This window comes from Symsagittifera roscoffensis, chromosome 9, assembly GCF_963678635.1.
Source record: "Symsagittifera roscoffensis chromosome 9, txSymRosc1.1, whole genome shotgun sequence".
Classification (NCBI taxonomy): domain Eukaryota; kingdom Metazoa; phylum Xenacoelomorpha; order Acoela; family Convolutidae; genus Symsagittifera; species Symsagittifera roscoffensis.
Window position 1 is genome coordinate 48,278,200 of NC_087070.1, and position 67,340 is coordinate 48,345,539.

The following is a 67,340-nucleotide window of genomic DNA, read 5'->3' on the forward strand; positions in this document are numbered from 1 at the left end:
AACATGACTTCATAGAATTTCCAATATAGACAGCGTTTTGTCTTTGGTCGGGCTCGCGGCTGTTATGATATTCTGAACGTGGAAAATGAATTATTTCGCGAACCTAGAGTCACAATACTAATTATTTCAGCAAAATTTATTCAATTTAAGTAGTTTGAATAACACTGTCTATGATTTTCTAAAAGGGGTTTTATTAATCAATCATTTTGTTGACCTTTTTAGGTCCATTAAATTTATCTACTTCTAAAATTCTATAAGCAAGCCTTTATATATCTGAAAAAAAACTTCTCCGCAGCCAAACCATCTTTGGACGCTGGCGTTAAATTGCGTTTTAGTAAAGGTTATGACAAAAGTTGCATTTTTTGGGCGTCCCGGCCTTTGATTGAAAACAAAGTAGAGACGTACCTTCAGATTGCATAACTCGTCCACCCTGACCGTATAATCATCATAACATCCACAGAATCTGTGCAGATGGTACTGGTAGCAATAGCTCTCACACACCCCATGGTCGTAGTCATACATTCTGAGGTCAGTATAAAGACTCTTTCTCAACACCCTCGCCCCTCCCGATCTCAATTGAACATAACTTAGTCATGAGAACAATACTTAGATTTGCAAGATTAATTTGAATATACAACGTTTTTGTAAGAAAATATAAAGCAATCTAGCTGCTAATTTTCATCAAAATTAAAAATATATTTTTTGTGACCCAAACTATACTACTTAGTCACTGCTAAAGTCTTACTGCGTGCTCAGTTAAGGCCATTTATCAACGCGGGATTGGGCCAACATACAAGCAATTCAGCTCTTTACGAAAACCGCCGTTGTTCCCTACTTAGAACTAATTGGATTTTTCAACTTATTTTTTTGAGCTTTTTTTGAGACTAATTGGATTTTCAATTTATTTCATTTAGAAATTTTGCGTCACTCTTAAGCAGTTAACATGGATCACGGTGTGTTTCAAATTAGCAAAATTTCGTGAAAACAAATCATATTACGGTATTATGAAATGCCATAGCTGTAGGATATCGTAAGCGAACCCCATCTTTGGTAAAGCACTATTGTGGTGATTTTATTAGGTCAAAAAAGAACGACTCTTTCCACTTTTTCCCAAACTTAGAGTTTAATTTTTGGGAAAAAGTTCTTTGAGTCGTCACAATGCTATGTGCCTTCTCATGGTGAGCAAGCTAACAATTCTGAAGATTTTTTCATTTCTTTAAAATCAAATTTGCGCCATTTTCAGGTGGTGTGATGACAGAAAAAACAAAGACTGAGAATTTTTCAAAATTATTAATATTTGACTACTGATGTCGTCAAAAAATGAATAACAAAAAAAACAATAGAACAAAGTTCGGACAGAAATGATTTAGAAACAACTTTATTGACAAAAAACGATACATGAATCTTCGAAAATTTTATTTCGTGAAGTAAAACCAAGCTTTTCACAGTTTAACTTACCAAATTTTATCTAACAAACGTTACGCGCTCGAAATCAGTCTAAAAATTAAAAAGTTTTTGAGTAAACTTGTTCAAAATTTCTATATGTCGTTCGAATTACGACTTTCATATCACTCGACTCATTTTGATGAATATTTTTGGTATCTGAGTTTGGGTGCAATTTTTTTCTCTTAGAAATTAAGGATAGCTGGTTGCTGTGCAAGTAGCACAGAATGTTTCGATCATATAAAAATAGAAAACAAAGTTGAAGTTTTCATTATACTTTCCTTCAAATTAGTGTCATTTTTAGTTGGTGGTGTGATCCCACAACTCTACGATCGCGTATAAAATTAGTAAGTTAGGTGTGATTGACAACATTTGACGCCTAAAAAAATCAAAAAAATTGAAAAAAAAACTTAAGAATTAAACATTTTAAATTTTTTCTAACTTTGCAATATTTTTTCTTTTTTTCTAATGAAACACTGGGACAACTTTTTGAAACAATTTTATTGTCGTTCGAATTGAGAGCAAAAAGGCTTTAATTTGATATATCATTAGGCTCATTCCATTAATTGTTTGTGATAGCTAATTTTGGGTGTAAAAACAGAACAAAAAAAAAAAAACTAAAACACCCAAATACATCAAAAAATGAATAACAAAAAAAACAATAGAACAAAGTTTGGACAGAAATGATTTAGAAACAACTTTATTGACAAAAAACGATACATGAAGCTTCGAAAATTTTATTTCGTGAAGTAAAACCAAGCTTTTCACAGTTTAACTTACCAAATTTTATCTAACAAACGTTACGCGCTCGAAATCAGTCTAAAAATTAAAACGTTTTTGAGTAAACTTGTTCAAAATTTCTATATGTCGTTCGAATTACGACTTCCATATCACTCGACTCATTTTGATGAATATTTTTGGTATCTGAGTTTGGGTGCAATTTTTTTCTCTTAGAAATTAAGGATAGCTGGTTGCTGTGCAAGTAGCACAGAATGTTTCGATCATATAAAAATAGAAAATAAAGTTGAAGTTTTCATTATACTTTCCTTCAAATTAGTGTCATTTTTAGTTGGTGGTGTGATCCCACAACTCTACGATCGCGTATAAAATTAGTAAGTTAGGTGTGATTGACAACATTTGACGCCTAAAAAAATCAAAAAAATTGAAGAAAAACTTAAGAATTAAACATTTTAAATTTTTTCTAACTTTGCAATATTTTTTCTTTTTTTTCTAATGAAACACTGGGACAACTTTTTGAAACAATTTTATTGTCGCTCGAATTGAGAGCAAAAAGGCTTTAATTTGATATATCATTAGGCTCATTCCATTAATTGTTTGTGATAGCTAATTTTGGGTGTAAAAACAGAACAAAAAAAAAACAAAAAAAACTAAAACACCCAAATACATCAAAAAATGAATAACAAAAAAAACAATAGAACAAAGTTCGGACAGAAATGATTTAGAAACAACTTTATTGACCAAAAACGATACATGAAGCTTCGAAAATTTTATTTCGTGAAGTAAAACCAAAATTTTCACAGTTTAACTTACCAAATTTTATCTAACAAACGTTACGCGCTCGAAATCAGTCTAAAAATTAAAAAGTTTTTGAGTAAACTTGTTCAAAATTTCTATATGTCGTTTGAATTACGACTCTCATATCACTCGACTCATTTTGATGAATATTTTTGGTATCTGAGTTTGGGTGCAATTTTTTTCTCTTAGAAATTAAGGATAGCTGGTTGCTGTGCAAGTAGCACAGAATGTTTCGATCATATAAAAATAGAAAACAAAGTTGAAGTTTTCATTATACTTTCCTTCAAATTAGTGTCATTTTTAGTTGGTGGTGTGATCCTACAACTCTACGATCGCGTATAAAATTAGTAAGTTAGGTGTGATTGACAACATTTGACGCCTAAAAAAATCAAAAAAATTGAAAAAAAAACTTAAGAATTAAACATTTTAAATTTTTTCTAACTTTGCAAAATTTTGACGACCTTTTTTTTAGGTCGACCAAATTGCTTTTTCGAGCTCTCCCAAAGCACTGTTTTGCCCCTATTTTTGCTAAATTTTTGCGAAAAAGTAGTCAAAAAAGCCGTTTTTGGGCACTCGTTGAAAATTTTTTGAAAAAACAGTCTCAAAAAAGCCATTTTTGGGCACCTTTTGAAAAATTTTGACAAAAAAATTGCGTTTTTTGGCGCGCGCTGCCCCTCAAAGCTAGTATATATTGGCGCCGAAGACGCCTTTAGAAAAAATTTAGGGTCGGTCGGCCAAAAATGTATTTCTGAAAAAGTATCAAAGGGGGGACCCTTTGGGTCGGCAGGGGGTCGAATCCCTGAAAGAAGAAGGCGTCCGCCCCCGCCCCCCCCCCTTAAATCCGCCCCTGGGTTAGTTGAAAGGAACCAGTGAATTATTAATCGGCATAAAAAATTGTTTTGAAGAAAAGATTTTTTGTTTAATATTTAGAGAAATTATCCAAAAAATCCCATCTTGGAAGAACACCAAAAAGGCCAGTGTGACGAGGGTTGGGGCTGAAATGAGAAGGAGCCTGTTGATGTCAGCCATGGGTAGATTTAAGGGGTAAGATGAGATGCAGCTGCTGTAGGGGTTTGCCAGTCGACTGATCGTCTCTCTCGTGATTGACACTTCAGTCTCAAAGCCTACAAACACAAGCTCTTTTGTTTCATAATGTTTACCACATATTTTCAAAAAAATGAACTATTTCAATGATAAATGATAAAGTAGGAATCGACAAATAGCAGTAAAATCCTGCCGAGAAAGTTAAGAGGAAGCATGATTTCACCGCTTTTATCAAGACGTCAAACTTTACATGTTTTAACCCTAGCCCAGATGGCGTGGTGATTTAATCATTGACACACCAGCGGATTTGACCCCCTGCCGACCCAAATGGCCCCCTCTGTACCATTTTGAGATATCCATTTTTGGCTGACGGACCTAAAATTTTTTCTAAAGGCGCCTTTGGCGCCATTCTATACTACTTTTTAGGGGGGAGCGCGGGCCGAAAAAACGCAATTTTTTGGTCATTTTTTTTCAAAAAAAGCCCAAAAACGCTTTTTTTGCATGTGTTTTTAAAATTTGTCTGCAGCGCAGAAAATTTGGTCAAAATGAGGTCTTTCAGTTATTTGGGAGAGCTCAGAAAATCAATTTGTCCTGCCTAAAAAAAGGTTGACAAATTTTCGAAAATCCGCCCAACCCCTCAAAAATATCCTAGATCCGCCCTTGCATTAACACAGCTACATGGCAAACGCTGTATGGTGCAAATTGCTGTTAGAAGAAATTTTCAATATAAAATTGAATGATGACATTTTGATTCTAAAATAAATTTAATTAGTTGAATAAAACTTTGATATTCATATAAATTTTTCACGGTAGTTTAATGACAAAACATGGCAAAGTCTTGCAAAAATGTTTTCGAGTAAAAAAGTTTAGCACGCATTTGCTTGTAGTTCCGACCATTTGAAAAAACGGGAGTAACTTTGTATTCGGGCAGTTATAGCTTTTTTTCCACATAAAATCAGATGAAATAACAAATGAACCGAGAGTTGAGAGATTCAAACGAAATTATCAAACTTGAAAATATTTTCCCAGTGTTGAGAAAAACCTTTTTGAAATTTTTCGGTTTTTTGTCTTAACTCGAGCAAAAAAAGCGCGAGCGAGCAGTCTTATAATAGCCAAATTTCATGGCTTAAAAGCTTACAGTAGCGCATTTTAAAAGGTACAAACTTAATTTAAGTCGATAAACGTCAGTTTTTTTGTGCGCCTGTTTTAATCAAAAACTCAAAAAGCAGCAATTTTTTTTTATTTCTTATTTTATTTTTCGTTTTTCTAATCATTTTCTTCTCAAAATATTTTTTGATCAATTTTTCAATTTTACTTTGACTGCCGAAAATGCCTAATCACTAGTTTTTTGTTCAGCTCCTTTATCACACCACGCCGAAAAAAACAACAACACAAATTTGAAAAAAAAACTCTTTCGCTGTGTTTTTTATGACAATGGTCGGAACGTTCTGTGCCACTTGCTCTAATTGAATTTAGTTCAAAGTAATCAGCAAACTAATGAATAATTACTGAGTTCTCGTCTCAGGTCTAAAACGAAGTCAAAACAGTGGTGGAGATGAAAATGAAAAAAAGCGGCGTCAAAACACTATTTTGCTTCAAAACTTTGTTATTCACCCAAAAACGTTGAATTTGAAATTAAATTATTTTATTTTTTTTTCATTATTTGGATCTTACAAAAAACAAGACTATTCTTGTATCAAGGCGAAGTCGGGATTGTTACGGCGGACTTTTAATTAAATTGTTTCTGGTTAAAAAAAAATGGTGAGCTATTAGGGCAAAGTCTTGGATGTTCCGAATAAGTCTGCTGACGCTCACATTAGCTGCTTACATGAAAAATTGACAAACAATGAGCTTTAAGTTGATAGAATCAAAAATCAAGTGTTAAAATTTGAGTCCTGTATGGAAAAAATAGGACTAACTAGCTTGCCTCAAATCAATTTGTGTTGCGGAAAAACTGCCCACGCGAAAAATTGCCCAGCATCAAAATATAAAACACAATTTTTTGAGATTCAATTAACATCTACTGTAAAGTCAAAGTAACGTAGTCGTGAGCCCGATTCTTCTGTGAACACGAATATCAAAAAATCAATCCACCGATTGACATGATTATACCGCATTTTGATCTCGTCTCTTATATTATGAATGCCAACTTTGATGTCGGTTACCAAGTTTTCTCACATCTCAAAGTTTGAAAATTTTGTCAAAAAATCCTTTTCCTGCGATTACAGAGCTGACTTTTAGCGTCCTAAATTACAGTGCTGATATAAATTATACGGACAAAACGCATTACCTTTGAAATTGAGTTTAGGTGAAAAACGGTGACAAAAGTTTACTTAGAACTTAAACAGAATTAACATGGTGCAATTCCGGCCCAGAATTTCACTCGAAAAATGGATCGTGTTTGGCTTCTTTAGTCAACCAATTTTTCAATTTTTAAGTAAAATATTCAATTTTTTATTAAATTGGTGTTTTAATTGGTAAGAACGATCATTTTTTTGTCTATCAAACAGCAAAAGTCATTTAATTTATACAATTTTTTGGAGATTATATCCTTCTGGAAGTTTGTTGGGCTATTTATGAAGCTCACTTTGAGATTCTAATTTCAGTGATTGTTCACGAAGTTTTGGAGTAATTTTTGATTGACTAAAAAGCCAAAAAGTGTCCATTTTCAGTTACAATTTTGGGCCCGAACTTCGCAAAAAAATGCATCACACTATTTTGTTAAAATTTTCACCAATATTAGTATCCGTGTTTTTGTCTAAAGTAAACTCATTTTCAGAAAATTGCAGTTTGAATTTTAAGTTTACTGCTTTTTTTCCGGATAGTTTAAATCAGCACTGTGTTTTAGGAAGCTGAAAGTCGCCAATATCGCGAGCTCTTGAATCTACTAGTCGGCAAAAAAGCGTAAAAATTTAGTTCGCTGTGATTGCAAGCATTATGCAAAACTACTAGGTGCGAAATTTATTGAAGATAGTTTCCGCTCATCTAAACCAGGGGCGGATCTAGGATTTTCTCGAGGATGGGGGCGTATTTTCAAAAATTTTGACGACCTTTCTTTCTAGGTCGACCAAATTGATTTTCCGAGCTCTCCTAAAGCAGTATAAAAACGCTGTTTCGGCCAAATTTTCTGTGCCGCAGGCAAATTTTTGAAAAACAGGTAAAAAGCCATTTTTGGGCTCTTTTTGGAAAATTTTGACAAAAAATTGCGTTTTTTTGGGCGCGCGCTCCTCCTCAAAGTTAGTATATATTGGCGCCAAAGGCACCTTTAGAAAAATTTTAGGGTCTGTCGGCCAGAAATGGATTTCTTAAAAAGTACCAAAGGGGGGACCCTTTCGGTCGGCAGGGGGTCGAATCCCTGGAGAGAAGGCGCCCCCCCCCTAAATCCACCCCTGATCTAAACTTTTTTATGTAATGCGACAAACGATTGTCACTGATCCTGACAACTATGGTTCGACTGCCAGATTATACGTGAAATGTTCAAAAATAGCAGAAAACGAGCCTCTCGCGTATTGCGTATAGCCTGCTAAATTTTTAGAAATCTTTTTACCGAGCAAAAAAACAAGCGCTAATCTCTCTTCCAGGCGTCTTAATGAATTTTGGTTAAGGCGAGAGAAAACCATTCGGATCAAATTAACTTTTTTTTCTCTAAATAGATTAATTAAAAATCTTTCCGATCCGCTAACGGAATTGGATTATTTTGCTGGGCGCTCCAAAAAAATTACCCGTTTTTGACTGGCAGTAATTTTAATTTAGAACCAAGTTTTTTCACTGAATGTTAGAAAGAGTCCATCTTTCGATTCGTAAAAAACACCTTGTAAGTATATTTAAATCTGAAAAAATGAGCTTAAGTTATGCAATTTTTTTTCGAATTTTCAAGTTTTAATGAGCAAAATGTTTGCTGGAACAACAACTTCATGAACCCAAAAAAAATCAAAAATCGAATAACTTAAGGTTCAAAATATCTAACAAAGTTCATTCCATCTCAAAGCTATATTTAATAGAATGACCTTTTTGTAAATGAATAATTCAATCTGCGGAAAATTTCAAATTACTTTATCCATTAATTTTTGTTTGCTTATAAATTCTTGAGCTCTTAAAAATTGAATAATTAGTTTTCGGAACGAAAACAAAATATCTCTCAGGCAAAAAACTTTATCTTTATATTTACAAGATGAGCTCTTATAAAAAATTGATCAATTTCTTTATAACAAAAATATTAGAATTTTTTTTAAATCATCAGTTTAGATTTTTTACCTGCGCTGGCTACAAATGAGTTCGAAATGAGATCTGGTTCTATAGACGGAGAATGAATCACCACTTTCGCGCCCGTTTTGTGACCCAGAATACCTAAGTAGTCCTCCGAGTCCACGAATAGCGTCAGTTTCAGTCCAAAGTCGGATCCAGTTCGCCCTGTGCGGCGAATGTTTGACTCGTTGAAATTGTCCTCCTCGTCAATTGGGGCGTTGAAAGTGAAACAATTTCCATACTAAAACAAGACCAGATGGCTTTTTTTATGCAATAGGCATAGGAAATTTCAAAGACTGTCACAATCTGAGTTTTTTTGAAAGTACAATTACAAAATACTTTTTTTAACTTTCACCAAAACATCGCGCATTTTCGGCCCGCGCTTTCCCTTCACAATTAGTATATATTGGCACCAAAGGCACCTTAAGAAAAATTTTAGGGTTTGTCGGCCGAAAAATGATATCAAAAAATAATACCAAAGGGGGACCCTTTGGTTGGTGAGAGGGTCGAATCCCTGAGGAGAAGAAGCGTCCACCCCCCCTTCCCCACACCTTCTAATCAGATCATTTTATCCTTGACGCCGAGATTTTTTCTTGCTTTTCGGGAGCTGGATTTCCTTCTTGAAAAACTCAAACTAAGACTTACTCTTGCGTTTTCGAACTGGTAGAAATCGTCGGAAGAGCACTCGCTTCTGTCAAAAGAACAGGACCTGATGAAATTGTCCTTGTCAGCGCCTGTGTAAAATATAATTAAATTTTCGGTCGGCTCTTTTCCAATCCCCCTTTTTTGATTATCTCTGAAATTTTGTTCAAGAAAGCCTATTTAAAATGACTTTTGAAGTTTTTAACTGCTATAAAACGCGTCAGCGTGAAGAAGCGAACAATTTTTGTACAAAATACACCACTGCATACAAATTGCCGTATGAAAAATTACTAATTTTTAAAAAAAATTATGATGCATTTTTACGAGGGATGAGATACTGGAAAAAAGCTTTTCTTTGAGATACTTTTCTTTCTTCTGAATTAAAAAATCAGGAAATTTTCTAGCATATTCAAATCAGAAAATACAAGCAGCAGTTTTTGAACGCAATCCCCTGATTACATATGTCAAGGAGGTAAAACGATCGTCGTCTAATTGTTAATTCTGATAGAAGAGATAGTCAACTTAATCTTACAAAGTTAGCATAGAGAGTGGTTAGAGACAATATCCAAGGGTGACAGACTGTTCCAAGGACAAACACCTGCTAATCAATTAGTCTAGCACCGAGAGTGAACATTTGATTGACAGCTTCCGAATGAACTAATTTACTCTATACAACACTTCCCCTTCGATAATGAAAATTTAGTTAAATAGAATGGTTTCACATGTTGACTTTAAATGACTGAAATGATTGATCATAGATGGTTGACATACAATTTAGACTTTTATACTAACAAATTTTCATCAACTAAAAGATCACTGCGCAGTGATACCAATTGAGTTTTTAGTCACTAATGACCCACCCTCTCCCTGGGTTAGAACAGTTTAACGAAAGTTTTCTAGATTTTATCGGTCACTTGTTCCCTTCCTTGTTTTGATTGATGAAGTCAATCATTACGCCCCCCATCTTGGTGACCGCAGTTCTTTTGCGCCCGCTTCTTCTAGACGTCGTGGATGAGGTCTAGTCCTGGCTATCCCCTTGGCTGCTGTATGAGACCAGCCTGGCTTTCTTCGATGCAGCTCCCTTTTTCTTACTGGTAATACTAGATTTCGACTGGTTCCCTGGATTGGACGTCCCTTGCTCCCTTGGATTTTGATGATCCAACTCACCGCCATGTGCCGGAATGGTGTCCTGGTCACTCCCAACATCGACCTCTGTTAGTGCTGTTGCTGAACGTTCTATAGGTGCATCAGGGGTGGTAGTTACTGTCTGCTTAGCCCGTTTTACCGAGATAATCGGCAAATCTTCGCTGTCTTCAGATTCCGAACCAGTATCTTCGAATCGGCGCCTGGTTTTTTCCTGTTTGTTTTCGGCAAGTCGTTGTTCATATCGTGTCTTAACTTCGCGCGGAGTCGGCGGTGGTAATATTATTTGGCTTGCTCGCTTTTCCACTTCACTCGATGGTACCGGTAAAACGGATTTTGTTGCAACTTTCGACTTCTTTGGTTTGGGCTTCGTGGCCACTCCCGATTTCCTAAGCACAACCCCATTATCTAACGTTAGTGTATGTGTACTTTCGGATCTTATTTTAGAGTGAATTTGTCTATACCTTTTTAGGTTTCTGTTCCCAGTTCGCTGGAACAACAATCCAGATGATCCCGGTTGTCCATTGGAGTTCGCACTCCTAAGTATCGACGGTTCGTCGTTTTGATTCCCGGATTGGTCCACTGTAAGTCGTCGTGTGTGTGTCCTGTTTTTGATATCGTAGGCGAGATCCGATCTTACACTCCAGTTTGTATCGGCTGGGCGGGGCATGTCTTGCACATTTGGATCGGCGGCATCTAAACAAGCATTTTTCGTTGTTATAACCCGTGACCAATCCAGATTTTGCAGCGATGGCTTCTTAGTAAGATTCCGTAAAACTGTGTTCGCTTCTCTACCATGATGGGCTTCAAAAAGCGAAATTTTAAGTGTCGAGTTTTTTGAGAATCTGAGAGCACCAAGGGCCCGTTCGACCATTTTCTCCAAGGGTTCGGGATTCTTTTCATGAGCGAAGGTAAGGATAGAATTCTTAAGACTGCCAATGGTACGCTCGACGCACCCGGTTGCTCGATGGTCGTTTACTGGTGATTTAATGATTTCAATGCCCTCCCCATTACAAAAAGTTTTAATCGCGTTTGACAAGAAACTAGTTCCCTGATCAATGTGAATTTTCCGTGGCACCCCGTGGTTTGTTATATAGCTCTTCAAGAATTTCAATATTTTGTCTGACCGATTATTTCCACATACCATTGCCGATGGCCAACGAGAAAACCGGTCGACTGCCACTAGTACATATTTTTGGGATTCATTTAAATAATTGATGGGGCCCCAAAAATCTAATTGGATTGATTCGTTTGGTTCTTTTGGTTCCGGTACAGTTCCAAGTTGATTTTTTTTATTATCGTTTTTAAGTTCTTACCAGCTGCGGTACATTCGGGACACCCTTCGGCAATGGAAGCTATTGAGCGGTAAATGTAAGGGTACCCGACATCTTTTGCGGCATCGAACATATTTGATTTTCCGTGGTGGTACGCATGGATTCGTTTATTAATTGCTGATTGATGGTTAATTGGAATTACTAATTTCTCATCCATCCAAACCACGTTTTCCTTTACCGAGAAGTCATTGGCAAATTGGGCGTAAAAGCGGTTCATTTCAGTAATTTTTTCATGGATTTCAGGATCCTTTGTAACAATGAGATCGCGAATAGCGCTCAGCTGGGGGTCAGATACATAATTCGATTCTATGAATTTTAAATTAAACAGATCAGGTAATGAAGTAGCTCTGTTAACAATTTTGCAATTCCGAGGGATAATTGACATACATACAAGGTTCGGGTCCACTGGTGGTATTGTTTCTCCTTTGAATGCCGAGGGTAACGAGAGAGTTGTGTTAGTGCGTATCGATCTTGTTTCTTTGGTAACGGCCTCTAGTGATACATTTGGGGGCAATTCTTCAATTTCGTCGCTACTACTATTCAGACTTGGGTGTTGTTTAAGGAATTTCTGCCATTTGCGAATGCTTTGGTCCATGTTGCTATTTGATTTTGACAATTGAGGGCTGGATTTAAAAATTTTTGGAATTTGAGCGTTGGATTTAGAGAATTTTGAACAACTTTGTTCTGATTGAATAATAGCCCCAACTAATCCAGTGCGTATTTCGCGTAGCCGTCGGCTCAAATTACGTGTTTGAATCTGATTGGTTGATATTCGCTTGCATGTTTTTCCGCCCTCTACCGAGTCATTTTGTGACGAAACTTCCAGTCTATTTATAGAATGCTTATTATCCGCTGTACTACAAGTTGGTCCCTTGGATGTATTGTGTCCCTTGGGTGTATTAAAGCCAAGAGCGGTGCGAATTAGGTTGATCTTTGCCACCGTAAACATATTATCATACGTACTAATTGGCGTTGCTTCTCTACTTGGATGACGTGATAAGTAGTCCGCCAAACCAATTTTAGCCCCTGGTTTATGTTCAATTTGGAAATCAAAGGGGATTAGTCGATCTAACCAGCGCGTTAAACGACTAAACATTGTTTTATTTTTCTTGTTAATACCATTCAAAACGGATATTAGGGCCTTATGATTGGTAACGATCAAAAAACTTCGGCCCAGGATGTAATTTCTAAAGTATTCAGCCCCCCACACAGCTGCCAACATTTCCAATTCGTTTGTTAAATATTTCTTTTCCGCTTCGTTAAGATATCGCGACGCAAACGAAATGGGGCGCCATCCTTATGGTCCTAACTGTTCCAACACTGCGCCGAGCCCGTTATGGCTTGCATCGCACACTATACGAATGTCTTTGTGGGTATCAAAGTGTCGTAATTCAACAATATTAGAAACTTGTTTCTTAAGATTTTCGAACGCGTTCTGGCATTCAGGTGTCCAAATGTATTCATTATTTTTGCTTAGTAGGGGTCGCAGCGGCGCCGATGATTTCGCTAATGCCGGTAGATACTTATGCAAACTGTGGATTGACCCCATGAACGATTTTAATTGCGACAAGGTCCGTGGCGGCGTTAGCGCCTCTATTGGTTCTGTTTTCCTAACCAATGGAGTGATTCCAGTCGAGGTTATTTTATGGCCTAGCCATTCGCATTCTCGTTGGGCGAATTTATATTTTGTCAATTTTAAGGACATATTTTCACGATCCAGTTTCTTTAAAATTTTCTCAACCGTCGCTATGTGGTCTATCGCCGTTCGCTTGGTTACGACCAAAATATCATCGATGAACGCGTGCGCCTGCGGGTATTCGGCAAGTATACAGTCCATTGCGCGTTGGAATTCCGCGGGCATTGTGGTGAGACCATAGAATCCGGTCTTGAACCGGTACGTACCCGTCGAGTGGCCTCCGATAAGAGAGAAATTGCACTGTACGCTCGTTTCAGCGTTTAGTGGCAGTTGGCCATACGCGTATGTTAAATCCATTGTTGTGAAGTATATGTCTCCCTGTTTTTTTTTCACTAATCGTTTGCCCAACCGTGTCCATTAGTTCCTCGATATTCGGCATTTGATATTTATTCTTATGCACTTGTTTATTTAGTTCTCTCGACTCGAGTGCCAATTTCACGGACCCATCCTTTCTTACTGTTATTATTATTGGGGACACAAAATATTTGTCCGAGCATTCTGTTAGTTTTTCAATATGACCCTGTTGCAATAATTTTTCAATTTCAGCATCCACTTTTTCTTGTAACGAAATCGGAACTCGACGCCCCTTCTGTTGCACTGGGGTGAGGTTTTCAAAAAATTCTGCTTGTACTTTGTAGTTTCTTATTTTTCCCACCCTGCTAAAAAGGTTTGAAAACTGCTTACTGAAATAGGTTTGCCATGAATCCAACTCCCCCTCCGGTTCCAGTGCGTCCTGACTGCTTTCTTCAACGGACATTATGTGTTTCCCTGGTGATTGTTGCACCAACTGGAGTCCTAACTGGGGCATCAGATCTCTTCCAATTATTGATGGTCGGTTCCCTCCGATTACTTTTATCCTTGCATGTATCATCCAGCCGTTTGTTTGAATTGTTACTGCCATTGTTCCAATCATCTGTAGTGGATTGTTTCCATAATCCCGAAAAGCATTATCCTCCTCCGTAAGGTTATCCAATTTCACTCCTGACGTTCCCAAAGTCTTCCGCAATTCTCCAATAGTGAAAATCGAAATTGGAGACCCGCTATCGATCCACACTCGAGTGGGTTTCTCGTTGACTTTAATCGGCAATTGTGCCCCAGCAACTTTCAATTCTGTGACTCTTTTTCGTTTGATCGCCATGACCATTTAGTCCCCGTCTGAGCTGCTCGAGTCCCACGAGTGCACCACTGGATTCTTATTGACCCATCCAATGGAACTTGCATGTTGTGACGCTTCTTCTTCCGCCGAGTTTTCCAGATGACCATCGTCGACATTCTCCCGTATCATTCCTACGGCTCCCTGTCCCCGCTGGTTTCCACGCTTCCCCCTACAGGTACGTTCGAAATGGCCAATTTTGTGGCAAAAATTGCATGTAACGCCTTTAGCGGGACATCTGTCCAAGTGTTCCCTGGTGAAATTTTGTTGATCGCAGTTATAGCATCTATTGTTGTTGGGAAAGGTTCTACCTCGATTCGATCCTCGCCCTTGGTAAGGGCCCCGGTAAGGGGACCCTTTGGTTGGTGAGAGGGTCGAATCCCTGAGGAGAAGGAGCGTCCACCCCCCCCCTTCCCCACACCTTCTAATCAGATCATTTTATCCTTGACGCTGAGATTTTTTCTTGCTTTTCGAGAGCTGGATTTCCTTCTTGAAAAACTGAAACTAAGACTCACTCTTGCGTTTTCGAACTGGTAGAAATCGTCGGAAGAGCACTCGCTTCTGTCAAAGGAACAGGACCTGATGAAATTGTCCTTGTCAGCGCCTGTGTAAAATATAATTAAATTTTCGGTCGGCTCTTTTCCAAGCCCCCTTTTTTGATTATCTCTGAAATTTTGTTCAAGAAAGCCTATTTAAAATGACTTTTGAAGTTTTTAACTGCTATAAAACGCGTCAGCGTGAAGAAGCGAACAATTTTTGTACAAAATACACCACTGCATACAAATTGCCGTATGAAAAATTACTAATTTTTAAAAAAATTTATGATGCATTTTTACGAGGGATGAGATACTGGAAAAAAGCTTTTCTTTGAGATACTTTTCTTTCTTCTGAATTAAAAAATCAGGAAATTTTCTAGCATGTTCAAATCAGAAAATACAAGCAGCAGTTTTTGAACGCAATCCCCTGATTACATATGTCAAGGAGGTAAAACGATCGTCGTCTAATTGTTAATTCCGATAGAAGAGATAGTCAACTTAATCTTACAAAGTTAGCATAGAGAGTGGTTAGAGACAATATCCAAGGGTGACAGACTGTTCCAAGGACAAACACCTGCTAATCAATTAGTCTAGCACCGAGAGTGAACATTTGATTGACAGCTTCCGAATGAACTAATTTACTCTATACAACACTTCCCCTTCGATAATGAAAATTTAGTTAAATAGAATGGTTTCACATGTTGACTTTAAATGACTGAAATGATTGATCATAGATGGTTGACATACAATTTAGACTTTTATACTAACAAATTTTCATCAACTAAAAGATCACTGAGCAGTGATACCAATTGAGTTTTTAGTCACTAATGACCCACCCTCTCCCTGGGTTAGAACAGTTTAACGAAAGTTTTCTAGATTTTATCGGTCACTTGTTCCCTTCCTTGTTTTGATTGATGAAGTCAATCATTACGCCCCCCATCTTGGTGACCGCAGTTCTTTTGCGCCCGCTTCTTCTAGACGTCGTGGATGAGGTCTAGTCCTGGCTATCCCCTTGGCTGCTGTATGAGACCAGCCTGGCTTTCTTCGATGCAGCTCCCTTTTTCTTACTGGTAATACTAGATTTCGACTGGTTCCCTGGATTGGACGTCCCTTGCTCCCTTGGATTTTGATGATCCAACTCACCGCCATGTGCCGGAATGGTGTCCTGGTCACTCCCAACATCGACCTCTGTTAGTGCTGTTGCTGAACGTTCTATAGGTGCATCAGGGGTGGTAGTTACTGTCTACTTAGCCCGTTTTACCGAAATAATCGGCAAATCTTCGCTGTCTTCAGATTCCGAACCAGTATCTTCGAATCGGCGCCTGGTTTTTTCCTGTTTGTTTTCGGCAAGTCGTTGTTCATATCGTGTCTTAACTTCGCGCGGAGTCGGCGGTGGTAATATTATTTGGCTTGCTCGCTTTTCCACTTCACTCGATGGTACCGGTAAAACGGATTTTGTTGCAACTTTCGACTTCTTTGGTTTGGGCTTCGTGGCCACTCCCGATTTCCTAAGCACAACCCCATTATCTAACGTTAGTGTATGTGTACTTTCGGATCTTATTTTAGAGTGAATTTGTCTATACCTTTTTAGGTTTCTGTTCCCAGTTCGCTGGAACAACAATCCAGATGGTCCCGGTTGTCCATTGGAGTTCGCACTCCTAAGTATCGACGGTTCGTCGTTTTGATTCCCGGATTGGTCCACTGTAAGTCGTCGTGTGTGTGTCCTGTTTTTGATATCGTAGGCGAGATCCGATCTTACACTCCAGTTTGTATCGGCTGGGCGGGGCATGTCTTGCACATTTGGATCGGCGGCATCTAAACAAGCATTTTTTGTTGTTATAACCCGTGACCAATCCAGATTTTGCAGCGATGGCTTCTTAGTAAGATTCCGTAAAACTGTGTTCGCTTCTCTACCATGATGGGCTTCAAAAAGCAAAAAGTTTTTTGAGAATCTGAGAGCACCAAGGGCCCGTTCGACCATTTTCTCCAAGGGTTCGGGATTCTTTTCATGAGCGAAGGTAAGGATAGAATTCTTAAGACTGCCAATGGTACGCTCGACGCACCCGGTTGCTCGATGGTCGTTTACTGGTGATTTAATGATTTCAATGCCCTCCCCATTACAAAAAGCTTTAATCGCGTTTGACATGAAACTAGTTCCCTGATCAATGTGAATTTTCCGTGGCACCCCGTGGTTTGTTATATAGCTCTTCAAGAATTTCAATTTTTTGTCTGACCGATTATTTTCACATACCATTGCCGATGGCCAACGAGAAAACCGGTCGACTGCCACTAGTACATATTTTTGGGATTCATTTAAATAATTGATGGGGCCCCAAAAATCTAATTGGATTGATTCGTTTGGTTCTTTTGGTTCCGGTACAGTTCCAAGTTGATTTTTTTTATTATCGTTTTTAAGTTTTTACCAGCTGCGGTACATTCGGGACACCCTTCGGCAATGGAAGCTATTGAGCGGTAAATGTAAGGGTACCCGACATCTTTTGCGGCATCGAACATATTTGATTTTCCGTGGTGGTACGCATGGATTCGGTTATTAATTGCTGATTGATGGTTAATTGGAATTACTAATTTCTCACCCATCCAAACCACGTTTTCCTTTACCGAGAAGTCATTGGCAAATTGGGCGTAATAGCGGTTCATTTCAGTAATTTTTTCATGGATTTCAGGATCCTTTGTAACAATGAGATCGCGAATAGCGCTCAGCTGGGGGTCAGATACATAATTCGATTCTATGAATTTTAAATTAAACAGATCAGGTAATGAAGTAGCTTTGTTAACAATTTTGCAATTCCGAGGGATAATTGACATACATACAAGGTTCGGGTCCACTGGTGGTATTATTTCTCCTTTGAATGCCGAGGGTAACGAGAGAGTTGTGTTAGTGCGTATCGATCTTGTTTCTTTGGTAACGGCCTCTAGTGATACATTTGGGGGCAATTCTTCAATTTCGTCGCTACTACTATTCAGACTTGGGTGTTGTTTAAGGAATTTCTGCCATTTGCGCATGCTTTGGTCCATGTTGCTATCTGATTTTGACAATTGAGGGCTGGATTTAAAAATTTTTGGAATTTGAGCGTTGGGTTTAGAGAATTTTGAACAACTTTGTTCTGATTGAATAATAGCCCCAACTAATCCAGTGCGTATTTCGCGTAGCCGTCGGCTCAAATTACGTGTTTGAATCTGATTGGTTGATATTCGCTTGCATGTTTTTCCGCCCTCTACCGAGTCATTTTGTGACGAAACTTCCAGTCTATTTATAGAATGCTTATTATCCGCTGTACTACAAGTTGGTCCCTTGGATGTATTGTGTCCCTTGGATGTATTAAAGCCAAGAGCGGTGCGAATTAGGTTGATCTTTGCCACCGTAAACATATTATCATACGTACTAATTGGCGTTGCTTCTCTACTTGGATGACGTGATAAGTAGTCCGCCAAACCAATTTTAGCCCCTGGTTTATGTTCAATTTGGAAATCAAAGGGGATTAGTCGATCTAACCAGCGCGTTTAACGACTAAACATTGTTTTATTTTTCTTGTTATTACCATTCAAAACGGATATTAGGGCCTTATGATCGGTAACGATCAAAAAACTTCGGCCCAGGATGTAATTTCTAAAATAGTCAGCCCCCCACACAACTGCCAACATTTCCAATTCGTTTGTTGAATGTTTCTTCTCCGCTTCGTTAAGATATCGCGACGCAAACGAAATGGGGCGCCATCATTCTGGTCCTAACTGTTCCAACACTGCGCCGAGCCCGTTATGGCTTGCATCGCACACTATACGAATGTCTTTGTGGATATCAAAGTGTCGTAATTCAACAAAATTAGAAACTTGTTCCTTAAGATTTTCGAACGCGTTCTGGCATTCAGGTGTCCAAATGTATTCATTATTTTTGCTTAGTAGGGGTCGCAGCGGCGCCGATGATTTCGCTAATGCCGGTAGATACTTATGCAAACTGTGGATTGACCCCATGAACGATTTTAATTGCGACAAGGTCCGTGGCGGCGTTAGCGCCTCTATTGGTTCTGTTTTCCTAACCAATGGAGTGATTCCAGTCGAGGTTATTTTATGGCCTAGCCATTCGCATTCTCGTTGGGCGAATTTATATTTTGTCAATTTTAAGAACATATTTTCACGATCCAGTTTCTTTAAAATTTTCTCAACCGTCGCTATGTGGTCTATCGCCGTTCGCTTGGTTACGACCAAAATATCATCGATGAACGCGTGCGCCTGCGGGTATTCGGCAAGTATACAGTCCATTGCGCGTTGGAATTCCGCGGGCATTGTGGTGAGACCATAGAATCCGGTCTTGAACCGGTACGTACCCGTCGAGTGGCCTCCGATAAGAGAGAAATTGCACTGTACGCTCGTTTCAGCGTTTAGTGGCAGTTGGCCATACGCGTATGTTAAATCCATTGTTGTGAAGTATATGTCTCCCTGTTTTTTTTTCACTAATCGTTTGCCCAACCGTGTCCATTAGTTCCTCGATATTCGGCATTTGATATTTATTCTTATGCACTTGTTTATTTAGTTCTCTCGACTCGAGTGCCAATTTCACGGACCCATCCTTTCTTACTGTTATTATTATTGGGGACACAAAATATTTGTCCGAGCATTCTGTTAGTTTTTCAATATGACCCTGTTGCAATAATTTTTCAATTTCAGTATCCACTTTTTCTTGTAACGAAATCGGAACTCGACGCCCCTTCTGTTGCACTGGGGTGCGGTTTTCAAAAAAGTCTGCTTGTACTTTGTAGTTTCTTATTTTTCCCACCCTGCTAAAAAGGTTTGAAAACTGCTTACTGAAATAGGTTTGCCATGAATCCAACTCCCCCTCCGGTTCCAGTGCGTCCTGACTGCTTTCTTCAACGGACATTATGTGTTTCCCTGGTGATTGTTGCACCAACTGGAGTCCTAACTGGGGCATCAGATCTCTTCCAATTATTGATGGTCGGTTCCCTCCGATTACTTTTATCCATGCATGTATCATCCAGCCGTTTGTTTGAATTGTTACTGCCATTGTGAGATCTGGTTCTATAGACGGAGAATGAATCACCACTTTCGCGCCCGTTTTGTGACCCAGAATACCTAAGTAGTCCTCCGAGTCCACGAATAGCGTCAGTTTCAGTCCAAAGTCGGATCCAGTTCGCCCTGTGCGGCGAATGTTTGACTCGTTGAAATTGTCCTCCTCGTCAATTGGGGCGTTGAAAGTGAAACAATTTCCATACTAAAACAAGACCAGATGGCTTTTTTTATGCAATAGGCATAGGAAATTTCAAAGACTGTCACAATCTGAGTTTTTTTGAAAGTACAATTACAAAATACTTTTTTTAACTTTCACCAAAACATCGCGCATTTTCGGCCCGCGCTTTCCCTTCACAATTAGTATATATTGGCACCAAAGACACCTTTAGAAAAATTTTAGGGTTTGTCGGCCGAAAAATGATATCAAAAAATAATACCAAAGGGGGACCCTTTGGTTGGTGAGAGGGTCGAATCCCTGAGGAGAAGAAGCGTCCACCCCCCCTTCCCCACACCTTCTAATCAGATCATTTTATCCTTGACGCCGAGATTTTTTCTTGCTTTTCGGGAGCTGGATTTCCTTCTTGAAAAACTCAAACTAAGACTTACTCTTGCGTTTTCGAACTGGTAGAAATCGTCGGAAGAGCACTCGCTTCTGTCAAAAGAACAGGACCTGATGAAATTGTCCTTGTCAGCGCCTGTGTAAAATATAATTAAATTTTCGGTCGGCTCTTTTCCAATCCCCCTTTTTTGATTATCTCTGAATTTTTGTTCAAGAAAGCCTATTTAAAATGACTTTTGAAGTTTTTAACTGCTATAAAACGCGTCAGCGTGAAGAAGCGAACAATTTTTGTACAAAATACACCACTGCATACAAATTGCCGTATGAAAAATTACTAATTTTTAAAAAAATTTATGATGCATTTTTACGAGGGATGAGATACTGGAAAAAAGCTTTTCTTTGAGATACTTTTCTTTCTTCTGAATTAAAAAATCAGGAAATTTTCTAGCATATTCAAATCAGAAAATACAAGCAGCAGTTTTTGAACGCAATCCCCTGATTACATAGGTCAAGGAGGTAAAACGATCGTCGTCTAATTGTTAATTCCGATAGAAGAGATAGTCAACTTAATCTTACAAAGTTAGCATAGAGAGTGGTTAGAGACAATATCCAAGGGTGACAGACTGTTCCAAGGACAAACACCTGGTAATCAATTAGTCTAGCACCGAGAGTGAACATTTGATTGACAGCTTCCGAATGAACTAATTTACTCTATACAACACTTCCCCTTCGATAATGAAAATTTAGTGAAATAGAATGGTTTCACATGTTGACTTTAAATGACTGAAATGATTGATCATAGATGGTTGACATACAATTTAGACTTTTATACTAACAAATTTTCATCAACTAAAAGATCACTGAGCAGTGATACCAATTGAGTTTTTAGTCACTAATGACCCACCCTCTCCCTGGGTTAGAACAGTTTAACGAAAGTTTTCTAGATTTTATCGGTCACTTGTTCCCTTCCTTGTTTTGATTGATGAAGTCAATCATTACGCCCCCCATCTTGGTGACCGCAGTTCTTTTGCGCCCGCTTCTTCTAGACGTCGTGGATGAGGTCTAGTCCTGGCTATCCCCTTGGCTGCTGTATGAGACCAGCCTGGCTTTCTTCGATGCGGCTCCCTTTTTCTTACTGGTAATACTAGATTTCGACTGGTTCCCTGGATTGGACGTCCCTTGCTCCCTTGGATTTTGATGATCCAACTCACCGCCATGTGCCGGAATGGTGTCCTGGTCACTCCCAACATCGACCTCTGTTAGTGCTGTTGCTGAACGTTCTATAGGTGCATCAGGGGTGGTAGTTACTGTCTGCTTAGCCCGTTTTACCGAGATAATCGGCAAATCTTCGCTGTCTTCAGATTCCGAACCAGTATCTTCGAATCGGCGCCTGGTTTTTTCCTGTTTGTTTTCGGCAAGTCGTTGTTCATATCGTGTCTTAACTTCGCGCGGAGTCGGCGGTGGTAATATTATTTGGCTTGCTCGCTTTTCCACTTCACTCGATGGTACCGGTAAAACGGATTTTGTTGCAACTTTCGACTTCTTTGGTTTGGGCTTCGTGGCCACTCCCGATTTCCTAAGCACAACCCCATTATCTAACGTTAGTGTATGTGTACTTTCGGATCTTATTTTAGAGTGAATTTGTCTATACCTTTTTAGGTTTCTGTTCCCAGTTCGCTGGAACAACAATCCAGATGGTCCCGGTTGTCCATTGGAGTTCGCACTCCTAAGTATCGACGGTTCGTCGTTTTGATTCCCGGATTGGTCCACTGTAAGTCGTCGTGTGTGTGTCCTGTTTTTGATATCGTAGGCGAGATCCGATCTTACACTCCAGTTTGTATCGGCTGGGCGGGGCATGTCTTGCACATTTGGATCGGCGGCATCTAAACAAGCATTTTTTGTTGTTATAACCCGTGACCAATCCAGATTTTGCAGCGATGGCTTCTTAGTAAGATTCCGTAAAACTGTGTTCGCTTCTCTACCATGATGGGCTTCAAAAAGCGAAATTTTAAGTGTCGAGTTTTTTGAGAATCTGAGAGCACCAAGGGCCCGTTCGACCATTTTCTCCAAGGGTTCGGGATTCTTTTCATGAGCGAAGGTAAGGATAGAATTCTTAAGACTGCCAATGGTACGCTCGACGCACCCGGTTGCTCGATGGTCGTTTACTGGTGATTTAATGATTTCAATGCCCTCCCCATTGCAAAAAGCTTTAATCGCGTTTGACATGAAACTATTTCCCTGATCAATGTGAATTTTCCGTGGCACCCCGTGGTTTGTTATATAGCTCTTCAAGAATTTCGATATTTTGTCCGACCGATTATTTTCACATACCATTGCCGATGGCCAACGAGAAAACCGGTCGACTGCCACTAGTACATAATTTTGGGATTCATTTAAATAATTGATGGGGCCCCAAAAATCTAATTGGATTGATTCGTTTGGTTCTTTTGGTTCCGGTACAGTTCCAAGTTGATTTTTTTTTTATTATCGTTTTTAAGTTTTTACCAGCTGCGGTACATTCGGGACACCCTTCGGCAATGGAAGCTATTGAGCGGTAAATGTAAGGGTACCCGACATCTTTTGCGGCATCGAACATATTTGATTTTCCGTGGTGGTACGCATGGATTCGGTTATTAATTGCTGATTGATGGTTAATTGGAATTACTAATTTCTCATCCATCCAAACCACGTTTTCCTTTACCGAGAAGTCATTGGCAAATTGGGCGTAATAGCGGTTCATTTCAGTAATTTTTTCATGGATTTCAGGATCCTTTGTAACAATGAGATCGCGAATAGCGCTCAGCTGGGGGTCAGATACATAATTCGATTCTATGAATTTTAAATTAAACAGATCAGGTAATGAAGTAGCTTTGTTAACAATTTTGCAATTCCGAGGGATAATTGACATACATACAAGGTTCGGGTCCACTGGTGGTATTGTTTCTCCTTTGAATGCCGAGGGTAACGAGAGAGTTGTGTTAGTGCGTATCGATCTTGTTTCTTTGGTAACGGCCTCTAGTGATACATTTGGGGGCAATTCTTCAATTTCGTCGCTACTACTATTCAGACTTGGGTGTTGTTTAAGGAATTTCTGCCATTTGCGCATGCTTTGGTCCATGTTGCTATCTGATTTTGACAATTGAGGGCTGGATTTAAAAATTTTTGGAATTTGAGCGTTGGATTTAGAGAATTTTGAACAACTTTGTTCTGATTGAATAATAGCCCCAACTAATCCAGTGCGTATTTCGCGTAGCCGTCGGCTCAAATTACGTGTTTGAATCTGATTGGTTGATATTCGCTTGCATGTTTTTCCGCCCTCTACCGAGTCATTTTGTGACGAAACTTCCAGTCTATTTATAGAATGCTTATTATCCGCTGTACTACAAGTTGGTCCCTTGGATGTATTGTGTCCCTTGGATGTATTAAAGCCAAGAGCGGTGCGAATTAGGTTGATCTTTGCCACCGTAAACATATTATCATACGTACTAATTGGCGTTGCTTCTCTACTTGGATGACGTGATAAGTAGTCCGCCAAACCAATTTTAGCCCCTGGTTTATGTTCAATTTGGAAATCAAAGGGGATAAGTCGATCTAACCAGCGCGTTTAACGACTAAACATTGTTTTATTTTTCTTGTTATTACCATTCAAAACGGATATTAGGGCCTTATGATCGGTAACGATCAAAAAACTTCGGCCCAGGATGTAATTTCTAAAGTATTCAGCCCCCCACACAACTGCCAACATTTCCAATTCGTTTGTTGAATATTTCTTTTCCGCTTCGTTAAGATATCGCGACGCAAACGAAATGGGGCGCCATCCTTATGGTCCTAACTGTTCCAACACTGCGCCGAGCCCGTTATGGCTTGCATCGTACACTATACGAATGTCTTTGTGGATATCAAAGTGTCGTAATTCAACAATATTAGAAACTTGTTTCTTAAGATTTTCGAACGCGTTCTGGCATTCAGGTGTCCAAATGTATTCATTATTTTTGCTTAGTAGGGGTCGCAGCGGCGCCGATGATTCCGCTAATGCCGGTAGATACTTTTGCAAACTGTGGATTGACCCCATGAACGATTTTAATTGCGACAAGGTCCGTGGCGGCGTTAGCGACTCTATTGGTTCTGTTTTCCTAACCAATGGAGTGATTCCAGTCGAGGTTATTTTATGGCCTAGCCATTCGCATTCTCGCTGGGCGAATTTATATTTTGTCAATTTTAAGGACATATTTTCACGATCCAGTTTCTTTAAAATTTTCTCAACCGTCGCTATGTGGTCTATCGCCGTTCGCTTGGTTACGACCAAAATATCATCGATGAACGCGTGCGCCTGCGGGTATTCGGCAAGTATACAGTCCATTGCGCGTTGGAATTCCGCGGGCATTGTGGTGAGACCATAGAATCCGGTCTTGAACCGGTACGTACCCGTCGAGTGGCCTCCGATAAGAGAGAAATTGCACTGTACGCTCGTTTCAGCGTTTAGTGGCAGTTGGCCATACGCGTATGTTAAATCCATTGTTGTGAAGTATATGTCTCCCTGTTTTTTTTTCACTAATCGTTTGCCCAACCGTGTCCATTAGTTCCTCGATATTCGGCATTTGATATTTATTCTTATGCACTTGTTTATTTAGTTCTCTCGACTCGAGTGCCAATTTCACGGACCCATCTTTTCTTACTGTTATTATTATTGGGGACACAAAATATTTGTCCGAGCATTCTGTTAGTTTTTCAATATGACCCTGTTGCAATAATTTTTCAATTTCAGTATCCACTTTTTCTTGTAACGAAATCGGAACTCGACGCCCCTTCTGTTGCACTGGGGTGCGGTTTTCAAAAAATTCTGCTTGTACTTTGTAGTTTCTTATTTTTCCCACCCTGCTAAAAAGGTTTGAAAACTGCTTACTGAAATAGGTTTGCCATGAATCCAACTCCCCCTCCGGTTCCAGTGCGTCCTGACTGCTTTCTTCAACGGACATTATGTGTTTCCCTGGTGATTGTTGCACCAACTGGAGTCCTAACTGGGGCATCAGATCTCTTCCAATTATTGATGGTCGGTTCCCTCCGATTACTTTTATCCTTGCATGTATCATCCAGCCGTTTGTTTGAATTGTTACTGCCATTGTTCCAATCATCTGTAGTGGATTGTTTCCATAATCCCGAAAAGCATTATCCTCCTCCGTAAGGTTATCCAATTTCACTCCTGACGTTCCCAAAGTCTTCCGCAATTCTCCAATAGTGAAAATCGAAATTGGAGACCCGCTATCGATCCACACTCGAGTGGGTTTCTCGTTGACTTTAATCGGCAATTGTGCCCCAGCAACTTTCAATTCTGTGACTCTTTTTCGTTTTATCGCCATGACCATTTAGTCCCCGTCTGAGCTGCTCGAGTCCCACGAGTGCACCACTGGATTCTTATTGACCCATCCAATGGAACTTGCATGTTGTGACGCTTCTTCTTCCGCCGAGTTTTCCAGATGACCATCGTCGACATTCTCCCGTATCATTCCTACGGCTCCCTGTCCCCGCTGGTTTCCACGCTTCCCCCTACAGGTACGTTCGAAATGGCCAATTTTGTGGCAAAAATTGCATGTAACGCCTTTAGCGGGACATCTGTCCAAGTGTTCCCTGGTGAAATTTTGTTGATCGCAGTTATAGCATCTATTGTTGTTGGGAAAGGTTCTACCTCGATTCGATCCTCGCCCTTGGTAAGGGCCCCGGCCCCTTGCACGATTGTTCCGATAACCTCCACGGATTATTCCGACTGGCTCCGATTTTATTGGGATTCCTCCGCCTCCTGATGCTGATCCTTGCCCCCCCCTGGTCCCGTGGCAACATATGATGATGCATACTTGTTACCCCTCTCGTACGAGAAGGCTATCCGGTACACTTCCTCAGGTGTTTTCGTCGACCTGCATAATTCCTTTTGTGCATCACGATTATTCATGTTAACGATGAATACATCTCTTAGTATCCGGTCCTATAGTGTTCCAAAGTTGCACCGCGCTGCCAATCCGCTGAGTACGGAATGGAATTGCTCCAAACTTTCAGGGATAAATTGCTTACGAGAAAGGAGTTGGTATGTCTCATATGTTTCATTTCTTTCTTTCTTAATTTCCGTTTCCAGTGCTTCAATCATTCGTGAGTAACGAATCGTCGAGAGGTCCAGGTGTGGTCGTCTTTTGTGCAGTTTATCCTGCCCCTTCTCCCCCAGACACAAATACAGATTGGAAATCAACACCTGTTCTGATTCCAGTCGGTTTTTCCCATCTACTTCCTCGGGCAAGGCAGTAACTTGAGCAGCTGAGAGAGTGCTGGCGTAGTAGAAGTTCTTCGGGTTTAGTGAGTGCTTGGCGACCATTCCCCATTGGAATCTGTTAATCCAAAATTCCCACATCATTGGCGGTTCCGTGCATTTCGCTGGCCAAAATCCCGTGATGCCCAGTGGATTCTTTCCCCCACCTGAGACTGCTGGCTGCGCCATGTCAAGGAGGTAAAACGATCGTCGTCTAATTGTTAATTCCGATAGAAGAGATCGTCAACTTAATCTTACAAAGTTAGCATAGAGAGTGGTTAGAGACAATATCCAAGGGTGACAGACTGTTCCAAGGACAAACACCTGCTAATCAATTAGTCTAGCACCGAGAGTGAACATTTGGTTGACAGCTTCCGAAATGAACTAATTTACTCTATACAACACATATCACCTATTTACTTTCCCAGCTGAAAAAAAATCCATAGTCTCAAATTTGAAAATACTTTTTGACTCATTTACAAATTCTCCCTCGGCCTCCTTTTTGACTCATTTACAAATTCTCCCTCATTTCCTATGTAACATTTTCCTACCACGCGTGAGTTATAGTATTAACAATTTTTTATACCAAGCATTGTCAATTTAGGAAGTTTGGGTGGCTGAAAAAGAGCCATATTTGTCATCGTTACCACCCCCCCTCCCTTATTTTTTTTATACCTGTGTTGGTGACGAGACCCCTGTCCATGAGTGTGAAGTCGTAGAGATCACGGAGGTCTTCGTAGCGACTCAGATTCAGAGCATCGAACCAGTCAGGATTCGACCTCCAATCGACCTAGAAAACAATAATTCCACGTCAAATAAGCGACAAATTGCCACGCGACTTAAAATAATATATATATAAATAAAAATTTTCATCCGTTTTTACATGCAGAGGTCTCTGCGCACAGTGTTAACCTTGCGTTAGGCATTTTACAACGGCTTTTATTTTATAATTTTCAATCTAAAAAATTATGAGATAAAAATCCACGCTTGCAAAAAGTACCAGCCATTATAAGCTAAGTAAAAAAAATAACAAAACAAAGACTAGTTGTATTGTTATTTTTGCTGATTTTCTCATTTTTTCTCATTTTTCTGCTGATTTTTTTATTAAGGAGCTACTGAGTTAAAAGAAAACTGCGAGCATGATATGTGCTTTTTTAAAATACTATGCACAAAGTAATTCAGACAAATCTTTTTGGCGGCAGTCTGTGAAATTTTTTGTACATTTCTTCAAATCAAGGCTGCAGGCTTTTGATATTATTCCACTCTTGACCTTCTATGAGCTTTCTCTGTTTTTGAGGTATTAAAGTGCCTTGAAAAAAACACCCAAGCCATATTCCTTTGATCGACTTTTTCGGCTATAAATGTTTGTAGTTTGACAAAACTGGATCATCAGCGCTCCTTATACAAATTTTCCCACTGACAAGTAAAAATCAAGTTTGAAGTTTGAAAATAAAGACAATACATTTGATAGTATCAAGTTGAAGCCATGAACGTTCAGATGGCCATTTATTGTCTGATAAAATTTCTTGTTGTTTCGACCATTGAACTTTGTTTTCAGGTGTGTTTCAGTTTTCTTTCTTTCTTTCTTTCTTTCTTTCTTTCTTTTTCGTTTTCTTGTGTTTCCTTCTTTTTTTTGTTTTCCACAAAAAACCAGATACCACATGAAAGCATCAAAATGGGATAAGGGATATAGATATATCTTATGAAATACCTTTCAGTCGTGATTTGAATAATTTTTTATTTAGAAAAAAAAAACGAGAAAAATCCGTTTGAAGTTTTTGAGTTGTGGTCTGATTTTGTCTTGAGCGAGCAGGCTCGCAATAGTTTATTTAATAAATCAAGCCGTAAAAATTTAGTTTCAGCGATTTTTTCCAACTCGCTTCTACATACATACATACATACATACATACATACATACATACATACATACATACATACATACATACATACATACATACATACATACATACATACATACATACATACATACATACATACCTACATACATACATACATACATACATACATACATACATACATACATACATACATACATTCATACATACATACATTTGTAGTGCCATTTTGTAGCAAAAAATTTATTGCAAAGGTAATGAGAAAAATAATTTTTTTTTGTTTTCCAGTCAATTTTCTGGAAAAAATGTTGAAAAACTGCCATTATTGTTCTATGGCTGTCGAATATGCCTAATTTTCAATTTTTTTATAAAACTTTTTATTACAACACGCAAAAAAAACTTCAGCTTGTCTTTATTTCATTGATCGCTCGACTAGCATAAAGCTCGACTAGCATAAAACTTTGAAAACATGAAAACGTATTTACTAGAATAACTTTGAAAATTTTTTTTCTAAGACGAAAAGAATCCTTTCAAAGTGAAACTTGCAATTCTGTGAAATAGAAAAAAGAAAAATTTGGCATTCAACCAGCAAATGAAATTCCTTAACACATAAAATCCGATCAGCCATACCTCACACCGAACAAGGGGTGGATTTAGAGAAGGGGTGGGAGAGGTTTTGAGGCGCTTCGAGGATCCGACCCCCTGCCAAACCAAAAGGTTTGCTTTAGTTTTAACTTGAAATTTCTTTTTTTTTTAAATCCTTTTTAACACCTATTTTGTCTGTTTTATTGCAAAAAGGGGGGGATAATTCTTTGCAAGGAGTGGATGAAATTTTTTGAGATAAACCCGGCCAATTTTGACGATATTTGAATTTAGATTATTATGCTAGTCGATATTTTTGCCTTTTTGAAAAGTTTATGGTACCAAGTTTTTTTTTAAATTCTCTGCACAAAGTAATTCAGACAAATCTTTTTGGCGGCAGTCTGTGAAATTTTTTGTACATTTCTTCAAATCAAGGCTGCAGGCTTTTGATATTATTCCACTCTTGACCTTCTATGAGCTTTCTCTGTTTTTGAGGTATTAAAATGCCTTAAAAAAAACACCCAAGCCATATTCCTTTGATCGACTTTTTCGGCTATAAATTTTTGTAGTTTGACAAAACTGGATCATCAGCGCTACTTATAAAAATTTTCCCCTGACAAGTAAAAATCAAGTTTCAAGTTTGAAAATAACCACAATACATTTGATAGTATCAAGTTGAACGTTCAGATGGCCATTTATTGTCTGATAAAATTTCTTGTTGTTTCGACCATTGAACTTTGTTTTTGGGTGTGTTTCAGTTTTCTTTCTTTCTTTCTTTTTCGTTTTCTTGTGTTTCCTTCTTTTTTTTTGTTTTCCACACAAAACCAGATACCACATGAAAGCATCGAAATGGGATAAGGGATATAGATATATCTTATGAAATACCTTTCGGTCGTGATTTGAACAATTTTTCATTGAGAAAAAAAACGAGAAAAATCCGTTCGAAGTTTTTGAGTTTTGGTCTGATTTTGTCTTGAGCGAGCAGGCTCGCAATAGTTTATTTATTAAATCAAGCTGTGAAAATTTAGTTTCAGGGTTTTTTCCAACTTTGTAGCGCCATTTTGTAGCGAAAAATTTAATGCAAAGTTAGTGAGAAAAATAAACTTTTTTTGTTTTCCAGTCGATTTTCTGGAATGTTGAAAAATTGCCATTATTTTACTATGGCTGTCGAATATGCCTGAATTTCAATTTTTTTATGAAATTTTTTATTACAACACGCAAAAAAAACATCAGCTTGTCTTTATTTCATTGATCGCTCGACTAGCATAATGCTCGACTAGCATAAAACTTTGAAAACATGAAAACTTATTTAGTAGAATACCTTTGAATGTTTTTTCTAAGACGAAAAGAATCCTTTCAAAGTGAAACTTGCAATTCTGTGAAATAGAAAAAAGAAAAATTTGGCATTCAACCAGCAAATGAAATTCCTTAACACATAAAATCCGATCAGCCATACCTCACACCGAACAAGGGGTGGATTTAGAGAAGGGGTGGGAGAGGTTTTGAGGCGCTTCGAGGATCCGACCCCCTGCCAAACCAAAAGGTTTGCTTTAGTTTTAACTTGAAATTTCTTTTTTTTTAAAATCCTTTTTAACACCTATTTTGTCTGTTTTATTGCAAAAAGGGGGGGATAATTCTTTGCAAGGAGTGGATGAAATTTTTTGAGATAAACCCGGCCAATTTTGACGATATTTGAATTTAGATTTTTATGCTAGTCGATATTTTTGCCTTTTTGAAAAGTTTATGCTACCAAGTTTTTTTTTAAATTCTCTGCACAAAGTAATTCAGACAAATCTTTTTGGCGGCAGTCTGTGAAATTTTTTGTACATTTCTTCAAATCAAGGCTGCAGGCTTTTGATATTATTCCACTCTTGACCTTCTATGAGCTTTCTCTGTTTTTGAGGTATTAAAATGCCTTGAAAAAAACACCCAAGCCATATTCCTTTGATCGACTTTTTCGGCTGTAAATTTTTGTAGTTTGACAAAACTGGATCATCAGCGCTCCTTATACAAATTTTCCCACTGACAAAAAAAAATCAAGTTTCAAGTTTAAAAAAATAGACAATACATTTGATAGTATCAAGTTGAAGCCATGAACGTTCAGATGGCCATTTTTTGTCTGATAAAAGTTCTTGTTGTTTCGACCATTGAACTTTGTTTTTGGGTGTGTTTCAGTTTTCTTTCATTCTTTCTTTCTTTCTTTTTCGTTTTCTTGTATTTCCTTCTTTTTTTCGTTTTACAAAGCGCTCCTTATACAAATTTTCCCACTGACAAAAAAAAATCAAGTTTCAAGTTTAAAAAAATAGACAATACATTTGATAGTATCAAGTTGAAGCCATGAACGTTCAGATGGCCATTTTTTGTCTGATAAAAGTTCTTGTTGTTTCGACCATTGAACTTTGTTTTTGGGTGTGTTTCAGTTTTCTTTCATTCTTTCTTTCTTTCTTTTTCGTTTTCTTGTATTTCCTTCTTTTTTTCGTTTTCCACAAAAAACCAGATACCACATGAAAGCATCAAAATGGGATAAGGGATATAGATATATCTTATGAAATACCTTTCAGTCGTGATTTGAACAATTAAGAAAAAAAAAACGAGAAAAATCCGTTTGAAGTTTTTGAGTTTTGGTCTGATTTTGTCTTGAGCGAGCAGGCTCGCAATAGTTTATTTATTAAATCAAGCCGTAAAAATTTAGTTTCAGGGATTTTTTCCAACTTTGTAGTGCCATTTTGTAGCAAAAAATTTATTGCAAAGGTAATGAGAAAAATAAATGTTTTCTGTTTTCCAGTCAATTTTCTGGAAAAAATGTTGAAAACTTGCCATTATTTCACTATGGCTGTCGAATATGCCTGAATTTCAATTTTTTTATGAAACTTTTTATTACAACACGCAAAAAAAACTTCAGCTTGTCTTTATTTCATTGATCGCTCGACTAGCATAAAGATCGACTAGCATAAAACTTTGAAAACATGAAAATGTTTTTACTAGAATAACTTTGAAAGTTTTTTTCTAAGACGAAAAGAATCCTTTCAAAGTGAAACTTGCAATTCTGTGAAATAGAAAAAAGAAAAATTTGGCATTAAACCAGCAAATGAAATTCCTTAACACATAAAATCCGATCAGTCATACCTCAACGCGAATAAGGGGTGGATTTGAGAAGGGGTGGGAGAGGTTTTGAAGCGCTTCGAGGATTCGACCCCCTGCCGAATCAAAAGGTCTGCTTTGGTTTTAACTTAAAAATTATTTTTTTAAAAAAAATCCTTTTTAACACCTATTTTGTCTGTTTTTACGGAAATCAGTCCCTTACCCCTTTCAAAAAAAAATAAATTCACCGGTAGCTCGACTTGTAAGCTTGAAGTAAGCACGTAGGGTTAAAGCGAACACTTATTGCCAAAAAAAATAGTGAAAAGCGTGGAAAACTGTGACTTAGACGTATTTTTTGGGATCTTCATTATGTCCCCCTTGCTAAAGGCAGGAGAATTGTTACTAGAATGAAAATTAGCACATGCTTAACCATTTAATTTTTTCACAACATTGATTTCATTTTGTTGCTAAGTACCAAACGGTGGAAGAATAGCTAACGGTATCCGTTTTTTCTGTATAGTGATTTTCATCTTTTTGTTTTTGCCCCCTTCCTATTGCAAAAAGAGGGGGGGGATAATTCTTTGCAAGGCGTGGATGAATATTTTTGAGATAACCCCGGCCAATTTTGACATTATTTAAATTTAGATTTTTATGCTAGTCGATATTTTTGCATTTTTGAAAAATTTATGCTACCAAGTTTTTTAAAATATAATGCACAAAGTAATTCAGACAAATCTTTTTGGCGACAGTCTGTGAAATTTTTTGTACATTTCTTCAAATCAAGGCTGCAAGCTTTTGATAGTATTCCACTCTTGACCTTCTAGGAGCTTTCTCTGTTTTTGAGGTATTAAAATGCCTTGAAAAAACACCCAAGCCATATTCCTTTGATCGACTTTTTCGGCTATAAATTTTTGTAGTTTGACAAAATTGGATCATCAGCGCTCCTTATAAAACTTTTCCCCTGACAAGTAAAAATCAAGTTTCAAGTTTGAAAATAAAGACTATACATTTGATAGTATCAAGTTGAAGCCATGAACGTTCAGATGGCCATTTATTGTTTGATAAAATTTCTTGTTGTTTTGACCATTGAAATTTGTTTTCGGGTGTGTTTCAGTTTTCTTTCTTTCTTTCTTTCTTTCTTTCTTTCTTTCTTTTTCGTTTTCTTGTGTTTCCTTCTTTTTTTTGGTTTCCACCCAAAACCAGATACCACTTGAAAGCATCAAAATGGGATAAGGGATATAGATATATCTTATGAAATACCTTTCGGTCGTGATTTGAACAATTTTTTATTGCGAAAAAAAACGAGAAAAATTTGTTTGAAGTTTTTGAGTTTTGGTCTGATTTTGTCTTGAGCGAGCCGGCTCGCAATAGTTTATTTATTAAATCAAGCTGTGAAAAGGGATTAGGGATTAGTTTCAGGGATTTTTTCCAACTTTGTAGCGCCATTTTGTAGCGAAAAATTTAATGCAAAGATAATGAGAAAAATAATTATTTTTTTTTGTTTTCCAGTCATTTTTCCGAAAAAAATGTTGAAAAAATGCTATTATTTTACTATGGCTGTCGATTAAGCCTGAAATTCAATTTTTTTTTATAAAACTTTTTATTACAACACGCAGAAAAACCGTTATTGCTTTGCAAAATTTAATGCACTTTGTAGCGAAAATTTTGATGCAAAGGTATTGAGAAAAATAATTATTTTTTTTGTTTTCCAGTCATTTCTCTGAAAAAATTGTTGAAAAATTGCCATTGTTTTACTATGGCTGTCGAATATGCCTGAATTGTAATTTTTTTATGAAACTTTTTATTACAACACGCAAAAAAATTTCAGCTTGTCTTTATTTCATTGATCGCTCGACTAGCATAAAGCTCGACTAGCATAAAATTTTGAATACATGAAAACGTATTTACTAGAATAACTTTGAAAATTTTTTTTCCAAGACGAAAAGAATCTTTTCAAAGTGAAACTTGCATTTCTGTGAAATAGAAAAAAGAAAAATTTGGCATTCAACCAGCAAAAGAAATTCCTTAACACATAAAATCCGATCAGTCATACCTCACACCGAACAAGGGGTGGATTTAGAGAAGGGGTGGGAGAGGTTTTGAAGCTCTTCGAGGATTCGACCCCCTGCCGAACCGAAAGGTCTGCTTTGGTTTTATTTTAAAAATTCTTTTTTTTTTTTGAAAAAAAAATCCTTTTTAACACCTATTTGTCTGTTTTACGGAAATCAGTCCCTTCCCCCTTTCAAGAAAAATATAGATTCACCGGTAGCGCGACATGTAAGCTTGAGGTAAGCCCGTAGGGTTAAAGCGAACACTTATTGCCAAAACAAATAGTTAAAAGTGTGGGAAACTGTGATTTAGACGTATTTTTTGGGATCTTCATTATGTCCCCTTGCTATAGGCAGGAGAATTGTTACTAGATTGAAAATTAGCACATGCTTAACCGTTTAATTATTTCACAACATTGATTTCATTTTGTTACTAAGTACCAAAGGTTGGAAGAATAGCTAACGGTATCCGTTTTTTTCTGTATAGTGATTTTCATCTTTTTGTTTTTGCCCCCTTCCTATTGCAAAAAGGGGGGGACAATTCTTTGCAAGGCGTGGATGAAATTTTTTGAGATAACCCTGGCCAATTTTGACGATATTTGAATTTAGATTTTTATGCTAGTCGATACTTTTTTCATTTTTGAAAAATTTATGCTAATTGTTGTTGTTGTAGCTACATCGATCTCTGCTTCGAATTAGAGAGATCGTTTATGTTTAAGAGAGAGAGAGAAAAAGAGAGTAAGGGAACTTTTGTTCCTGTCTGGTCAAGTTAATATTATCTTGTTCAATCTATTACTGCAGTTACCCGGAGCCTCTAGCGGCAAAACCGGCGTAGAAGGAGAACCACCTTTTCTAGTGATTTACGTTTTATGCTAGTCAAACTTTATGCCAGTCGTTACACCGCCCTCTATTGCGCCACATTATCAGGGTTCAAAAATCCACCGTTTTTTTTTTAAAAAAACTATCGCAGTACAGTTTCTTTCTAAATTTTGAGCACAGGGCATCAAATGTTTTTCAAATGGCCTTTAAATGTCCGGTTCAAAACGTCTGGATAAAAATTATAATTTGTCCTGAGAAATCAACCATATTATAAACAAATTTTCTTTCATTTTCTTGGAAAGTAAGATCATCAAAAACGATTGTACAAACATTTGAGCTGTTTTTATGTAAAAATTTTTTAAAATTCGACAAAAACAGAGAAACTGAGATTTTTCTGATAGAACTCAATCCAACAACTGAAAACTGCAATTAAATTTCCCATTTTTGGCATTCAAACTAGCAACCAAAAACTGTATTAATTTTGCATAATCTCAACGAATCAATCGGTTCAATTTTCATAGAGGTGGACGTATGATCCTCTCAGGAATCATATCGGGAGGGATCTCTAACATGATTCGAATTCTCAATTGCATCTGATAAAGCTGACCTTGTTGTATAGGTCGATGTTGAGCAGCCCCCGCTCTGAGCCATTGAGGTCGTCGAATGTGTCGTTGGTGCGGGGAGTAATGGAAGAACAGTTGTCCTCGTCCGATAAGTCATCACAGTCCTCGACGCCTAAAATTAATGGCTCATATTTAACGTATACTTTTAGAAATTTAACGTATACTTTTAGAAACTTACTCTCACATAAGCTTCAGTTTTATTGTATAAAAATTGGGTTTACTATGTTAAATATGGAAACCAAATATATTTGGAATAACCTAGTTAGTAGACATGTCAACTTTCATAACGTCAGAAACCATCCCACAATCAGACATTATGAGCAAAAAAAATAAAATTGCATAAAAGGTAGGCAAAAAAGCCACAAATTGCTCCAATCGAAGGCCTCCGAAAAACATTACATCTGATGCATAATCATAATAATCACAATAAACTAGTTCCAAGTGAAGTCATTACAAAAAAAAATTTAGAAATAACAAATTTTTCTACAAAAAAAAACATCACGATGCCAAACTGTGAACTTTGTGCATTGTAAGCGGATTCCGCGACAAGGACGCTCCCTTTGTTCTTCTTTTGTTGTTTCATTTTCTTTTTTTGTTCCGACAAAATTTAAACATGGTTCAAGACTTGTCTCTGGAATCCAGGAACATACAGACACAAAATTGTGCGCCTATCCAGTGCACAGTTTGGCCTCGTAATGAATCATATTTTGGTTACGTTTCCATAAAAAAGTTTATATCAAATATTTCATCGACTCAATTTTTGCTGATAAAAACCAATCCAGCGACTAAAAAATAAAAGTTAAGTTTTGCCAGTTTTCAGTTGTCAGTTCTGCAACCAAAAGTTGTAGGATAATTATTGAAACGCTCCAGTGTTCTCGGAGTGGAAACCTTGCAAGAAATCTTGCAAGAAATTACATCCCGGATCCGATTTTAAGCTTAAGTAACCGATTATTACGGAATATTATGTTATTTTTTGACGCCTATAATTGATTATAATTACCAAAATTTGCTGAAATGATTAACGACTACAATCGTGATGTTTTCCATGAGATTATAATATCTTATAATCCATTTAAATTGATTATAGCTCATACAAAAAAAACTCTTTAGTTTAGTTATAAACTATTCTATATTTGAGTTTATACTCTTATTTTTCCAAAATGCTTTTTACTATATCCTATGGCTTATTATTTTTCTATTAATAACAAAATCTCATCAGGACACAAAATTGTACCACAAAATAAAAACTTTATAGAGATCCCTTCATTTTAGTTGGAAAGTTTCCACCGTAGATGAAAAATAACTAATTGATTTGATAAATTTCAATTGATTTGAAAACTGCTAAAACCATTTTCCAACTTTTCACATAAAACAAAATCTATTGAAAGCATAAAATATAAACAACTCAGATGCATTATCGTGGATAAAACGGACAATCGAAACAATTTATAATCAATTATAATAAATTCAAATGGGTTTTTCTGCTTAAAAGTAATCAATAAGTTGGAATAAAATTAATCGATTACAATCAATTAAAACTGTATCAAAAACTTGATGAACTATTAATCATTTATGATAGATTAAAAAGTGTATTGATTAATTTTTTTTTGTTTTTAAATAGAGAAACTATAATCAATTTTTAATCGATTAGAACAAATTTTACCAATTTTAGCAATAATGGTACTAAAATTATGATATATTCGATAAAAAAACGTTCAATGCTATATGCGTGATTATTTCGTATCATTTGATTTTAAGTAGAGCAATTATATTGATTATAAACTGATGTTTCTTCTCAAATTATAATTTGTTTCCAAATAAAGTAAAAAGAGTTGTTTTCAAACATCACGCATTCAGCATAGAATAAAACGTAAGACAATAGCGAAAATGGAAAAAATAAAATCTGAGGGGAAGTGGAAAAAAGCATAAGAAAAAGTGTTGGTAAAATTTTTACGCGCGGTTAACAAAAATTAAAACTTGCAAAATTTCCATTCTCAATTCTGAATGCAAATCTTTAAAGATACTCACAAGATTCTGGTAAAATTTGCATTCTGATTTGAGAGAGCAATTCTTGCAAGATTCTTGCATGATTTGCATCCCTTCGCAATAGTCTTGCAAGGTTTGCTTTTCAACTAAGTTTTTGTTTTAGTTTACTTTTCAATTGACTTTTACCAAATAGCGACATGATATATGAACACTCAAAATCATTACTGAGATTTCGAGCGCGATTTGAAGAAATGAATCTGTTGCAAGCTTGATAAAGGGATAGCTAAATGTTATATTAAACCAAAATTCAGGTTTGGAGGACACTGAACAAAAAATTTTGCCGCTTTTAGCTTTTCTCATTTTTCCGCGTTCATCAAAACAAATTGTTCGTTGAAAAAAGCCTTTCTTATAATGTGTACCATCGCAGTAATCCGTAGTAGAAATACAATTTTGACCATCCAGGCACCAGAAAAGATTCTCGTCTCTGCATTCTGATTGGTTGATGTAGAAAGGCGTGCCCAGTTGAACCTCACGCAGCCGCAAAAAGTCTGCATGCACGATTGATTGCAAAGCTGGAAGTGCCTGGAATGAATTGATTTTTAAATGACATGATTGGATGTGAGTCAGAGGCGGGTCTAGGATTTTCGCGAGGGGGGATTTAAAAAACTGGAAAATTTTGTCGACTTTTTTTTGGTCGATCAGACAGATGTTCCATGCTCTCACAAGTCACTATAAAGACTCTGTTTTGCAAGCCTTTTTTGAGAAAAAATGAAGGCATAAAAATGCGTTTTGTGCCTTTTTGGAAAGTTTTGGCCGAAAAAATTGCGTTGCTTCGGCGCGCGCTCCGCCTCAAAATTAGTTAATATTGGAGCCCAAGCCGCCTTTAGAAAACTATTAGGGCCGCTAACCCAAAAATGGATGCATTAAAATAGTACCAAATAGGGGACCCTTTGGGTCGCCAGGGGGTCCAATCCCTGAAAAGAGGAGCAGGGGGGGGGGGGGGGGCTACTGATCCGCTGCAGGTGTGAGTCTATATTTTTTCTACTTCTGTTCTGAATTGCATTTTTTTCCCATAAGATTTTAGATACCGCAAAGCAAGCTTAAAAGGCATCCCGTAAGTGTGATAACAAAAAAACTTTCAAAATGGGAAAAGTTATCAAAAACATTCAAATATGGCCTTTTCCGTTCTGTTTGCAAAAGTTTGTTATCCAATGTAATGGTCGAAAAATTGCTTTCCAGGAGAGATAACCTAGTGATTTTGAACTGGCGTCCAGGGGCCGATTTAGGGGGGGGGGCGGACGCCTCCCTCCCCCTTCCCCCTCAGGGATTCGACCCCCTCCCGACCCAAAGGGTCCCCCCTTTGGTACTTTCTAAGAAATCCATTTTTTGCCGACCGACCCTAAAATTTTTCTAAAGGCGCCTTTGGCGCCAATATATACTAACTTTGAGGGGGAGCGCGCGCCAAAAAAACGCGATTTTTTTGTCAAAATTTTTCAAAAAGTCCCTAAAAACGGCTTTTTTGACCTGTTTTTACAAAAATTTGCCTGTGGCGCAGAAAATTTGGCCAAATCAGGGATTTTTCAGTGCTTTAGAAGAGCTCGGAAAATCAATTTGGTCGACCTAAAAAAAAGGTCGTCAAAATTTTCGAAAAATTTTTGAAAATCGCCCCCCCCCCCCCTCGAAAAAATCCTAGATCCGCCCCTGCTGGCGTCTAAAGTTGTTTTCAGAGTTCAATTTTTTTTAGAAACAAAAGTAAAAATCCTTGTCCTCTCTTTAGTTTTATATTTTTGACAAATAAAAATTTTGAAATGCTAGCAAAATTGCCAAAAATCTAGGGCTACAAGTATAAAAACACAAAGAGGGCTACAATAAATGCCAAAAGCACCAAAACTCCTCGATCTATTTGGTGTCGACCAATCATCTGGTGGTTTGATTTATGTTGATTTTTCAAATATGCCACCTGGTAGTAGCTGTTTCCGTTCAGCTTCCGCTGGGAGACCCTGTTCATGTTGCAGATGGAGACGGAGGGGAAGAGGAGGGAGTTGTTGGCCACTATGTCCACTGCAACTGTTGTGGGGAAGCCACTGTACTGCTTGGCAAGGAAAGAGAGCACTACTATGAAGCCACTCCAGCAGAGTAAATTCGCCACCAGCCAGAACTTGGGAAGCACACGACCTGGACAGATAAACAGCATTCCAGTAGAATAGCGGGATCACTTTAACAATTTAACAATTTAACAACACCCATGACCCAACAACCCAACAAAACAACCCAAAACCCGCCTCCCTCTCCCCGGAAAGACACAGAGTGAGAAAACAGTTATCTATTACAGTAGCGGACACAGATTTTAAAAAAAAACAGTTATCTAGTACAGTAGCGAGATCTCTTTAACAATCCCCCCCCCCGGAAAGACACAGATAAACAAAAAACAGTTATGTACTACAGTAGCGGACACAGATAAAGAAAATAAACTGTTATCTAATACAAGAGCGAGATCACTTTAAAACCCCCAGTGACCCCCCGGAATGACACAGATAAACAAATAAACAGTTATCTAATACAATAGCCAGATCATTTTAAAATCCGCAGAACCCCCCCCCCCCTTGGAAATACACAGATAAACAAATAAACAGTTATATACTACAGTAGCGGCTCGGGTTGACCTTCATACACGAAAACACGCTTTTTCTATACAAGAAAAAGAGATTTTTTGTCTCAATTTTCAGTCGCAATATCGCTTTCATGCTCGCATAAGCCTGTTTCTAAAAAAGTTTTGCATGCAAATGGTTCATTTTTGTCTGCAAGAGAAACAAAATTGACAAGATTTTTTGTGCCAATCCAAAAGGAAATTTTCGATAATTTCGTAATAAGGTAAACTTTAATTTGCCAAAAAAAATTAGGCCACGATTTTCGACTAGTGAAGTGTTTGACTAAAAACAGTCGAGCCGAATACAAAAATTTATTGTCTTTATTCTGAGTGAGCTATGCAAGAAAATCTCATACAATTATTACTCAAAAGCAATTATCTGAGAGATATCTTCACCTCACTTACCGTAATTTCCTGAGTTAAGAAATCTTTGGTTTTTGTTTACTCGGACAACAGACAAAAGTTTTTAAGCAAATTTCGAAAATAATAACTTTCTAACTTAAAGGAAATTGCTCGTCATACAATTTTCATAAATGAAAAATGCTTATCCTAGAGTTTTCTTACAATTTTCTGTCCGTGTGGAATTGTACAAAATTGTATGATAAGCTTTTTTCCATATATGAGAGTTGTATGACGAGCATTTTTGGTCAACCCGCATGGATATCTTTAACTACCTCCAAGTTTTCTACAGGAACCTTGGGAGCTAATATGTGATAAATTTGAGCACTGAACCAGCGCACTGAACCAACCTATTAAAAAAACGTATTAAATAGTTTCAACTTATTAAATAGTTTCATATTAAAAGGCTGGAGATTGATGATTGATCGAGTGACGACTGGCGACCAGATATCGAGAAACGGAAATAAAACTGACGTTGCTGGGGCTCGATCCGCCGAGCTCTTGAGCAAAAAGCGAGCGTTTTATCCACTACACTACCGGGCCAGCTCACTACGATTCTGATGGTGGTTTTCGAAATGCCTGCTGCCAGTTTTGTGTCAACTGAAGCCTGCAAAACGTGCAGCAAAACACTTGGAAACAATGACGTATTCCTCTGTGTCTGCTGTGGTGCAGTGTTCCACTTCACTACACAGTTTACCAAAATGGAATAAGAAACTATCGAAGCACTCCTGAAAGTTAACATGAATCTACTGATAATTTGTAAAAATTGTGTTAACAACAATCAACCAGATGTAGCAGTGAACATACTTGCTACCAACAGAAATGATCAAAGAGTGTCAGCTGAGATTCAAAAGCAGAGTGAAATAGTGAAAGCTCTTGAAGAGAAGATAATTGAAATTTCTGGACAAGTCCAAGAAAACAGTGTGTCGGATTTCAAAGACAGCTTGCAAAATATTGAAAGTAATGTTGAATCATTGTCAAACGCCAGAGACACTGAAAAAGTAGTAACCTCAACCAAAGCAGCCGAACCAGAAGGCATTCGCTTCCGCGGCGTGCCTGAATCGAAAAGTGGCAAACCTGAAGAGCGATATAAACACCATATGGAAGAAGTTGAGAAAGTATTACTCCACATGGGCGTTGACGTTTCAATTACTGACATTAGACGTCTTGGCAAGTATGAACAGAACAAGACAAGAACTATACTGATAAAAGTGACCAATGCTGTGCATAAAAAACTAGTCTTGTTATCTGCTTTCAAACTTAGGTAATACGCGGAAAAGGTCTTCGTCAGCCCAAAACTATCAAATGAGGAGTTCTTTCGAGAAAAACAGCTTTTAAAAAAAGAAAGGAATTAATTGAAAACGATGGAGTTGAACGAAAACGTCTTTGAATGAGAAAGCTGATTCTTGAGAAATTTGACGCCAATTCTTGGGTAGAAGTGGATGTTCAAAACAACTGACTAGCCGAGACCCGACCGTGCAACATCGGAATCTTTGTTTACAATATTCGTAGTATTCTTGAAATGAACCGGAGACAGACTTTTGCCAACGCAATGACTGCGCATGATTCCTCACAAATAATTTTTCTTACTAAAACTTGGTTAACTCATCATGTCAGAGATAACACAATCTTTTTACCAGCATACGAAATACACCGCAGTGAGCGGAAGCCAAATGCCAAAGGCAATTCTGGACATGGAGGAGTTATCCTGGGCATACGATCCGACTTGGACTACGAATTAATAGAACTGACGCTCAATGGGGCTATTGCAGCAGTCATACAATTGGACTCGAGACTGAAACTTATTATATGCGTTGCCTACAACCCTCCTGCAGAGAGTCCATATCCCTGGAGCACCATGGAAGTGAAATACTTACTAGATACACTGACTACTAGAAAACTGGAACTAACTGCAGACTTGATTATAGTTGGCGATATCAATCTCTCTGATGCAAACTGGGACACCAGTCATTCGAATGATGACTATGAGCAAAGCCTTCTAGGCTTGTTTGTTGACATAAACCTTGAGCAATTGCTCCGAAAGTCTGGATCATCAAATTCTCTGGATGTTGTGCTAATGTCCAACCGCAACAGTATCTTTAGTACTGAGACAAACCTAAACCTTCACAAAGTTTATTCATTGGATGGCCGTTCCTGCTCAGATCATCTCCCATATGTTATTCAGCTGGACTCTACCATTGCTAATGTTAACCCAACTAACGCTCCTGTATTCAGTTTCTCGAATGTCGACTGGGAAATAGTTGAGTCAGCCTTCCGCGAGCATTCTTTCATTGGCTATTGTTACAGTATGTGGATGTTCTATGCACTACCTAGGATGACTGGATAAAAGAAACTTTTAGTTTATGTGTACCAAAAAGAACCAGACACCAAAAAGCATTGCCACCCTGGGTCACACCAGTGACTTCTAACATTATGAAAAGACTTGAAACCGAGAGAAAGAAATTCGACAAAAATTCTTCATTGTCCCATGGAATAAAAGTCCAGCAACGAGAGTTCCTACTCAATGAAGCTTCTGTGGTAGACCAGGCAATTTATGAGCATAATCTTGTGAGTGATCACAAGTTCTCTGCTATCCATAAGTATATGAAATGCGTTCAAAAGCCATGTCCCATACCGCACACAGTGTTCAATGGCCACAAAGGGCGTCAACAGACTTGGGTACAGCCAATTCAGGGCGTCAACAGACTTGGGTACAGCCACTATTCTACCACTACTTTGCCAGTGTGTTCTCGGAAGGTGACTCAGCGCACTATCCTGGTAACATCTCAAACCCGGATCTCACTGGGCGGATGGATATTTACGGAACAGAACGTGAGTGCTATATTAGAGAAATTAAACCCAGCGAAAAGCCAAGGACCGGACGCGATTCCCAATCGACTATTGAAAAAACCTAGCGACAGTCCTCTCACCGTCTCTCAGTCGAATTCTCTGGACATGTGTAAACAAAGGGCAGTTTACAGAGCCCTGGAAAACAGCACTAGTCTCCCCGGTGCACAAAGCGGTAACCGAAGTAACATAAAGAACTACCGTCCTATTGCTCTACTGAACTGTGTCTCGAAAGTGTTCGAAAAAACTATCTCCGATGCTCTTTATAAGCAGGTGGAACAAGTATTGAGTCGAAAGCAATAAGGTTTCAGACGGAAGAGATCTACTGTTGTGCAAATGTTAGAGTTTGTGCATAAGCTTTATAGAAACTATGAAGACAAAACTATCACAGAACTCAATATCTACCAAACTATCACAGGACAAAACTATCACAGGACAAAACTATCACAGGACTTTGAAAAAGCTTTTGATAAAGTCAGCCACAAAGTGTTGTAGCAGAAGGTACGTAGTATTGGTGTATAAGGGAAACTCTACGACATCCTACATAGTTATCTCTCTGGACGACGCCAATTTGTAAAAGTTAATGGCTCTGTTTCTGATCCCATCTCACTGAGAAGCGGTGTACCTCAAGGATCTCTTCTTGGTCCATTACTATTTCTTTTATATGTCAACGACCTGCCTGATCTGTTCAGTGGGCAACCGTTCTTGTTTGCAGACGATTTGAAAGTTTTGACAATTAACAACAATGAAATACCCAGAAATGCAGAATTGCTTAGCGAATGGTGTGCTGATAATTTGATAAGTTGTTACAAAGACAAATGTAAGATACTTTGTATCAAAGGAGCTGCTCCTGTGGCTTCACTACAGTCAACCGAAATTTCAACAGTCGACAACCAGAAGGATCTGGGGTTTCTAGAGCATGGAAGCAATTGGTCTCTCTTCGCCGTTAAGCGCAATACGTCCTCACGACTGTCAATCACAACGAAATTAAACATTTACTGTGGATACATCATGCCTTACAGCAGCCAAATTTGGTACGCAAACAAGGGTGTTAGCAGGGTCGTGGAACATGTGCAGCAGATCGCCACCCGGTGGATTGTGGGTTCAGAGCTCAACTACAAAGAACGCCTTCTAAAACTTAAGTTACTTCCAGCTTCTCTGTATCTTGAAATGCATGATTTGTTGTTGTTATCTTCTTTTATCTCTGGTAGTTATGAAGCTGACTGGCATGAATATGTTTCGTTCGCAAATGATGTATCTACGCGTAGATCAGCAAGAACTCTGTTCGACGTTGAGACACCCCGCCAAAGCAGATATCAGCAGAACTTCTGGTATCGGGCACCCAAGTTAGCTAATATGATTGGCTCCCTAGTAGATTTTTTCGAAACTACCGGTTTGAAGCAGAGGTTAACAAACTTGTACTGGAATTACTTCATATCATCCTACGAACATGGGAACAGCTGTACGTGGACGATATTCTGTTGGTGTACATCATGCATCAACTCTACCAACTACAGACTCGGACTTGTTAACTGATGGGCCGTCGGCCCTTAGAGTTGTTTACTTTTAAATTCAATTTGTTATTATTATGATTATGATTTTTATTATTGTTATTATTATTATTATAGTAAATTGCGCAATTTGGTTTAAAAAAAGAAGTCGTTTTCAGCAAACTTGGATAAACAGATTGGTCGACCTAAACAATTGGTCCAAAAGTTTTCCAGTTATTTTTGCAAATTTGCCCCAACCATTCTAGATCCGCCCTTTTCTAATGTATCATGGATATTGGTAATAACAACAAGTGTACTTATAGGTGGTAATAATATACACCTTGTTTTGGTTTCAGTAATTAGGAGAACAACTTCTGGTATTACCCACCCTCTCAGGTCTCTTTTGAGTTCTGTGCTCCTTGGACTTTTTTGGGTTTTCAGTATGATCGATTAATCGTGCATTCATGTACGATTTCTATCCCTGATTTTTGAGAAATTTGACAAATCTAATAACAGCATTGCTGTTGTCCAGTTATTTGTAGGCACTGTCTGTATCGATTGCCATGTGTATATTAAGGTTATCTACTCTAACTAGCTAGAGCTTTCAAAATTTTCAGGCTTTTTGAACCAGAATCTCTTCCATTTTGAGTTTTTCATCTGGATCTGTGCTACTTCTGCAGCTTCTGATTTTTTTTTCGTTGTCTTGAACATAAATTTTTCTACTTCCATCAGAAGAATCATTGTTTCAACTCCCTTAATTTTAATTTAGTCCACCAAATCTGCGTCTTCTCTCATATCATTTTATCTTAATTCTTCTGAAACTCTTCTGCTAACTTGTTTACTTGTTGGGGTTCACACAATTTTGCAAAATGGTTTATCTTTTTTGCAGCTCTCTTTCTTCCCCCCTGAGGAGTGGTTTGTTTTTGTCTTTGTCCGTGTTGTTTTATCTTCGTCCCAGTCTGAAAGTTTTAAAGTCTCTTTTGAGTCTTTTGTCACTATGATTCCTTATAATCGTTATCGGTCCTTGTTTGATTTTCATTTCTATAACAGTGTTTCCTTTTTGCCTGACCATGTTTCTGGAAATTTGCGCTGTTTGTTTGTTCTCGAAATTTTTTGTGCTCCTTTTTGCACTTCTTTTCTTCCCGAGACAGTGTTTTAAACCAACTGTATCCTGGATTAGTACATTCCTCAATCTCTATATAAACAAATACTTACCAGTTCACTTTATAGCGCTCCCAGCAGTGATCTAGCTGCTTGGGCATTTTGGGCTGCTTAGAACGTTTCCAGCGACTCCTGTATGTATCCTGTGCTTTTGTGGACAACTTATACCTGCCGTATGTTGTGCTTTTCATTTTTCAATTTTTACCGTGATCATATCATACACATCCTTAAACGTTTATTTTATAACTTCGGTTCGAGGGTTCCTTCGCAATCGTTTTTTTTTTACTTTCTTTCCTATATATCATCCACTGATATTTTCCACATATTTTATGTTTCTGTGTCGATCTTTTTTTGCGATTCGGTTTACTTGTCGTCATGCAGCTTCCACAGTCGTTGATTTCGTGAATCTGGTCGTAGTAGTGGCTCTAGTATTTTTTGTTCTAGTAATTTTAAGTGCGAATCCACATTTTTCTATACTGCCGCTGCTATCAGAAACTGACCCGATCATATCAAACTTTATCAGCCATGGTGGACCTACTGCATCCTATGCCCAGTATACGGGGTTACTCAGGTCCGTTCCTTTTCTTGGTTTGCGAATCCTGCTGGCTAACGTTTTGTGTTATAATGCAATCTGCGTTAATACGAGTTCTCTCGTAATTCTCATTTCAATCAATTGCAAATTTTCATTTTCGATGAATGTAACAGATCGTTACATAAGCAATGACCAGGGAGCGGATAATAGTTTTAGCAACTAAAAACAACTATTTCCAACTTTTCTGTTGTTTTTTCCCTATAACTATCTATTTTCCAATAAACTTCACAATAGCAACTTTTTCGGAAGTTTTCTTTGTTTGAAGCTCATATTAACGGATTCAACGAACACAGATGCGCTGCAGCTGGCGAATATTAATTATCCAATGGCAGCTCAGCCATCCCTATATAACGTGGCCGACCAAGTACGCCAAAAATTCAAGCTTGCCGATCAATTTGTTGCTCTTTCGAAGAAAGTTTTCCGGAAGTCGCCAAAGCATATCCGAATTTTCCAAAGTTTTGCCCCAACGTTGTCTTTACCACCTAGGCCCATGTAAATTTAACGTTTTTCTGCAAGTTTTTGCCAACTTTTTGAGCAAATTTTCCAGTCAATTTTGAGCAATTTCTTAGTAACTTTTTTGCCTTTTTGAAAGCAACTATTATCCGCTCCCTGGCAATGACGTATTCAGCACCCTGAATCTAAAATATGTTTTTTTTTGTCACGCAGCAACCGATGCTGACCATGACCTTGATTTTTTTACACCATATTAATATCATAAATCTTTTCAGTATTCTCTGGTTACTTCTATTGCAGTATCACAACGGAGATCCGCTGTTGTTTCCCTAGTTTAAATCTTCATGCAACTTTTATGGTAATTTTCTGAGATGAAAATGTAGACTAGCCCCCTGTCATCAAGCATAAGATCACGTTGGCATCAGTGCACCGATCTTTTGACCGAGAGGCGAAAGATTTAACCACATAATCATCGCTTCAACTCACCATTTTGCTGAAACCGAATACAAACGCATAACTTCTGCCTTCTTGATTTCTCTTAACAGTGTTTGGCTGTTTGGCTTGCTTGTGAATAGGTCGCTTTTTGACGTGTTTGGCCGAAACATCACATAAAACTGTCATTTCAATTATGACCGTATACTTTGTACAAACCCACCAAAACCCCCCTCCTCCCTTCTCCTTCCCCATACCACCTTACCTTCTGAGTTGGAGTAGTTGGGCACTCCTGCTATGGAACTCTCACTGCAACACAATCTCCACACCATGTACATCTGGCCCAATATCCCCTTCTTGTCCGGATTATTGCCCACATCGTCCACTTCGTCCAGCAACTTCTGCTGGTTCCTAGCTCTACTCTACACGTGAACACAATCGTATCAACACATTTCCTACGCAAATCTCATGAAACAGTTTTAAAAGCAAATAGAAGGACACTTGAGTAGTATAGATATACGACACTGGGATCGGGGGGGGGGTGATCCCTACAGGGATCATTGGGTATAGATTCCTAATGATCCCTATGTAAATATTTATACCTAATGATCCCTATGTAAAATATTTATACCTAATGATCCCTATGTAAAATATTTATACCTAATGATCCCCATGTAAAATATTTATACCTAATGATCCCAATGTATAATTTTTATCCCTAATGATCCCTATGTAAAATATTTATCCCTAATGATCCCTATGTAAAATATTTATCCCTAATGATCCCTATGTAAAATATTTATACCTAATGATCCCTATGTGAAAGTTGTGTTGGTTAAAACAAAATCGTACTGGCGATATATTATTTCTTTCCACCACCTATAGCTCGGCAAGCTATGTTGTATTCCAATTGAACTAAAACTTTTCATTGTGTTTTGCTGTTGAAGGTCTTTGCGAATTGGTTCTTTCAATGTTTCTACAAACGCTTTGGTCTTGGTGAAAAGAGATATGAACTGAAATGGTTGAATTATACACACAATCTTCTGAAGTAAGTGTCGGTTAAACGCACCAAAAGCAGTTTGGGGTCAATTCCAAAATGAAAACTCTCAAAACCACTCCAGATAAAATAGTAACACAAAACCAAAAGTGGATTTAAAGTAGCCCGCCATTACCTAACAGTGAACAAACGTGGAAAGTAAGTATAATACAGTACACTAATTTACAACATTAAATTTTGTATTCAACTTGAATCAAACACACAACATTAGAGTTTTTTGTTTGTTTTACGTCTTTTTGATTGCGGTGCTGAATCTTCAACTGCTTCGCGGTCGAGGTACCATTCATCATCCGACGACGAAGAAGAAGTAACTGCATTTGGATCAACCAAATCATCGCTTTCGATATCACTCTCAACAATTTCTGTGACACGAACTCTACCTGGATCTGGAGCTTCATAGCTGGTGATACTATTCAACAGGTCTCTCAACGAACGGCTCGGTTGAGTATCTAACACAAGAAAGCTATCTTCTGACACATAATTCGTATCCTGCGTAAAGATTTCTTCTTGGTTCGAGCTCTCGTGATCCCAGTCGACTATCTCATCTTCTTCCTCGAAAAATTTCAGCCAATCGTCTAAATCTTGATCTTTGTGGTGACTGGTGCTATTAGTCTCACTCACGTTCCTTTCGCTATCATCATCATCATCATCCTGATTGCTATCGGGAAAGATAGAAGCATTTACTGTTCTATAGTGACCGTATGGCAATGTAGAGATACCATCGCTGAGGATGTATCGCTTATCATCATAGGCTGATAATGCGATTTTGTTTGCTCGAACAGTGTTCAGAATATGCCTCTCGGAGATGATGCGAGTATTTTCGGCTCGTACAAGGTTTCCAGACGCGAGAGTTTTGATGTATTTTTCATGAGTTAGCAACCGTTGAGTCACCTTAGTGATTCCTTTTGCTGAGTGCTTCCGTGTATCTATTAAAAAAATGATGCTCACTAATCATTATATATCTAAATGTTTTGTAAACTAATACTTGAAATTGAAGAAAAAAAGTATGAACGCATCCTTTTCAGAAGATCCACACCCCCCCCCTCTCATTTAAAAAAAAGGTGATAACCATTTAACCTATACCTCCCCCCTTACCCCCACCCACAGAAGCACCAAAAAACCTAAGTCATCTCAAAAATTTCACTCAGTAAAAAATTTTTTCACAAAAAATTTTTTTCATAAATTTTTTTTTTTCAAAATTTTTTTTTTCAAAATTTTTTTTTCAAAAATTTTTTTCAAAAAATTTTTTTTCAAAAAATTTTTTTTTCAATTTTTTTTTTCCAAATTTTTTTTTTGATGACAAAATTTTTTTTTCATAAAAATTTTTTTTTTCCAAAATTTTTTTCTAAAATTTTTTTTTCCAAATTTTTTTTTTGATGACAAAAAATTTTTTTTTACAAAACGTTTTTTTTAACATTTTTTTTTTAACCAAATTTTTTTTGACGAATTTTTTTTTAATTTTTTTTCCAACAAAAATTTTTGACATTTTTTTTCTTTCAAAATTTTTCAAAAAAATTTTTCGAAATTTTTTAATTTTTGAAAATAAAAAGCGCTGTTTGAACAATTTTGAGCCGGTATTATTGAAGGAAATGTACTTACTTTGCGATAGTATTGAATAAAGCTTTGGCTTCAATGCAACGAATTCTGTTATTATATCACCCGGGAATTCGTCTTTAAACTTTAAAACTGTAAGTTTGTTTTCTGCATTGTAGAGGAAGTGGTCCGATGGATAATTGGAGAAGTCAAAGTTGTCCAAAATTTCACGTTTCTCGTACAGTTTCTCATAAAAATTCGAGTTTTTTTCCGTTTTTATTTCGTACATTAGGCTGTCAGTGTCTGAGTACAAGAGGTGACAGTTGAAGTTGGGCTTCATAACCTCGTAGTGAAATTTGTACATCTCAAACTTTGCTAGCTCTAGTATACACGCTCCTACAATTGTGGGTACATCCCATCTGATTTTCGTTGGTGCTAATGTCAATGCAACCATGTCTTCGCCAAAAATTTTGTAGGTTTCAAATTCAAACTTACTTATATTTCGCATTGTTTCTTCAGCATCTCGTAAAATCTTGATTTTCATTCTCTTTCTTTTTGACTCACACATTTTTCCATAAATTGAATTGATCAATAGTTTGTACAGGGCTTCTTCAAACTTGTTTTTTGCCGCTTTTCGTTTGTTTGTATTTAGAGTTATGTACGGTTCGAGCCACAATTCTTGTTTGAACTTTACGATGCGATACAGTTTTGTAACGATAATACCAAGCTTCACGTAGAGTTTCAGGAGTTTATAATGAATTATATAATGAGTTTTATCATGTAGAGTTTGTAAAAGTTTTTTCACTTTACCTATTGTGGGTCCACAGTTTTCATTGTTTTTCATTTGTTCTGAGATATTTGTTTGGTATCTGCTCAACCAATCTTTTTGAACAACTTCCTTAGTGGGTGCCAGTGGATAGTCACGGTGACTTTCATGCAACAATTGAGGGTATTTTAAATCAATTTCAACAATATAACCGTAGTCTGAATCGTCAGGGGTTGCTAAAATTTCTTCTATTGACATGGAATTCTCATCTTCGTTTTCTTGATTATTTCTTTCATTTCTAACTCCGATTGTCTCGAAATGACGTGCAGGCAGTTTGTGAGTTTGCATTACTCCACCGTATAAGTTGTTGGCATCAACCATGAAGCCATAGGTAGTATCTTCGCTCGAATTAAATGTTTCGTTCATTTGCCTGTTGTTTGCAGTGAACTGTCGTTTTTCAAAGATTGATGCAGTACCACCTCGCATCATTTTTTCAACCATGTCTAAATGATCTCGATCCGTTAGCAATTCAACATCAGCTTTACATACCCGCTTGAAAGCGTCACCAGCTAAATTGGAAGCGGTGAAATGATGAGCACAATCAAGGCTGTATGTTTCATAGCTGATAGAGCGGAATTCCTCAAAGACACAGGCTAGGAGCAATGTGTCACATGACAAATATAAGTCATGATAGTCGCGCAGGTTCTGACAATTGAATTGATTAAAAACTTCTTTTGCTTCAACCAAGTTATCAGCACTAATAGCAATTTTATCTCCGTCTAAACTATTCACCCACTTTTCGAGAGGCGGTAACTCTTTTTCGTCAAACTTTTTACGGTCGGTCATGTAATTATAAGGATAGAATCCTTTTCTACGTATGAGAGTTCTACAAGTTTGGCTTACGTTTTGAAAGTGGTTTTCCAGAATTGTAAATTTGTTGTCAGGCAAGTTGTCAACTAACTTTTGTAGTGATGAGTTTAGAAACTTGAAAGAATCTATAAAACGAAGATACTCATAAATGTTTTGTGTTGTTTGATCTTTTCGTGTAATGGTTTTAACCACTACTCCGATAATTAGTGAAATATATTTCTCATCGGTGGATGGAATGACTTGTATTGTACTACGCGAGTCACATTCGTTCAACGCTAGACATATATGATGCATGTCATAATTCTGCAAATTGTGTCCCACGACTGGAATGTAATTTATGTTTCTTCGCGCTAAATTACATTTGTCGTGGGTCCATCCTAGAAATTTTCCCGAAGAGTGACAGTGATCCAGGCACTTTTCTTCGCTTTCACTGAAGTTTTCTTGACAAATCCAACAGGTTAAAGTTTCTTCTTTACGCAGTTGGCTGCGATCTCCCAAATAATGTGGTACTTTCCGTTTATAGATGTAAACGTCTCGGGCTAATAGATGTAACTCTTTGATAAAGTTTTCTAAACAATTTTCAGAGCTGTCAAGACTAAAGAAAAATGGTTCTGAGGACTCATGATCAATAGCAACCATTGAATACCCGGAGGGTTCATGTTTTTCTAGAACGCGAGATGAGGAAATTTGTGGGTTGTTCATACATGTTGTAACGGGATTCAGGAACGATTCGAAATCAAAATAAACAACAATAGGTGCATACCAGAGAGCTTGAAAGTTTTTAAATTTATACTTGTGGCAGCCATTTTCAGCTGTTGGCATTATCACTACAGCTGGTTCATGATCTTTACATAATCGCTCATGCGTTTTATGATCAATTTCATTGTAATGAATTTGATAACAGTTACGACACAACTGCAGGAAACTTCGGAATTTTTGCTTTCGAACTTCACAAACAAATCGGAGCAGGTCTTTTATCAAAACAAAGTGGTGCATTCCGGGTTCATATAACAAAAGCAGATCCATAATAAAATTATCTGAACTTTCAAACTTTGAGACAATCATTGGAATGAGATCTCCTTTTTGATATTGAAACACGTTTACTTGAACGTTATTAAGTCGCTCGAATTGAGGAATCGTGTTCAAGCTCATAGGCATAACGAAATCATCAGAAGCCTGATGCGTTCCAGGCTTTGTATAGGTGTGTGGATCTGTCTCTTCAAGTTTAGGATCAACTAACCTACCGACTATTAGATCAGGCTTATATCTAAGATGATAGGCGGCAGTGTAGCATAACAAAAAGCAATTGTGGTCGTTGTGATTACGAATATTAATTAATTGTTGCGAATTTGCTATTTTTGCAGGGAGAGGTATAAACGAAGAGCCTCTGATTGGTAACATTTTTCCGATTTTAATGTAAAGCTCATTTACACGCTGCAGAACCCAGCCGCTACCATGGGCTGAAAAATTCTGGAACACAGCTTCCATTTTTCCGAGCATTTCGAGAAATAATTCATCAGACAAACCGTTTGCATAAAGGGGAGTCATCATAGAATTAGCGAAAATTTCAATGCGTTCGTCTTCAGGTTGTTGCACGCTTTGGTCCGAAACAACAGTAGCATGCTTGATTAAAGTAAGTTTAGCCGAAAATTGTACTTTGCAGGGTCCATTACAGGTTCTATCTAATATCAAACTTTGAATCTCATTTTTTTTCAAGGTCATAAATTCGATAAGATCATGTTCAATATTTTGGTTGGGAATAATAAAAGTCATTAACGTATTTTTCATGGCTGATTCATGAACTTCAATTGAAGCTGGAAAGTTATCAATATCGCTTGCTTGTGTGATTGAGCTAGAGGGGTTGCTGAGTGATGTTAGTTGTTGATCCAAAACAGGTAACCCATGCTCTGATTGCATGTGATCCTTGAAATCTTTAAGTTCACAAAAACCAAGCCGACAATACCGACATAAATTGTTAAATTTTTGATGATCTGATTCAATATGCTGCTGTAATTTTGATAGCAGTAAAGTGTTAAAATTACAATGGTAGCAAGTAAAAATGGGTAATTCTTTTTCAACAGCGTGAAAGTTTCGTTCATGACGAGATCTATTAGTTTTTATTGTAAAAACTTTGGGACAATAGTTACACTTGAAACCCATTTCGCTCTGGAACTGTTTTAAAGCGAAGCAGGAAAGGGAATGAATCCCAACCAAACGCCAAAAAGTTTAAATTACTGCGCTTCGATTCCTTTTTCCCCTTCTCGGTTTGAATTTGAATAGCTTTTCCCGCTTAACTTTGAATTTGAACTCTTTTCCCGCCGAAATTTGAATTACATTTGAATTTCCCGCCATAACTGTCAAACTCAAATTCGATTGGGCGAAACAGATTAATTGCTGTTTGAATTGTTATCATTACTACAAATGATAAAAGTTAATCGAAGCAAATCAAGTTTGAGCTAAATTTTTATCCAAAATGATTTTAGAGCCAAGAGATAAAAGTTTTAGTTTTTTATTTTATCAATTCAAATTATAAGTTGAGAAAATTTTCGAAATTGCGAATAAAAGTTGAGCATGTCACAACACATGATAAATCCTAAATATCCCAATTGTCATGGGGACAGAATACTCTATAAAAATGTCAAAATTTGAATCAAAAACAGTTGAAATGATGAATAAGTAAAACAGAAACTGAAAAACTGTCAGTTTTTTAACTTTCCAGGCGCATTGTTACCAATGATGTCAATCACGGAGCGGTTGCACGGTCCATGTCATCATGAATTTGTCTCAATTGTCTTTCGATATGAAAAAAAAGTCAGAAAAAATACTTTTCTGTAAAGAAAAATGAGTTTGTTGTTTTAGGGGGGGATTAAGGGGATTAGCGTTTTTCTCGAAGACTATTGAAAAAACATCTACTCCCACAATCTCATTAGTTGTGCCCCTCATTGCACTTTCATAACAACACTACTTGCTCATAATAAAAAATTGCGTCTTCTGGTTGAAAATCGCATTTTTTCGGAAAAATGAAAAAACGATGAGTCATCAATTAAAAAATTTGATTTTTATTATTTTTCTCAAATATTTAACATGATGATGAATGCTTGTATTTTTTTATAAAGATCATTTTTGGAGACAACAGTATCAATGATCATATGGTAAATCCAATTTGAAGAAAAATAAAAAATTATTGCATTTTTTTTTCCTTTTTGTAATTAAAAAATCAAATTTTTAACTAGAAAACATTAAAAAAATATTTATTTTTAACAAAAAGTTGGTTTTCAACATCTTTTATACTATTTCTTATTATACTCAATTTGTATGATAATTAAATGAATAAACAAATGACAATAAAGGTTTACAACCAAAATTATTTTTTTACAGTTTTTTGACGTTAATTATCTTTTTTTTTTTTTCAAAAAACGAAATTGATATTTTTTTATCTTGTTTTCAAAAAAATTAGCATAAATATGGATGCTTTTCAATTTTTCTCAAGATCAATCATGTAAATAAGAACATCAATGTTAATATGTTAACTCCTATTTGTGGAAAAAATGAAAATTTTACGGACTTTTTTGTTTTTAATTGGAAAAAAAATAGTCAATTAATTGAAAAAAAACTGATTTTTTTAACTTCAAATTTTAAAGGCTTTTATACTAAATTTTTAATCAGAACACAATCGTGTGATAAATAATGAACAAACACAAGATATAAACTCAAACTCAATTTTAAAGTTAATTTATTATACACAATAAAAACAAACAAAAATCAATAAAACTCAACCTCAGTTTCAAAGTTATATAAGGTCCAAATACTCCTGCGCTTTCTCTAGTGTTGTTAGCTTCCGTTTTTTCTTTGGTGCAAGGCATAGAGAAGGAGTCAAATTTTCCATATGATTACTCACTGTCGCTTCGGGGGTGCGCGTTGGAGTTGAAGAATCTGGTTCATCAAGCCATGGTGACACTGTAGGAGAAGGATCAGCTTTCGGGGTAACTAATAATGGTGATTCAATCTGTTCCATTCCCCATAAACGATCAAAAAATTCAATTTCTTCAAAGTATTCTAACTGGTTTTCACACATCGGAGTAACATCACAATCGTATTTATACAAAAAATTTTTTACTGGTTTTGATAAAGTTGAAATATCAACCTGAAGAGCAAGAGGCTCGTCAGGATCCGTATATTTACCGGAATTTGTAAGGTAACTCAAATACTTTATATTCAGTTCTTCGTCCTTCTTTGAGTTTTTTAAGGAAAGTTTACTGAATAAATGTAAAAAATTTTTGGGAATCATAACGTGATGAGTACAAGTCCACTCATCAGAATTGAAACTTTTTTCTTCGTTAATTATTGCTACAAAATTACCGTGAACGGTTTCATAAAAAATGGTTCTTTCGTGATTGGAATATCCGGCAATAATATAACAAGGCATTTTTGAAGAAAAGTTGGAAGAAAAGGACAAACGTAACGCGGAGAGAAATGAAACTGAAATGAATTGTGAAAACGCCTCAAGAGATTAAAATAGGGATTGGTTCTTCTAAAATTAGAAATTTCAAGACCTCCTATGTAGTTTTTGATCAGTTTAATACGGGAGGGTGTGTAAAATATTTATTTTACCTTGCGTGGTATTCTATGTTTATCTAAATTGCATTCAAACAAATAGCTTGTATCAAAAACAACGTTTAAACATTGTGACCTTTAACACCCATTAAAATTCTTATCAGTTGTACATGCACAAAATACTTATCCATTTGAACTAAATTGCAATCCAATATCTTTGCGATATAAACTACATGTGTAGATAAATTAAAATAGATACAACGCTTTCTTTTGTAGACATATACAATCAATCGAAACCATTCATTTCTTTCTATTCAGTTTTGAATCAAGTTACTTTGAATTCTCACTCGTTACAATGAATAAAACAAAAACAAGCACCACAGCAAATGCAGATAAAGATTTTGGCGATTGCTATTTCGATATTTCGGAAAACAGTAAAAGATTAGTGCGTGCTACATTGAAAACATATGACCAAACTGGAACTTATGTATTCCTGAAAGTTTTCAAAAAAGCAACTGAAGGCGCTGAATTTGAATGTGTACAAAGACTTTCCTTAAGCAGTGAAGAATTTTCAAAATTACTAAAGTCGGGAAAGTCAATCCGAGCGCAAACAAGTGAAATTTCTGATACTGTTGAAAACAAAGACAAACCACAGTCTAACTGTAAACGAGCCAGGAAATCTCAACTTTCCTCAAACACAAACGATTTCAAGCACGACTCGAATTAATTTTCCTTTACAAAATGGCAGAAGCTATGTTCGAAGTTGTGTTACCTGATTATTTCAAAAAATTTCAACCAAATTTCAAATTTGTTATCACTGAAAAAATTCCTAATTTATCTACTTTTAAAAATTATGCTTTTGGAAGCCACTTCAAATCTGAATATTGCCCTTTTTCAGTCGAGAATGAAAAAAAAACTCATTACCATATATTGATTCAAGTAGATTCAGAGGAACAATTAAACCAATTTTTTCCTTCCCAAAAATGTTTCAGTGTTCCTTGTATTTTCACTTGCTTCAAATACTTAGTTTCTCCTGCTAAAGATGTCAAAGGACACGGTGAGTTATTTGACAAGCTTAAACTAGCTCTCACTTATTCAGCACAACCTGTTGCAGCCAATCTCGATTTGTTAGATTTCACTGCAATCAAAAAACGTTTACCCAATTTATTGCTTTCTACAACATCATCTAACAAACAAACTTCACCAAATCAAAACGTTTGCAAGAAATCTCCGGCCGTTGGGGGACAGAAACGAATTGATAATACAGTTACGCATGCTGCATCGTCGACGTCAAACAAATCCGTAAGAGTTTCGAATTCAGTTTCAAAGAAACATACAGAAAGCAGACATGTTCAAACAGATGAGATGAATACAGAAACTTTGAAAAGATTTGAAAGTTTAATTAATGGACCCCATTCTGCCGCATTTTGTAAAATAATGGATATTTTGACAAGTGGATATGGAAAACTTGATGTAGATACTGATGTTTTGTTTGTGAAATTTATTGTTGAAGAGAAAGTTAAGTTTTAATTGATACTTTTCATTATTCCTTTTTCATTATATTGAGTTCAGTAAACATGATTTCAACTTTCGATTTAAAACTCATTCATGAAATTTTTATAGACTTAAAATCACAATATCCAGACAAATCAGTCAGATTTCAGTATTTTTTAGCCACTTGTTTGTATTTAGATGCTGATATTAATTTGGATTTTGTTTTGAAAAACAGACCATATGGTGGTTTAATTGGAATAGACAATTCGTCGCTCGACAAACACTTGAAACATTTCAAATTTCTTAGAATACATGCTATTTTGCATGACGCAGCAGGATATTTGCAAGAAAAAAATCATACCGGTCCTGGGTACACATATGTTTTGCCTTGTCCAATAAAAAACTGTTACCTGGGTCACGTGACAGGTATTGCGTTTTGCTTATTTCTTAAAACATTCAGACCAAAGTTATTTCGTTTGTTGGAATGTTGAGTGAAAGTCATGTTTACCCAAAGAAAGAAAACTAAAAAAGTGTTTTTCAACCATCTCATTATTTTAGATATTGAAGGATTTAAATGTGGCAAGAAACCTTTGATCATAAAGGAATTTTCCGTTTGCTCTGCTAATACAATTGATACAATTCATTTTCTGCCACCAGTTCAATTCAACAATTTACCAAAAGAAGAGAAAAAAGCGTACAATTGGGTATCTAAATTTCTACACGGGCTTCGTTGGGACGAAGGTGAATACCCTTACCCATACTTGGATCAAATTTTTGACAGCATTCGTTTGAGGAACCCAAATTCCCATTTTTTTGCTAAAGGTACACAAAAATCTGTTTTATTAGCTGAATACTTGAAATTACCCGTGACCAATTTGGAAGATATTGGCTGCCCAAAGATTGAACAGTTATTGGGTCAAGAAAAACATATTTGCAAACGACATTCTCATTTACTTCCCTCGCATCAATTATTAAAGCATTGTACCCGTAGAAAATCCAAAGTTTTTTTCGATTGGTTACAAAATGAACTGTCCAATGATGCAAACAACCTTATCTCCAAATTTGGTGGTTTACGCTTCAATGACTAATCAGAGTCCTGAAAACAGTTTAACACCAAGAATTAAAGTTACTCTTACTCGGACAGGCATATTAGATTGTCGAGGAAAACCTCTCCTACAAAAATTCGAACAAATTACACTGAACGATATCGAAATTGATAATTTACGGAAATTTTTTACAGTTCTTGACTACTTTCACCTGTACAATGTCCAGACTCCAGGAATTTCGCCAGTCAATTCCGTTGTTCAATCTCAACCTGGAAGGGCTGCAACCTCAGCTGGGAGAGAGAAGACAAATCCATTTGCATGACCATCAGCTTCCAGCTGAACTGAAAGAATTAGTCAAAACTGATAACGTTGAGGAAATACATTTAGTTCAAGCCACTATCAGAGTTGCTGCTCATTTTGTTGTAAAGTTCAAATCTAATTGTAAACATGACAAATTCACAAAGTATGAGTTTTTCTTCATTGAACGAGGAGTTGATTTGCCTGTTGAACCGAAATGACGAATCACATATATATGCCAAGTTTTGTGAATCATAATAAATATAATTATTGATTGTTTTCATTTTCTTTTGATCTTGTGAGATTACTAGTTGCTAACATGTCGTGTTTGAAAATTCAAAATTTCAAAAAAATATTTTTGCCAAAAGAAAACACACAAAATGTGAGTTTAACAGGTGAGAATTTACCAAAAGAGTTATTAGACGAAATCAGTACCGGAAACGTAGAAAAAATTGTTCGGATACTTCTGACAGACAAAAACATAGCAAGATATATAATAAAATACAAACCAAACGGCAATAGATCAGAGAGAAAAAAAGGCGATTGGTATGCAGTTGTAACTATCAACCTTGATACAAATAAGCAAAAAAAGTCTTCCAGTAAACATGGAAATTGAAGAAACCACCACTGTCGAGAACAATGATTGCGACTTTGTTGACATTGGTGTTGCCGAAAAGTCTTTATCTCACGAAAACAGATCTTGGAAATTTTGTAATTCTGTTTCTCTTCCGTCTGCAGAAGTTGTCTTTTTCACGCAAGTCTGTTTCATTTTCATTTTGCTCTCTTTATCTATTTCAAAATTGTCTTTTTACAACCTTAGTTGTGATGAGACTGCCATTTGGCTTTCAATACTATCCAGTACAGTTGGTTACATGTTACCCAATCCCAAATTATAATAATGAATAAGATCATTTCAACAAAAGATCGTCTGTTTATGTCCGTTTCAGGTCCCTCAGGATCTGGCAAAACTGATTTAATTTTTCAAATGCTTCTCAAAGGTACATTCTATCCATCGTATAACAAGATATTTTATTTTTATCTTCACGATCAACCCAAATACCGTTCCTTTGTTTCTCACAACAAATTTGATATTGAATTTATAAAATTATCCAGCTTTGAAATTGTTAATAACTTACGGGATTGTATGATTGTCTTTGATGATACCTGTGAAGAAATTTTTAATGAAAAAGATTTTGTTAAATTAGCTACAGCAGGCCGACATAAAAATGTTCATGTTATTTATGTCAAGCACAATTTATTTCAGCAAAGTAAGCAATCACGTACAATAGATTTGAATACAACTCATTTAATTTTGTTCAAATCACCTCGAGACATTCAACAAATTGATTATTTAGGCAGACAGTTGAATAATGCAAAATTCCTCCGTCATGCGTATCAGTTGGCAACGAAAGAAGATTTCGGTCATCTGTTGATAGACTTGGATCCCAAAACTTCAGAATGTCTTCGTTATTTGTCAAACATAGTTCCACCATCACCAACCATTTTCTATTTACCATCCTCAAAAGCAGTTATCACATCTCTTGAAAATGAAAGAGAAAGAATTATGTATATTGAAGCAAATGCTCAATAGTCGCCATTGTAGATCAATTTTGACAGGAGCTGATTCAAATTTTATTAGATTTCTTTGCGATTGTTTTGTAAATGTTTTTCTGGGACATGTTCCAGCTAACAAGAGTTTCATCGAGAGTAAGAAAATACCATTTGGAAAAATTGTTGACCCTAAGTTTAGTATCCGAGAAAAACGAAAAGTTCTGGCAAACAATATTTCACTGGTTAAATCAATCGGAGAATCGTGTTACATTTACCTGAAAAACTAGAACCTTAAGCATGTATGCTGAAGAATTCATCCTCATTCCTCGAAAAACATATGCTCCAGATGAAAAAACTGCACCACAATCTCAAATCCTTCATAATCCATTAATTAACGACAAATCATCTCAACTCAATTACATACAACGATTTCGAGAACGAAATATCAGCCGTGACTCTCCACCACCATTAAACCCAACATCTCCTATTCCCTTAACCCCTAGTAATGTAGTACCAAATCTTCGAAAAAGAAATTTATCTGCGCTTACTAATTTCAGTGGTGATGGTGATGATGAAGCAGAAGAAAATATTGAATCATACAATTCTCAGCAGCAGACAAGTTCAAAGAGATTAGAAAAAAAGGATGAAAAAAGTTATGGAAAAACCGCTGAAGTGTTTCGAAAGATTATGGAATCCATTCAAGAGCTATTGGAAGCTAATAAATTGGAAAGGGCAAACATAGTGCTGAAGCAGTTGTTCAAAGTTGAATCCTTGACATTAGACGTTGACGGATATGTTCTAATTCAAGGAAAACCAACACTCGTTAAAATTGAATCCTTTTTGTACGATACACAGCAAAACACAAAAAAACTTGAAGGTGTTTTTTATCCTCAAATTTTGAAAGAACTGAATCTTGATCCTAGCTTAGTGTCTAACACTTATGCCAAACAGATTCTCCGCTCGCTTAAGAGCGAAGCAGCTAAGCCCTCAACTTCTTCCTCCTTCGTCTCCGACAACCCGACAACTGAGGACTCGAAGATATCAAAACCCTCCTCTTCGAAGACTCGATCGACAACTCTCAAACCCAGAACCAAGCAATCTGACAAAAGAAAAACCAAGAAAAAAGAATTTTTCCCCAACGACGACGATGACGACGATGATAAAAACTATGAAAGCAGTAAAGAATCGTTTGCGACAACGTCAACAAAAGAATGGAAATCCTACTATCAGTGAAGAAAAGAAACTCAAATTACTCTACACGAAAGGTCCAGCTGCATTTGGTAGCGTTAAAAATTTAACAAATGCTAGTCAACTCTCACCAGAAAAAGTTAGAAAATTTCTGAGATCTCAATCATCACATACAAAGTATGGATTGTTTCGTAAAACATATCCTCGGCTAAAAGTGATTGTTAACGATATCAACGAAATTTGGTCTCTTGACTTGGCTTATGTTGATAAATTGGCTAAATATAACCGAGGGGTACGATATTTATTAGTTGCTGTCGATTGTCTCTCTCGCTACTTACGAGTGGAACCCCTGAAGACCAAATATGCTAAAGAAACAACCGAAGCTTTCAAAAAAATGATCAAAACAAAACAACCAAAAAAAGTTTGGGTTGACAAAGGCACCGAGTTTAAAGGAGAGTTCGAAAAGTTATGTACTAAACGAGAAATCATCAAATACAATACTCACAGTGAAAAAAAATCAGCGTTTGCCGAAAGAAACATTCGATCGCTGAAAAATATTATCTACAAATATTTGGAGTTTGAATGGACTTACAGTTATATTGAAAAATTACAAAGTTTTGTTCAAACGATTAACTCACGCGTTAATAGAGTTACAAAATTGGCTCCAAACAAGGTCACAAGAAAACATGTACCTGCTTTAGTTTCATTAATTGCAAACAGTTCATCGAAGTTGGTACAGAAACCAAAGTTTTATGTTGGTGATTATGTGCGAATAGCGAAGACTGACTTGCCTTTTAGAAAAGGTTACAAGCAGATTTTTACAGACGAAGTTTTTGAAATAGTTGCCATTCCTACTGTAAACCCTCCAACATACAGTCTCATTGATGCGGAAAAGGAAGAAATCAGCGGAAAATTTTATGAAAAAGAACTTAGTTTAATTGGAAACAAAGCTGATTATAACGAAAATGGGCAGTGATGAGTTTACTGTACATTTGATTTCAACAGCATCAATGGATTATTTCCCAGACAACACTTTGGCCAGTTTTAGAAATTTTTGTAAAGAAGAAATAGCTTTAGACGGAGATTGGAGAGTTGCTCTCTCAGAAATAATTTTCCCCACAAAATTAAACAATGTTACTGATGAGGAATTTACGTACTTCAGAGCATCCGAAGTAGTAGCCAGTAAATCCAACGCTGGCAATCCGAATACAATTTCCAGACCCTACTATGGCGAAAAAGTTTTTATCAAATCAGGAGAGTACACTTTTATAGAACAATTGATTAATGAGATAAAAACAAAACTCAAAGACAAAATTCATTTTGATGCGAGTCCTCAAGAAATCACGAATAGCATGAGCATTTGGATGAACGCAAATGAAGGAATCTCATTCCCAAGTCCCCAAATACCCAGTCTGTTAGGCTACAATGCAAAGCTTGATGAGAACGGTGAATATCACATTGGATACAAAATGATACCCTCCTTCGATGCATCTTATGAGGGAAACGAACTGTACGAATCTCATTTCCCATATGACTTATCAAGTGGGACAAGTCTAATTTTTGTCTATATTGACATTATTCAATACCAAACTGTTGGTGATGCAAAGGCCCCATTGTTACGCGTCATTGATTCAAATAGACGCATCAAAAACGGTAGTGCCTGCAGCATTGAACCTAATCATCGAAAAAACTTCACTAATTTAGACTATAAAAAATTATTCACTTCATCTGTACAATCAATATCGGTACAGTTGCGCACAGAAACTGGAAGACTAGTGCCCTTTGCAGGAACTGGTAAAGTTGTGTTGACTCTAAAATTCAAGCGCTTTGATTGAAAACCAATGGAACAATATTATGCAAAGCAAGCTTCACTTCCTCATTTCTCTGGACACTACCGACAACGCGGCAGTGGATTTGGCGCTTTGGCTGCTGGTATTGGTCGTGTTGCTATACCGTTTGCACGACGGGTTATTCTACCGGCTGCGAAAAAACTGGGCAGAGAACTTTTGATGAGTGCAGCGCCAGAACTAATTGATGTCGCTATGAAAAAGAAGTCTTCTAAACAAGCATTGAAAAACACTGTCACAAAAACTGCAAGAAAACAACTCGGTGGTGGTAGACGACGTCGTCGAAAGACACCAATGAATGGATTACGAAGAAGAAGGTCAGTAGGGGCTCGAAAAAGAAAAACAATCATTCGAAGAAAAACCAGACCAGTGAGAAGTCGAGCAGATTTTTTCTCAAACATAAAAAATGATCGCTAATTTGTTACCCAATGAAGCTACCCATAGCTCTCTGGATTTGTTTGAAAAACAACCTCTTTTGATTACTTTTGAAAACGCTTTTGATCAAAAAATTGGACCTGTCTATTCACCTAATGGACCAATGCTTGAATTTGAAATCACCGGTGACCGTAATAATTTTGTTGACCTGCAAAAAATTTATTTGGAAATACGATGCAAAGTAACGCAATCAAGTGGAGCTGATCTGCGATACGACAACACTGATCCTACTGTGTCTGATTCACCGTTCCTCGTAAACAACTCCCTGTATTCCCTTTTCTCTGACTGTACCCTCTCTGCTAATGGACTCAAAATCTCAAATGCCAATAGTAATTTTGCGCATAAAAGCTTTATTGGAACAGAATTTTCTAACAGCAAAGGAGCCAAGGACTCGTGGCTTAAGTGTCAGGGATATCGTTTTGAAAACAATCCCGCTGCAATAGATGCAGCTGATTTCACACCTCAACGAGAACTGGTCCGTGAATCGAATGAAATTTGGTTCTATGGACCCGCTGGAGTTGATTTTTTCACTTGTGACAAGCATTTGTTGAGCGGTGTTACCCTCAGACTTTCCTACAGACGTTCTCATGAAGACTTTCTCATTATATCGGAAGATGCTGCCAAGCATTACAAGCTGCAAATACTCGAAGCGAACCTGTATGTTAGAAAAATGACTGTGACCGACCATGTGCTCTCTGCCATTGAATCAACTTTGCTCAAAACTCCTGCGAACTACCCATATCAAGAAGAAATTACAAAAACATTTCTTGCAACAGCTGGTCAGCGCAGCTGGCAACAGGAAGATATTTTTGCTCGTGAACCGGTGAGACAAATTATCATAGCATTGAACACAAATAATGCATTTCTAGGAACAAACCGAACGAATCCTTTTCATTATCAAAAATTTGGACTGGAGCAAGTTACTTTGAGACGAAATGGTTTACCAATAGCAAGTACACCAATCAGTACACAAGATCATAAGCGTCTCTTCTTCAACACACTATCAGCGCTGGGTTTGTTGCACTGCGGGCTGGGAATCACTCTGGATAACTACCAACAGCACTTTATTATGTGTTTTGATCTCACTAGCACACAGCAGGCAGCTCATGACTTCTTGCATCCAGAACTTACTAACTGCTCAGTTTCACTCGATCTTCAATTCTCAAACGCTTTGACAGCAAACCTGGAAATTTTTGTTTGGGGTATACGCTCATCCAATGTATTTATTACCTCCGACCGCAAAGTTACAAAGAACGTCCTTCCCATTTCGACAGTCTGAAAATGGATGAAATCCAGTTGCAGGACCTCATTCAGAATTGTAAACATCTGAAATATAAGTTTTTTGGAGTATTTGCAGCCGACAATTTTCCACCTCACATCCCAAACAACATCTTTATGATTGTGAACATTTCAAAATCAGATTCTCCGGGGACACATTGGATTGTGATATGCAACAGAAGAAATGTTTTATACTTCGCTGATCCTCTCGGTCTTCCTCTCTGGCAGTACACCAATCTGTATAAACGATTGAACGAGAATTTTCATCAAGTGACTGAATTGATGACAAACTTTCCCATGCAAGACTCAAACTCTACCATGTGCGGTTCTTTTTGTATTTATATTGCACATTTGATTTTTGATAAAAACTTTAATGGTGATGCTTCTGATTTTGTTTATATAACTGATCATGTTTTGAAACGTTTCCTAACTCACATGCTTACCCATTAACTAACCATTTAATATAGCTGTTTTATACACTTTACAATTTCATTTTGAACAATACATTCTTTTAGTAATTGAAATTTTACCCAATTGTTAACTGAATAGCAGTAATTCGAGAAGTTAATTCAAAGTGAGAAAAAAGTACAAAATCGATCTATGGGGGGATATCACCATACCAGCTACTGTTGCCTCCTTTCAGTACAATTTCCGGACGGGTTTCGAAACGCCGCCTTTCGGCTGAGAGTCGAGCGCCATGCGTTTTCCTCTACTCGGACCCCAAGAAATTTTGATCCACTTCAATTTTATAGTAACAAGTTAGGTACAAGTTTTGATAATAATTCTGGGCACTTTTGGCTTTCATCAGTGTTCTCGTTTTTCAAGATCTTAACCCACTACAACTTATTAGCTCTTTCAACCTTTCTATAAAATCAAAGCTTTTGTCATAGATTTCAGACGTTTATTTTTCAGTCTTCTGTAGACACGGAAAATGGAAATGTCGAAATTTTCAAGCCAATTTCATTATTTTAGAGTTTTCAGTGTTGCAAAATTTTTCTTTGTTTTTTACTTTCATTTGGCTTAAAGAAACTTTTCATTCTTATTTCGGTCAAATTGATCATTAGCTTTTACCTAAATAGAGGTGGCGGCCGCCGCAATTGACGAATTTTCCTTTCTTTGAGATTCAGCAAAAAAACATGCATTTTTGAAGGAAATCGTTCACCGCAGCCAACAGTTAAGCTACGCTGCCAAAATCTGGTGCTTTCCTATTACATATAATAGATATATAACGTCCTTTTACATGTAAACAAGCCAATACCCCCAAACTTTAGAAGGGAAAATATGCACCGACCAAAACTTAATTCCATTCCCGGTTCCACAACGTTCAGTGGGAATACTCAATAATTTACCGAAGTTTTACATAGGGATCATTAAGTATAAAAATTATACATTGGGATCATTAGGTATAAATATTATACATTGGGATCATTAGGTATAAATATTTTACATAGGGATCATTAGGTATAAATATTTTACACAGGGATCATTAGGTATAAATATTTACATAGGGATCATTAGGGATAAATATTTTACATAGGGATCATTAGGGATAAAAATTATACATTGGGATCATTAGGTATAAATATTTTACATGGGGATCATTAGGTATAAATATTTTACATAGGGATCATTAGGTATAAATATTTACATAGGGATCATTAGGAATCTATACCCAATGATCCCTGTAGGGATCACCCCCCCCCCCCCCCCCCCCGATCCCAGTGTCGTATATCTATACTACT

The 67,340-nt window shown here is 37.0% G+C and overlaps 2 protein-coding genes across 2 annotated transcripts in view; both read right to left on the reverse strand.

The window, feature by feature from the left end:
- Positions 1–14,227: 14,227 nt before the first annotated feature.
- Positions 14,228–59,384, reverse strand: LOC134854875 (amiloride-sensitive sodium channel subunit alpha-like). Its single transcript, XM_063871234.1, has 11 exons — positions 59,214–59,384; positions 47,948–48,104; positions 39,622–39,836; positions 38,081–38,243; positions 35,660–35,787; positions 27,342–27,456; positions 20,422–20,510; positions 19,594–20,017; positions 16,356–16,587; positions 16,020–16,280; positions 14,228–14,408 (listed from the first exon to the last, which is right to left on the reverse strand). The coding sequence occupies exons 2-11, from the start codon at positions 48,018–48,020 to the stop codon at positions 14,228–14,230; spliced, it is 1,881 nt and encodes a 626-aa protein (XP_063727304.1). The 5' UTR covers positions 48,021–48,104; positions 59,214–59,384.
- Positions 59,385–61,788: 2,404 nt separating this feature from the next.
- Positions 61,789–67,340, reverse strand: part of LOC134854876 (uncharacterized) — a 43,454-nt gene continuing 37,902 nt past the window's right edge. Inside the window, exon 3 of the mRNA XM_063871235.1 lies at positions 61,789–61,949. Within this exon, the coding sequence (XP_063727305.1) occupies positions 61,789–61,949 (161 nt within the window). The remainder of the gene's footprint in view (positions 61,950–67,340) is intronic.

Bases quoted from the DNA above. Each gene is read 5' to 3' on its own strand.
- LOC134854875 (XM_063871234.1), bottom strand. From the start codon at position 48,020: ATGTACATGGTGTGGAGATTGTGTTGCAGTGAGAGTTCCATAGCAGGA. The intron at 20,018-20,421 runs GTAAGTCTTAGT...GTCTTGTTTTAG, and splicing joins ACCAGTTCGAAAACGCAAGA to TATGGAAATTGTTTCACTTT. The intron at 14,409-16,019 runs GTAGACAGTAAC...ACGTACCTGTAG, and splicing joins ATTTCGGTAAAACGGGCTAA to GGGGAAGCGTGGAAACCAGC.